At 58.1% G+C, this 66,626-nt stretch overlaps 5 protein-coding genes across 6 annotated transcripts in view; all 5 read right to left on the reverse strand.

Moving 5' to 3' along the window:
• Window positions 1–2,806: 2,806 nt before the first annotated feature.
• Window positions 2,807–11,314, reverse strand: NOL12 (nucleolar protein 12). Of its 2 annotated transcripts, none has more exons than XM_004418589.3 (6): window positions 11,175–11,314; window positions 9,842–9,947; window positions 9,518–9,566; window positions 8,852–8,994; window positions 7,219–7,316; window positions 2,807–6,790 (listed from the first exon to the last, which is right to left on the reverse strand). In XM_004418589.3, exons 1-6 carry the CDS (start codon window positions 11,255–11,257, stop codon window positions 6,625–6,627), a joined length of 645 nt encoding a protein of 214 aa, XP_004418646.1. In that variant the 5' UTR covers window positions 11,258–11,314; the 3' UTR covers window positions 2,807–6,624. The 2 variants fall into 2 exon arrangements, with proteins under 2 accessions (XP_004418646.1, XP_087305065.1); XM_087448939.1 differs by lacking the exon at window positions 11,175–11,314 and adding an exon at window positions 10,741–10,886.
• Window positions 11,315–16,250: 4,936 nt separating this feature from the next.
• LGALS1 (galectin 1) lies at window positions 16,251–19,817 on the reverse strand. Its single transcript, XM_004418124.3, has 4 exons — window positions 19,707–19,817; window positions 18,375–18,454; window positions 16,750–16,921; window positions 16,251–16,450 (listed from the first exon to the last, which is right to left on the reverse strand). Exons 1-4 carry the CDS (start codon window positions 19,713–19,715, stop codon window positions 16,304–16,306), a joined length of 408 nt encoding a protein of 135 aa, XP_004418181.1. The 5' UTR covers window positions 19,716–19,817; the 3' UTR covers window positions 16,251–16,303.
• An 8,380-nt stretch (window positions 19,818–28,197) lies between these two features.
• Window positions 28,198–35,180, reverse strand: PDXP (pyridoxal phosphatase). Its single transcript, XM_004418123.3, has 2 exons — window positions 34,569–35,180; window positions 28,198–29,545 (listed from the first exon to the last, which is right to left on the reverse strand). The coding sequence occupies exons 1-2, from the start codon at window positions 35,140–35,142 to the stop codon at window positions 29,229–29,231; spliced, it is 891 nt and encodes a 296-aa protein (XP_004418180.1). The 5' UTR covers window positions 35,143–35,180; the 3' UTR covers window positions 28,198–29,228.
• Window positions 35,181–38,164: 2,984 nt separating this feature from the next.
• On the reverse strand, window positions 38,165–51,073 carry SH3BP1 (SH3 domain binding protein 1). Its single transcript, XM_004418122.3, has 18 exons — window positions 50,736–51,073; window positions 49,532–49,574; window positions 49,210–49,314; window positions 47,777–47,853; window positions 47,364–47,475; window positions 47,201–47,277; window positions 46,555–46,699; window positions 45,957–46,025; window positions 45,700–45,790; window positions 45,100–45,245; window positions 44,254–44,365; window positions 43,817–43,898; window positions 43,650–43,730; window positions 43,021–43,137; window positions 42,216–42,313; window positions 41,731–41,896; window positions 40,595–40,689; window positions 38,165–38,744 (listed from the first exon to the last, which is right to left on the reverse strand). The coding sequence occupies exons 1-18, from the start codon at window positions 50,792–50,794 to the stop codon at window positions 38,317–38,319; spliced, it is 2,103 nt and encodes a 700-aa protein (XP_004418179.1). The 5' UTR covers window positions 50,795–51,073; the 3' UTR covers window positions 38,165–38,316.
• A 5,613-nt stretch (window positions 51,074–56,686) lies between these two features.
• The window catches only part of GGA1 (golgi associated, gamma adaptin ear containing, ARF binding protein 1), a 19,670-nt gene continuing 9,730 nt past the window's right edge, over window positions 56,687–66,626 (reverse strand). Inside the window, exons 8-17 of the mRNA XM_004418120.3 lie at window positions 65,765–65,905; window positions 65,606–65,687; window positions 64,313–64,420; window positions 63,460–63,612; window positions 60,521–60,585; window positions 59,920–60,086; window positions 59,190–59,383; window positions 58,115–58,284; window positions 57,786–57,896; window positions 56,687–57,694 (exon numbers count right to left, since the gene is read on the reverse strand). Of these exons, the coding sequence (XP_004418177.1) occupies window positions 57,584–57,694; window positions 57,786–57,896; window positions 58,115–58,284; window positions 59,190–59,383; window positions 59,920–60,086; window positions 60,521–60,585; window positions 63,460–63,612; window positions 64,313–64,420; window positions 65,606–65,687; window positions 65,765–65,905 (1,302 nt within the window). The 3' untranslated portion in view covers window positions 56,687–57,583. The remainder of the gene's footprint in view (window positions 57,695–57,785; window positions 57,897–58,114; window positions 58,285–59,189; window positions 59,384–59,919; window positions 60,087–60,520; window positions 60,586–63,459; window positions 63,613–64,312; window positions 64,421–65,605; window positions 65,688–65,764; window positions 65,906–66,626) is intronic.

The following is a 66,626-nucleotide window of genomic DNA, read 5'->3' on the forward strand; positions in this document are numbered from 1 at the left end:
GTGAAGCTGCCCTCCTCACACACCCAGTGTTTCTCCCAACACCGTCCCTGTGATGGGAAGGGCAGCCATCATCATCCCCATTTTGTAGAAGTGAAACTCAAGACTCAAGCAAATTTCCCAAAGCCACTCAGTTACTCGAGGACAGAGCCTGGTTTAAAAATCACCCTCCCAGAGTTCTGCGGGACGGCTCAGACGGCTCAGGGCCAAGGGCGTAACGGTGGCAGCCAGGGCAGTGTCACCATGTGTCACCATTTAGTCTCAGCCTCACATCCCCCTTTCTGCTCCCTGAAGAGTCTGTGCCTGCCTATCTCCACCTCTGCTCATGCCGTTCCCTGTGGCTGCGACACCACTCTTCAGAGATCAGGGAAGCGGAATGATTACTGACAGTTTCAGCCGCACTCTGCCCCTCGGAGCCTCAGTTTCCTGCAGTCACGTGGGAATGGTCATCCCAGCCCTTCCTGCCCACAGGCCTGCGGGAGAATCATGTGCTCTGGGCAGGCACGGCAGAGATGCGGGGGCTGTGATCCAGCGGAGCGGGGCAGGAAGGCATGAGTCTCTAAAGGGGTCTTCAGGGCTGGCTCCAGCCCACAGCCACCCTGTGAAGTGGCGATCCAAGGTGGCCAGGCTTGCTTTTACTAGAGAAGCCAGAAATATGAACTTTTATATGAAATCTCAACATTTTAGAATATGGCTAAGTCAAATTGTTTTTAAACACTCTGTGAGTCAAACCAAACTAATCTTCATTCTATGCAGTGTCTCTGAAATGGTAAATTGCAGATAGATTTTCATTCCCTTAGTGATGACTTAAACGCCACCCCCTCCAGGAAGCCCCTCCTGGCTTCCCCAGCCTGAAGCAAGGGCTCACTTTGCTGCGCTCCTGTGCAGGGCTCCCATTGCTCCTGGCTGTCGTTCACTTTACGGACCACGTGTGTGCGCCCCCTGGAGGAAAGATCCTGGATCTCCACCTCCATTTCTTTGGTTTGTTCAGCCAGTCTAGCAGTGTTAACGTATGTATCTAAGGTGTGGCTCGTTTCCTTGGGGAAGAACATCTACCTTCTGGATCCTTCCCTGGGGATGTGCATGTGCCCAGCCAGAGGCCACTCACAACTTAAATTCTGGCTCCAACTGGGAGGCAGTGAGTAGTTAGAACTCAGCTAAGACAGTGTCCTGGCCAACGGGGGCCCACCCCAGTGTGTCACCTGCAAAATGGGCTTAATGGAATTGCCTACTTTGTGGGGTTACTGGGAGAACTCGGTGAGTTAAAGCATGTAACGAGTGATTGGTATACAGTACGTGCTCAACAAATGTTACTATTATTATTTCTCCTCCAGTCTTCTCTCTGTCCCCACAGCTTTGGCCCATGAAATATAAGTCCCCAAGGGCAGGGACCACCCTTGCTCACCAGCGTTATCCCTGGTGCCTGGGACTTTGCAGGGGCTCAGTCAATGCTTGGTGAGAGAGTGAGAGGGTGCCCGCACGAGAGGAGGGTCTCCCTGCCTCTCCTCTGGGAAACTAACTGCAGCAGGTCGTGGAGACTCCAGTCTGCCCAGTGCATCCTCGACGCTGCCACCAGGGAGATCTCTCTGGAACAATCGCTGAGCCTGACTTTCCCCTGGCTAAACCCCACTCCTACCCCAGGGGCTCCTGCTGCCCACAGGATAAAGGTCCAGATCCTTGGCTCAGTGTTGGAGGCCCTTCAGGGTCTGGGCTCCGTGGGCCTCAGCAGCTTTCTCTTCTCTGACCACTGTCTCCTTTGCTCACCAAGGGCCTTCCGTCTGCCCACCCATCCCCTCCCCCATCGGCCTGGTCAAGCCGTCATCTCTCAAGATTCATGTCAAGGGTCACCTTCTCTTAGAAGCCTTCTGGAATGCCCTCCTCTCTGCTCTGTGCCGCTGAGGCTCGTACGGATGTCTGCCCTCTAACACTATCGAACCCCTGACCTCCAGGGGGACTTCCACGTGTCTGTCTCCTCCATGAGGTGTAAGGACCACGTCTCATCAGCCACGACAGCGTAACTTCTGAGTTACTTAACCTCTCTGAGACTCAGTCTTCTCATCTGTCAGATGGAGCTGATACCCACTTCACAATGATGTTGTGTTAATAATGTAACTGCCTGGCACGTCAGAGGTGCTCGATAAATTTGTTTACCATCCTCTTTCGTTATTTGCCAATCATGGTGACTAGGGTGGAAGGGAGAGGGTAAGGTTCGTTGGATAGGGAAGAAGGTTTCAGCAGGGGCCCAGGAGAGATGGATACGGTGATGGGAAGAAGAAAAAAGTAGATTCAGAAACTTGCAGACAGGCAAACATGGCACCAGGGCCAAGAAAATTCTAGAACAGATTGTTTCAAGGGTTATTTGGGAGTACCTGGGGGGAGGGGAATGAGTCCCATGTAATTCAGCCAGGATTGGCTGAGCACCTCTGGTGAGGCAGGCCCTGGGCCGGGAGCAGAAACAGAAATTACTGGCACACGTCTCACTCAGAAGGCTGATGGCCTGGTTGGGGGCACAGACATAACCAGGATACAATGTGTTCAGCGTTTAAAAGAAGCAAATACACAGTGTCATTGGAGCCCAGGCGGAGAAATGATTAATTCCTGGGGTAGGAAGGAGGGGTCAGGGAGGGCTTCTCAGAGGAGGTGGCTCAAAGTCGAGGAGAGTGGGAAAGGCTGTGAGAGCAGCTCGCAAACATCTACAGGGCGCCTACGGGGAAGCAGATGTTAGCTCAGAACAAGGAAGGCTTTTCTTTTTTTTTTTTTTTTAAAGATTTTATTTACTTAATTTTTCCCCCCAAAGCCCCAGTAGATAGTTGTATGTCATAGCTGCACATCCTTCTAGTTGCTGTATGTGGGACGCGGCCTCAGGATGGACGGAGAAGTGGTGCCTCGATGCACACCCGGGATCCGAACCCGGGCCACCAGCATTGCAGCGCGCGCACTTAACCACCAAGCCACAGGGCCGGCCCAGGAAGGCTTTTCTAATGATCAACCGGCTCACAACGGAACAGACAGTGAGCTCTCCAAGCTCCCGATGAATCAGGAACCCCTCGCCAGAGCCGTCTGCACAGTTAAAGGAAGGTCAACCGCTCAAACCTGGGGGCTTCAAGCCCTCTGAGGTTGACAGGACCTTGGAAAGGATAGAAGCTGCGGCTTCCCTGACATCGGAACCCTCTCCTCCGCCGTTCCTGACCCAGGCGTGCAGCTCCACCGGCCTGCTCGCCTCATCCCCCGGGGAGACCTCAGGCCACCCCAAAGAGATCCTACTGGGAGAGTTCTCTCCTCTACTGGGCTGAGGCCTGGCTCCTGGTAACCACAGCCACTGCTCCTTGCTGTACAGTAGTCTCCCCTTATCCACGGAGGATACGTTCCAAGACCCCCAGTGGACACCTGAAATCACGGATAGAATGGAACCCTACATAGACTATGTTTTTCCCTACACACACATATACCTATGACAAAGTTCAATGTATAAATTAGGCTCAGTAAGAGATTAACAATAAAATAGAACAATTATAACAATATACTATAATGAAAGTTATGTGAATGTGGTGTCTCTCTCTGATAATATCCTACGGTACTGTCCTCACCCTTCTTGTGACGAGGTGAGATGCTACAAAGCCACACAATGATACGATATATGATACATCTTGTGAGGAGACGAAGTGGGGTGCACAACGTAGCATTATTTTTGGACTGCAGTTGACCTCAGGTAACCGAAACTGTAGAAAGCGAAACCGCGGATGAGGGGGGACCATTGGACCAGCACAGGGCCTGACCCATGGGGGCAGTCCACGCGGTGACTGAGGACCCGATGAGCCTCTGCTACGGCTTCAGTCCCTCACAGCGGGAGCTCCTGTGGCTCCTCCTGAGGGCCCTTACACATTCGGCTTCTGCGGGAGAATCTGCTGCTTGCACCCCAATACCAACTCTCCCCTCAGTTACTCACACAATCCCCAATTCTGATCTGGGCACAGGGTTCTCCAGAATAGACCACAGTCCCCAGTCTTCCCTGCCGCTGGGAGCTCCGTTCCTCCTGCCCCACGCCTTTGCCTTCTGCCCAACCAACGGCACGTGACAAGAGTCAAGTGTTCTTAAAAGTAAAAGGAGAGGCATGTTCTTCATCGCTTCCTCCTTCCTGCCGGCTGAAAGGCAGATGTGATGGCTGAAGCTCAAGCAGCCACCTTGGACCATGAGGTAGAAGCCGTGTGTTGAAAATGGTACAACACAAAAAGCTAAAAGCCTACCATCCGAGCCTCCCAGCCCCCCAGCCCCAGGCTATCTCCCATCTTTGTTAACTCCTCTCTTATATAAGCCAGTTATTTTAAAATTTAGTTTTACATTATATGCAGCTAAACCTAATCCTTCTTGATAAAGCTCCTAGAGGCCCCAACCCCAAGGGCCCACAGGATGGGGAGCAGCAGCAGGAAAGAATCCAGTGTGGAGCATGGAGAGAGGGGTTCCGGGGAGAAAAGACAAGTTCTCCAGAGGGTTCTATCCCTCCACTCCTGATCCTAGGATTGGCACAAGTCACTGTGACTCAAGGCCCTTGGTCTGCTGGAAGAATTGAGGGAAAACACAGCAGAGAGCGGATGAGAATTTAATACTAGTTATCATTACAAATTGTAGATGTAAGTTGTAAACGACCCCATGTCACCGGGGATGGGAGAAGAGACCCGGATCAGATGTCTCAGCAGACAGCAGCAGCTGCAAATAAACACAGAAGGCGTACCCGGGGAAGGCCAGGTGCCACGGGAAGGGCTTCGTGCGCATGGTCTCATTTCAGCCGCGGGGCAGCCCTAAGAGGCCATTGTCTTACGTTGTCTTACACATGGGGAAACAGACCCAGAGAGGTCAGCACAGCAAGGAGCTCACCCGTGGCCACGTGGCAGAGCCACGTTCACCCCGAGCCCTGCCGTGTGCACGAATCCCCGGGTCCAGCTCTGTTCTGCTCACAGGGGCCTGCTGTAAGGCTCCCGCTCGCTGCCCTGGGCTGAGAAGCAGAACCACCAGGAGAGCGCAGGAACAGGCCCCACCCTCTTCCCAGGATGGAGGCAGCCCAGTGGGACGAGGCACCCCACCCCGAGCACAGGGGAGGCCAACAGAAAGGCAGCAGGTGGAAGGAGCTGAGAAGCCAGGTCACCGGGCCTCCCAGCCACAAGCCCTGGGCTTCATGTTCCCACGCCCAGGTGTGGCCCTCTGACCCCACCAGCTATCACCAGATATCACCATATGGCAGGTTTGGGTGGTGACCTGGAAGAGTGCCCATCCAATGGCAGGCTGGGCTGCGCCCGGAAGGCCCTTGCTGGGGTGAGCGGAGGGGAAGGCTGCCCTGCCGACCCCAGCTCCCTGCTCCCTCTCCTCAGGGGCCTCCAACGTCCAACGTCCAGGGCTGGGCAGCACCTGCTGTGCACTCCCATCACATGCGCTCCCGTCACCCACACACGCTCCCATCACCCTGACCCTCTCTCACTAGTCCGTGAGCCTCACCAGGGCTGAGAGCATGTTATTACCCTCTGCAGTCCCAGTGTTAGGGCCCAACACAGCTCCCCTAACCAGGGCACAACCCGAAACTGCAGTGCTCCGGCCCAGAATCAGAGGAACCAGTAAGTGGCAAGAGGGGTCTGAATGCCCCAGAACAGGTGCTCTGCTTGTCCTCACGCCACTCGTGTCCCTGCCGCAGGTGGACCCGGATTCTGCCAACAGCCCTGCTCGGTCAGGGGAACAGCGGGGTGTGTGAGTGAGGCGGGTCACTCACAAGCTGGGACAGGGAAGGAACAAGGCTGGTTTCCATCGGCTCTGAAGCTGCACCTGAAGATCCATCTGGAAGGAGCAGGAAGAAACGGCAGCTCTTACACCAGCTGGCCTCCTGAGGGGTCTGCTCTCAAAGGACCACACTTTCAGGCGAGTTGAGACGCATTTTCTTTAAAAAGGATTAATCACTCACTCCTCCCTTGGTGGGCTCTCTCAGGGAGCTGCTGGAAGCCTGGGGAAGCTGCCCAAGTCTGGGGGTGGGGAATGTTCCAGGACTCATCTACTCCCATCACTCTGATTTCAGCTGGGAGACCAACGAGGCCAAGGGGAAGGGACAGGCCCAAAGTCTCAGCCAGTGCAGGGCAGAGCCAGGCTCACCTGGCCCCGCTGCCCGCCTTTCAGAGCAGCAGGCGGACTCCAGCTTCTACCAGTGGTTACCCTGGTCTCCAGCCCTGGTTAGGGGGCCCAGACCTGACACTACCTTTTTGTACCCACAGGGAGAGCTGCTGGAGAGTGAGGAGGGACCCACTCCCTGACCGTTCCCACCACCCCAGAGGCCTGCCCTTAGCGCGGGGCATCACGGCTGGGGACAAACAAACCACAAGGGCACTTAGTTTCACAAATCTGATGAAGGCCCCGTGGGATACATTTGGAAAGATGCCCCAACTTGGTCCTGAAGGCTCCTCCTGGGGGAGGCCAGCTCTCAGCTGCCTGCTCCTTCTGGGTCCAAGCGCCAGGCCAGAGAGGGAGGTGCTGGCCTCCCAACCCTGGGCTGTGGAGTCACCAGCACGGTGCAGGCTGGACTGTGGGGACAGCCAAGCTGAGACAGGACAGGTCCCTGCAGCCTCGGCTGGGGCCCAGCCCGGTTCTCGGGGCTCACTCCCCACCAGTCCGGGCTTTGCCAGTCAGCCGGCGGCGCTGGGTCTTGCTGGTACGAGTGGCACTCAGGGGCTTCTTGGCGGAGTCCTGGGCCCGTCGGGGACGCTTCCTCTTGACCTTCTTGCGACTGTGCGCATGCAGCGATGCCGTGAGAGAGGAGATCCTGTGGGAGGGTGGAAGGCTGGTGAGGCTAGCACCTCGGTTTTCCCCGGGCAACAGGGCACGGGTGGAAGGCTGGGTAGGGAGTGACTGATGGCCCAGCTCTGGGAGGGGAAGTCAGGACATGCCCCGAATGCTGGGAGTACCAAACCATTCCACAGGCAGCCTGCTCTGACCCACAGGGCCTGCCAGCTCCTCAGCTCACAGAGAAAGGCCCTTACCCCAGACACTAAGGGCACCCAGGGTCGAACATTCCCAGGGGTGGAGGCAGGAGGCAGTGAGGAGGGACTGAGGACCACTTGACAAGCAGAGCAGAGGGCTGCTCTGGGCCCCACACCGCCCCCCACAGGCCAGCAGGAAGTGACTCTGTAGGCCATTCACCAAGGCCAGCCACGAGGAGCAGGCTCATAGGGGATGACAGGGCGGGCTCACCGCTGGGACAGCAGGGGGTCTCTGGACTTCCTGGGTAAGGCTCTGGTGGGCTTCTCCACGGATGGCGCCTCCTCCTCGGACCCGTGCCCAGCCCCTTGCTAAAAAAGCACAGGCCAAGACTGTCACAGACGGCAGTGGATTGAGAGGCCTGGGCTGGGCGCCCTGAGCAATCACGACCCTGTCAAGTCAGGACATGACCCGCCCCCCCAGGCCTGGAGGAAACTGTCAGTGCACACAGACGCGCCGTGTTACTGCCGTGTATCACGCAACGGGAGTGATCACAGAAAACAGCTCTCCTAAGTTAATCCACGAGAGTGGATTAACTACTTTTACCCTCACAGCAACCCCACAAGGCAGTTGCTCTCATCAGCGACCTCAATTTACTGATGAAGGGAAGCAGACAAGGTAAAAAAAACCTGCCCAAAAATACAAACCAAAACCATGAGATATCACCTCATGCCCATCAGGACGGCTGCTATTAAAAAGACAAGAGGGCCGGCTCCGTGGCTTAGCGGTTAAGTGCGCGCGCTCTGATGCTGGCGGCCCGGGTTCGGATCCCGGGAGCGCCCCGAGGCACCACTTCTCCGTCCAACGCGAGGCCGAGTCCCACGTACAGCAACTAGAAGGATGTGAACCTATGACATACAACTATCTACTGGGGCTTTGGGGGGAAAAAAATGAATAAATAAAATCTTTAAAAAAAATAAAAAATAAAAAAATAAAAAGACAAGAAATAGCAAGTGTTGGAGAGGATGTGGAGAAAAGGGAATCCTCATACGCTGCCGGTGGGAGTGCAAACTGGTGCAGCCACTGTGGAAGACAGTATGGAGATTCCTCAAAAAATTAAAAATAGAATTACCACACAATCCAGCTATTCTGCTTCTGGGTATTTATCCAAAGAAAATGAAAACACTAATTTGAAAAGATACATACACCCCCATGTTCATTCACTGCAGCATTATTCACAATAGCCAAGATTTGGAAATAACCTAAGGATCTACTGATGGACGGATGGATGAAGAAAATGTGGTATATACACAATGGATTACTACTCAGCCATAAAAAAGATGAAGTCTTGCCATTTGCAGGAATATGGATGGACCTGAGAACATTGTGCTTAGTGAAACAAGTCAAATGGAGAAGGCCAAATACCATACGACTTCACTCATGTACAGAAGATAAAACAACAACAAACAAACACATAGACACAGAGAATAGATTGGTTACGAGAGGAGAAGGGGGTGGAGGGAGGGCGAAAGGGTAAAGGGGCACATATGTACAGTGATAGACGGCAACTAGACTTTGGGTGGTGAACATCACGTAGTCTATACAGAAGTCGAAACGTAATGACGTACACCTGAAATTTATACAGTGTTATAAACCACTGTTACCTCAATAAACAAAAAATTAAAGAAAAAAAAAAAGAAACCTGCCCGCACTCCCACAGCCGCTGAGCGGTGGAGCTGGACTCGGAAGGCCCAGGGCTCAGGGACTGGCCACACCCTGAAGGGTGCCCAGAAGGGAAAGGGCCCCTTGCACTGGAAGCCCCACGACATGCACCAGCACTTAGCAACACCCTGACAAGCCAGTCTGCCCGTGCCCCTTCTTCCCCAGGGCTGGGAGGGAGACCCACCTCGGGCGGGGGCAGTCCGAGCAGCCGGGCCCCCGAGAGGTCCAGGTCGCTGATGGTGGTCACGGTGACCGTGTGGTTGGGGTGGTCGTACTGCACCGACTCCGTCTTTGCTGTCACCAGCCGGTCCAGTTCGTCTGCCTCCTCTGTGTGGGGTGGGCACAGAGCCAGGCCTCAGCCCCAGGGCACAAGGGACCAGGCTCCAGCCCCCTCCCGGCCCTGGAGTGCCATGGCCCCTCTACTCTACAGCAGAGGCCCAGGAAGTCACTGGCCCCAGATCCTGGCCTGCAGACAAACAGTCTAAATGATCCAATTCCTCCTTTCATGCTCCAGGGAGACCTCGGGCCACCTGGTCCCCACCTAGGACAAAACCCATGTGACACCAGGAGCTGCTGCCGCCCCTTCCCCTCTACCCCTAGTCCCTCCGGGCCTCAGAAACTGGGCTTTCTGCTCAGGATCCGTTTACCAAGAGGTTTGGGTCTCCTCCTAGTCTCTGATCACTCACAGTTAGAGGTACCTGAGGACCACCCCTGGCCTCCAGGTCACCAAGTCTCGTAGAGCTGGGGAAGTCAGCTTCTGTGCAGCCCCCACACCCCTCCCACCCACCAAGGAATAAGTAAACCCAGGCCTGCTGGCTTTTCTCCAGGTCAGACCAAGGACGGGACTCACCCAGCGCCTCCTCTCTCTCCGCCAGCATCTTCAGGTACTCCTGGTGGCGCTGAAACCCAAAAGGGAGGGGACAGGGTGAGTATGATTTCAGCCAGCCTCAGGCGGGAGCACTGTTCACCTCCGGGGTGAGACCATGGCTAGGAGTGAGACCAGATTTCACCCTAAACCTTCCCCAGCCCTAGGCCCACGGTGTCTCTACGGGTACAAACTGCTCCCCAGGCCTGCCCACACCTCCCTTCATCCCTGCAGATGCCACTATTAGGCCATCCCAGGCTGCAAGTCCCCGGGGAGTCAGAGACTCTCTCCCGTCCTCCCCCTCTGCACCTCCTCCCGGAGCTTCTTCTGCTCCTCCTTGAGCCGCTGCTTGATCTCCTCAATGGCTGTCTTCTTCCGCTCCACCTTTCGCTTGTGGAAGCCTGTCAGGTACTCCCTAAGGGGAAGACGCAAAGAAGAGTCAGGGGAGGGTCAGGAGGGGATGCAAGGAAAGAAGGGCACGCTCCAGGAGGAGAAACACAGCTAACACTGCACTCACTAGGTGCAGGCACCATTTCAAAAGTGTACATGTCATGTTAATGTCATGTACATGTCAAAAGTGTACAGTGTTACTCATGTCATCTTCACGTGGAGCAGGTACCAATCCCTGTTTTACAGAAGGGGACACTGGGACACAGAGAGGCAAGGTTACGTGCCCAAGGTCACAGACAGTGTAAGGTTAGGAAAAAGAGGGAGATGCTGCCTCTTTCCACTCACTACCCTCCAGGGCTCTCAGCTTCAGGCAACAGGGCCAGGTGGTGGGCACAGGTTGTGGGCCTGTGAACTCAGAACAGGTGGGGGTCCCTTCTATGCTGGCAAACTCCATTACCACTGAATCAAGCCACTCCAGTGAGGCTGTCAAGGCCACCCTCACCCAGACCTCTGCAAACCCTCCACTGGGCCAACACCCCATTTCCCCAGGACCCTGCCCCCAGGACCCCCTGTAGTGCCTGTTGACGCCACGCTGAGTTCCTGATGATGACGCAGCATTTCCCTCCCTCCCCCATCTGATCCCAGCCCCTTCTCATCTCTCTAGTGCCGGCTGCACCATTCCTGTCTGTGCCAGGGCCCAACACTAGGCTTTTCGCTGAGCCAGGACCATAGGCCAAGATGGCATTCTGGGTCTATCTGATCGACCGGACGCTGAGGTTTAGGGGTCCAGCTCGGGGTCCCGAGGTCGGCACACAAACCGAAGGAGCTTAGTAAACGTCTGGGGAATGAACAGATGAACTGAAGCCACTCCTTTCATTCATTCACCATCCAGCAACAACCGCTGGGAGTCTACCGTGTGCGGGGCCGCCGGGCTGGGCCGGGCTGGGGAGGTAGAAGCCATTGCTCAGACCCGCGCTCCGGCTCCCGGGCCACACACAGCCGGTGTGGGGCAGCCGGGTCGTCGGGAAGAGCGAGGCGAGGCGGGGGACGAGTCCTCTCCCCGGGGGCCGAGGGGCGGGGCCGGTCTAGGGGGCGGGGCCGCGGTTTAGGGGGTGGGGCCGAGGGACGAGGGCCTGGGCCGCGGTACAGGAGGCGGGGCCGGAAGGGCCCTCCGCGTGAGCGTGCGCCGCCGGACCTGGCCCTGGCCGTGCCCCGCGGCCTGAAGGGGATCTGGTCCAGCCCTGGCACTCACCGGCGCTTCTCCTCGTCGAAGCTGAGAACGAGCCGGGGCCGCCGGTCGTCGCCATCTCGCTTCTTCTTCTTGTTGCGGCCCATAGCGAAGAGGCCTGGGTGGCGCGGCGTCTGCCTGCTTGAGACACTTCCGGGTGCACCCTGTTCAGCCTCCCGGGGGCGCCTTGCCGCGGCGCTCCGCAGTTCCGCTCGCCAGGCCCCGCCTTTTAAAGCCCCCGCCGCTGTAACGCACAGATCCCTGCCGCCTCGGCGACTCCCAGCCCTACTAGACTAGCAACGGTGAGAGCATGAGAGCGAGGCCCCGAGGTCCCAGCGACGCGCACGGTGCCTGGAACACGTAGGCGCTCAATGCGGAGTTATTACTGAATGGCCAAAGATTGCTGATCCTACTTTTGATTCTGATGTCAGCTCTTTGGTGGTCTCCAAGAGCATGTTTCTGGAGCTAAACTACCTGAATTAGAATCCTGGTACCCCACTTAGAGCTCCGTGGTCTTGGACCGGTTGCCTTCGCTGTGCCTCAGTTACCCTATTTGTAAAATGGGGACAATTATAGTGACTTTGTAGGGTTATGGTAAGGCAGTGGTTTTCAGACTTCGGTGTGCGTCAGAATCCCTTGGGGGGCTTGCTGAAACCCGGATCCTCTGGCCCCACCCCAGAGCTTCTGATTCAGCAGGTCTAGAGTGATTTGCATTTCTAACAAATTCTCAGGTGATGCTGAGGTTGCTGGTCCACAGACCAAACTTTGAGACTATGATTGTGAGGAATAAGTGAATCATGTAACATGTGTATAACATAATACATGCCGCACATGTGTTTGCTACGCAAGCCATCTCCCCTGCCTGTGCCTCAGTTTCCCCAAGTATGGAATGGGGGTGTGGTAACACATCCTCTACTGAAAATGAGGGCACGAATGTGAAGGCACTCAGTAAAACAACACCCAAGGGGAATTTTTTTTTTTTGTGAGGAAGATCAGCTCTGAGCTAACATCCATGCCATTCCTTCTCTTTTTGCTAAGGAAGACTGGCCCTGAGCTAACATCCGTGCCCATCTTCCTCCACTTTATATGGGAGGCTGCCACAGCATGACCTGACAAGCAGTGCCTCGGTGCGCGCCCAGGATCCGAACCCGGGCCGCCAGCAGCGGAGCGTGAGCATTTAACTGCTACGGCAGAGGGCCAGCCCCCGAAGGAGAATTTTAGTAACGGGGATTGCATGCCTGAGTCCCCCACCCTCAACCCACCTGTGCTGGCTGCTGCAGACAAGCTGCCGCCCTGGCCTTGAAGGACTGGCGGTCCAGCAGGGTCAGTGATCGTTAGTCCAGGGGATGAAAGCTTTGCGGCGAGAAGCACAGGAGGCTGCAGGAGCTTGGGGTTGGCTTCCCCAGTGTGGAGGGCTTCCCAGAGGAGGTGACCCCAGAACTGGCCTAGAGTGGGGATACCAGAGGAATAACAGATCTTAGGACCCAACCCCCTCCTTTGACAAGCGACTGGAGCCCAGAGAGCAAGTAAGTGCACAGGTAGCGAGTGCCTACTGTGTGCCAGGTGTGCAGAGAAGGGAACTGTTATCTCAGAGAGGGGAAGCGACTTGTCCAGGGTCACACTGCTGCTCTCTGGCACAGCTGGGACTTGACCCTGGGTCTCTGGCCTCATGGCCCAGCATCCTGGGCGGCTGGCCTGAGGGATCACTCTCCCAGGAGCTAGCATGCCTCCTCTGGAGGGCAAGAGGCAGGCTCTGACCGTGAGTTTTGGAAGGAGTGAGGCACACAGTGGGTGCATCTCTCCATCAATGTGAACCGTTCCCTGAGGGTCCTCTCCCTGGGGGCCTCCATGTTGGGTGCTGAGAGGAAGTTATCCCTCAAACCCAGGTAGAGCAGGGAGCTGCCTGAAGGGTGGGGCCTCAGGGTGATAAGCAACTGCCCCTCTTTCCCTCCGCCCCCTAGTGGCCATGCCCTGATGCCACCCTTGGCACCCTCCCTCTCGGTAGAAGCATTGCCCAGGTGGGCTGCCTCCTCTGAGTCCCAGGCACTGGGTCTCTGGGCCGTGCCTGCTATTTACCGGCTCCACTCCCAACCCAGACTGGCTGTAGATGAAAAGTGAAGGGTCTGCCACCCGACTCGATAAATCGTAAACCTTCCTGGGCCCCTTTCCTCTCCACGGTTTGTTTGTTCACTCTCCCACTGTGCTGAGGGTGTTCTCAGTCCTCACAAGCTCCCTGCGAGGTTGGCGCTGCTTTCATCTATTATACAGGTGAGAAAGCGGAGGCTCAGAGAGGGGAGGTGACTCGACCAAAGTCACCCAGTTACTAAGTGGGGTACAGAGCCACTCCCTGACAGCTGCCCTGTATGCCGCATGGTTCTGCCCCCCCAGAGTGTCCAGTCTGGCGCAGAGACAGGGACTGAGTGAGGAGACAGCTGCTCCTGCGGGATCTCATGTGGGTCCTTGCAGCCCACGCAGCCTGAGCTGCCGGCCACGCGGGTCTCAGGGAGGCCTCGTCTGCGAAAGCTCCCAGCGCAGAGTGAATCCCGCCACCTTGCGCGTGCCCCGGTGCTCCAAACTCTCCCCAGGGAGTTTCAAGTCCCCTTGACGGAGGAAGAAAGATGAGGGTCTGGCAACCCCACCCAGATTCCAGAAGGTTGAGAGCCCTTTACTGCAGCTCACAGTCTAAAATACCCGCCGCCCTTTTTGGGTTGTTTTCTCGTTGAAATTATTCTTATGTTTATTGATCACCTACTGTGTGCCAGGCACAGCAAGAGATGGCACGTTCTCTTAACAGAAATGATTATGATGATGATGAGCAAAAAGAATAACAATAGCAGCTGCCGTTTATTTAGCTCTTTACACAATTTTCTCTTTTGCGGTATGAGCCCCATTTTACTGAGGCTCAGAGAGGTGCAGTCATGTGCCTGAGGTCACACAGCAAGAAGAGCAAGTGCTGAGGGTGGGCCCAGGTGGTCCAAGGGCAGAGCTCTACTTAGTGCTCTGGTCCCAGTTTCATAGGCTCTGGGGACACACCGAGTCTTAAAGATGTGAAGGAAACCAACATTTACAGACTCCCAACTATGTGCAGGCACCATGCATTTCTCTATGTTATCTCAGCTAATCCTTGCAACAAACCACAGGGTAGATACTGGTATTAATGCAATTTGATAGATGAGGGAACTGAGGTTCAGAGAGGTTGAGTAACTGGTCCTAGGGCACACAGTGATGGAGCTGGGGTTTGAACAGAGGTCTGTCTGACTCCGAGCCTAATTTCGTTCCTTCACACCTGTGGTCTCTCTCCTTATCTGCCCCGGGGCGTTCCTCTGCCCCCTTGTAGTCCCAGTCCAGTATTGTGGGTGTTCAGCCAGCGTAGGGAGAATCAGTGTGAGTGAACTGTGGGGACCAGAGAAAGGCAGCTGAGGGGGACACTTTCTCCAATGTCCAGCAGAGGGCGCCCCTCCACCGCCGGCCTTCCAAAGCTGTTTCTCCCTGGGTGGCCACTTGGGTGCCCCAGGAGAGCCTGGAGATTGGGTGTGGCTCATGGCAGCCCCTAGCCTGTGCGCTCCAGCCTCCTTGGCCCTCTTGTAGAGATATGCCCCCAGGGGATCCACTGAAATGGGAATCATCCACCCAAAGGGACCCAGGGACGAATAATGACTCCTAGTTTACAGTTGAGGAAACTAAGGCTGGCGGTGAAGGAGACCTACCCAGGGTGCCACAGCTGGTGCCGGCTGTCCTGGAGAGGGAGATTCGCCAAGCCCCTGCCCTACACACCCCTCAGGAGACAGTGCCCTGGGGTCCTGGGGATCCCACTGAGGTTCTGATTCTAAGCTGTCCAGAATATTGGCTCAGTCTCCAGGGACTGTTTCCCGGGGAGGTAGGGGCCCTGCAGCAGGGAGCAGGAAGGAGAAGGTGCAGAGAAGTGGTCAGTCTGCAGGGTGGCCCAGGCATCAGCTCAGGTCCCGTCCCTCGTGATGTGAGGGTGGTGGGCTGGGTTGAGCATTGCGCTCCTGGGTACCAGAGCCTGGCTGGTCTTGGAAGACACATCCTCTCTGGAAACCAGGAGAGGAGAGGCTCAGCCAAGGGAGTCTCCCACACTCCTTTGCTCTCCAGGGAGGAGGCTGTGGGCAGCAGGAGGCCTCTGGGAGCCTGGAGGCTGGGCTTCAAGCCGGCCGCCTGCCTCTAATTCTTGGTTCTCTGCAGGGGCTGGCATATCCCCCCCTACACCCCACACCCCAGTTCCTCCTATACAGAGACAGGCCAGCGGTTGGTGCCAGGGCTATCGCCCAAGCCCATCTGCCCAGTGTTGGGTTGAGGGTCCTGCCCAGGGCCACAGGGCCAGCAGTTTCTAGACTAGCACCCTAGCCGCCCTTACACTCCAGCACTGGGGTATGTGCCTGGGGAGCCCCACAAGGCTCAGCGGGGCCTGCACAGACCAGGGAGTCATGTCATTACCCAGAGCCTGTTCCCTCCCCTTCAAATTGGGGTAATAACATCTCAAGAGGTGGTGCAGCTGGGACGGGAAACCACTACCCGCTAAGCGTTTCCCAGCCACTAAATCTGTCCTCCTCCTCACGGCTCATTGAGTCCTCACAACAACCCTACGATAGGCTACGTGCTGGTATCGCCTTGTATAGATGACTAAATCGAGGCTCAGAGAGGTTAATGTGCCCAAGGCCACACAGCTGGTAGCCCCACACTGTCTGAACCAGCTCTCTTTCTAGCTCATGAAAACAGATGAGAGGGACCCCAGTCATCCTTCCCTCCACCCCCCTCTGTGCTGCCCCGGACACCAGGGCATGGATCCATCTTGTCCTGGCCTCTTGGCCCCTGGTTTCCTTTATTCAACGTCTTTTGGACACCTACTGTGTGCTGGGGCCCGCTGGGCTGGGAGCTGTCTGAGGGCAGGGACTGGGTCTTATCTGGTAGTCACCGAGCCCTCTACCGTGTCCTGAGCCCTCTGCTTGGCCCAGGGGACCCAGGGGAGGAGATGTCACTGGCACTTAGTGCATTGAGGAAGTGAATGAAGTGCAGGAAGGGGCAGAGCCTGGGGGTGCTGGCGGAACCCCCCTCTTCACCCCCCCACACACAGGAGGCTGGTTCAGGGGGAGAAGAGGCAGCTGCCTTTATTGGGGGCCATGGGCCAGCTGGCTTCACTCAAAGGCCACGCACTTGATCTTGAAGTCGCCGTTGGCTGACAGGTAGTTGATGGCCTCCAGGTTGAGGCGGTTGGGGAACTTGAACGAGTATCCGTCTGGCAGCTTGATGGTCAGGTCCGCCTGGTTGAAGGAGATGCACACCTGGCGGTGGAGAAGGGCAGTGAGCAGCGTGGACCCCACAGCAGGGGCGACGGCGGCAGGTTACGGGCCCTCCCCGAGCCCTTTCCTCACGCGGCCCTGACCCCACTTCACGGGTGAGCTGCTGAGGCTGGGAGAGGGGACAACACTCACTGGGATCACACAGCAGGTGAGGGGGGAGACAGGAGGGGAGAGGGGGGAAAGGTGGGGAGGGCATGGTGGGACCTAGGTCTCTGGCCACTAAACCCAGCCCCGCCCCAGTCCCCGCAGCACCCTGCCCCTGGCCCCCAGCCCCAGCCCACCTCCACGACACTCCCGGGCTGGAAGGGGAAGGCCGACTCCCGCTGCTCGGCGCCCCAGGCCCCGCCATCCCTGCTGTTACACACGATGATGTTGGTGTCCCCGTGCATGTTGAAGCGAGGGTTGAAGTGCAGGCACAGGTTGTCGTTGTCTTTGCCCAGGTTCAGCGCAAAGCTAGGGGCAACAGGTGGGATTGAGGCCTCCTCAGCCTGCTGCAGCCCCCGCGGTCGGCACCGCTCGGTACCCCACTAATACTCCTAGCCGGGAGGACTCCCTTAGCGGGGAGGAGGAAACCTGGATTCTAGTTCTGGCCCTGCCACCTCCTTGTTGTGTGACCTTGAGCAAGTCCCTGCTCCTCTCTGGGTCTCAGTTTCCTCTGCACAATGGGGGCTGCACAAGAAGGCCCTCTTAGAGTCTTGCTGGGCTGACAGCCAAGGCTCTCACAAACATTAGTTTGTGTCCCAGCCCCTTGGGTCAAGGTCGGAGACTCCCTCTAGATGGCGACCTCCGGGAGGGCAAGTGTCCTGTCTGTCCTGTATATCTCTGTACCCCTGGTGCCCGGCATGATGCACGACACACAGTAGGTGCTCAATAACCGTGAGGCAGCGAATGAACAAATAATCATTAATAATACATGTGCCGGGTGGAGATAAGAGCCACGCCCAGCTCCGAGGGCTTCCTAAGAATCATATGAACAGCGCACAGGGGGTGTGCAACTCTTTATCACGTTATCGCGGTCATTAGCACCGTTATTGAGAAACCCAGCATCTCACTTCCTCTGCACAACCACCTCTCCCCCCATTAACTGATTAACACCCAGGATCGGTGTGGTCAGGTGACTGATCCAAGGTCCTGTCTGTCCTGTATATCTCTGTACCCCTGGTGCCCGGCATGATGCACGACACACAGTAGGTGCTCAATAACCATGAGGCAGCGAATGAACAAATAATAATTAATAATACATGTGCCGGGTGGAGATAAGAGCCACGCCCAGCTCCGAGGGCTTCCTAAGAATCATATGAACAGCGCACAGGGGATGTGCAACTCTTTATCGCGTTATCGGGGTCATCAGCACACTTACTGAGAAACCCAGCATCTCACTGCCTCTACACAACCACCTCTCCCCCCATTAACTGATTAACACCCAGGATCGGTGTGGTCGGGTGACTGGTCCAAGGTCACATGGTTGCTGCTGAATTACTGATGGGTGAAGGAAGGACGAAGGAATGAAAGGTTGAGTGAGTGAGGAACGCAGGAGAGAGGGACCTCAGAGGAGAGCAGGGAGTGACACCCTCCCATCCCCTCTTCCCGTCCCCCGCAGCCTCAGGTCCCGCCCACAGCGGGGGCCGGGGGCCGGGGTGGGGGGGGCAGCCAAGGTAGGTGAGGCCGCAGCTGGTTTAGTTTAAGAGGCTCCAGCTGGAGGGAAGGGGGCGACAATGGTGCCGGCGGAGGAATGGTCCAGACCCTGCGGAGGAAGTGACTCATCTGGACAACGCAGCCTCAGCGGCCGCCGGCTTTAACCCCTTCCCCCCAGGGAGGAGCGGGGCCTGGCCAGCCACGCACCTACCAGACGCGGGGCAGGGCCCTCGGGCTCCGATCCCCCGCCGCCCCGCCTTCGCCCCCTCACCTCTTGGCGTCGGGGGTCACCTCGCCCCGCACTCTGACGCACTCCCCGGGTTTGAGATTCAGGTTGCTGGCGACCAGACCCTGCGCAGACAAGACCACACCCAGCCGGTCAGAAGACCCTGTCCAGGGTGGGGTGGGGTGGGGCGGAGGTCGTCCCCACCCTGGATCCTCTGACCAGGCCAGCTGGAAGCCTGGAGAACCTGGGTGCCAGTTCTAGCTTCTCTTTCTCTGTGTGGCCCTGGGCAAGTGCCTATTCCTAACCAGGTCGGTTTCCTGTGTGTAACACAACTGAGGTTCTAGAAGCCAAGATCTAGAACTTTGTGCAGTTCAGCTTGGGGATTTTGGATTCAGAGTGGCCTAGGGTGCTATGCCCCATCGCCTCACTTAACAGATGGAGAGAAACCAGATTCAGGGTGAGTCACACTGCGAGTTGGTGGCAAAGCAAGGTAAACGAAGGGGTCTGCTCCTCTGCTGGAGAAGAAGAGGCCTGCAGCTGGGGGATCCCCAACCAGCCCCTTGGAGCCGGCTCCTCTGTGCAGAGAGGTGCAGGGGCTGGGGAGGAGACCCCTAAGGAGCTCTGCACCCTCTGCAGAAGGGGAGAGCCGCCAAGAGCTGGAGTCTGCAGCCTGGCTGGCTTAGGGTTAACAAGATTGAGCCCTGAGCTTAATCAGTGCGAGTGGTTCCTTCTGCCAGAAATTTGAACTCTTTCCCTTGGGGCCTAGAAGATTCTTGCCTCCTTCTCTCTCCCTTAGCTCCTGACCTCCCAGCTTGTGGGAGTGGGTGGTGGGGAATTCCCCCAGCCTTCGCCTGACCGGCCTGGACAGAACCACCCTCCACCCACTAACCCAGGCAGGCCCCCTCCCAGACAGCCTCTCAGATCCCGGCGACTTTTCAGAGCTCTCTAGAGCAGAGGGTGACTCTGCCCTGGCTGGTAACTGGGGACAGCTGCAGGGGGGAGGGGACAGGAGGCTCTTTGGAGTGGAGGAGGAGGGGGAAGGAACAGTGGCCTGGGAGTCCAAAGTGCCCCCCCCCAGTTGGCCACACCCTTCCCACTCCCATTTCTCAGAGAGCTGCAGAAATGTCAGACCTTGGCAGAAAAAACTGTGCTGTCAGACCCTGGAGGAATCAGAAAATTCTTAAGCCAGAGAAGGCATTGGGGGACCATGGCGCCCACCCCCATTTTACAGATGCGGCCACTGGGCCCAGAAAAGAAAAGGTACTTGCTCAGGACCACACCGTGGGGACTAGAACCCAGATCCTGATCTGCCCCCACTCTCCCCTGGCTGTCTGCCCCCACCATCCCTGGGCCTTGGGGCGGGGTCCCCACACTCACGCAAGCCATGACTGAGGACTCGAGGATGTTCCTGGGGACTGCGGCACCAGCTGTCTGAAGACTCCACCGGAGAGATGGGCCCTGGGCGGCTCTCGCCCTTTTAACTGGACCAGACCCTGGTGAGCCCCGCCCCTTGGAAGCTCAGCCAATTGTAAGTCAGGAAAGGGATGGGGGCCACTGGAGGCAGAGTCAATGGAATTCTGAAGCTGGTTCTGGAGCAGAGGTGACCAATCAGAGTGGACACCCCCCCACTCCTTCTTAGTCACTCCTCCAGGGTCCAGGCTCCACCTCCCGTTCTCCTTCATCCCTCCCTACCCCCCATAAATTGTGCTGTGGTGGGGATTGGGGGAAGCCAATGGAAAATAGTTTGAGGATGAGCTAGGCCCAGGAGTTGGCGGGAAGGGGGCCTGGGGCCAGCAGGCTGAGCTCAGGGGGTACCCAGAGAAGATGGCTGAGGGGGTGCAGGGTCCTTCAGGGAATTCGAGCTGGGGCTCCTGAGGCTGCCCCTGGCAGGGACCAGGGCGTGGCCCGCTCTGCAGACCTCTGCAGAGGCCCGGGACCCATTAACCACAAGGCCCCACCCTGGCCTCCCCCGGAAGCAGGGCTCGTGTCTGCCGCTGTGCTGGGCCCGTGCCAGGCCTGATGCGGCCGCCAGACTTGGGGCTCAGGCCTCGGGCTTCAGCACTTCTGAGGGGCTGGTTGGGGATCCTCCAAGAGCCCCTGCCTGACAGGCTCTGACCTGTCTGAGAGGGTCAGGCCTGGGAGGGGGCCCAGGGTGGGCCAGGCCAGGAGGGGTTGGGGGTCCCTGCTCTGGGCACCCCCTGCCCACTCTCCTCACATCTCTGCCTCCAAGGCCAGGCCTTTCCTTTCCCCAACCGGTTAGCAGATATTTTACTGGGCACCTACCGTGTGTCCTGGCCCTGAGCTGGCCTCAGAGGATTCCAAGATGAAACCCTCCCAGTCCCTGCTCAGGTAGCCCATTGCTGGGGCAGAATCTGGCCATGAAACTAACCAAGAACTGGTGTGATGCTGGCTCTAAGGGAAGTCATGAGCAAGCACCACGGTGGGGTGGAGACTGTCCAGAATGTGAAGAAGGCGAGTCTTGAAGGATGAGTGCAGAAGGAGAGACTGGTGTTCCAGCATGGGCAAAGGCTCAGAAATGAGAAAGCATGGGTCTAGGGACTGTGAGCATCGGGGCATGGCTGGAGTTCAGGGTGTGCTGGGGAAAGATGGCGCATGAGGCTGGGAGGCCAGGAGTACCTGGATCATGAAGGGCCTCATTGAGGGGCTTGGACATTGTTTTATCTGAGGGTGCTGGGGAACCACAGAAGGTTATAGGGAGGGTGAGTATTGAGGCCAGATTTGGGCTGCAGGGAAGATCAGTGTAGCAATAGAGTTGAGGGTGGGTCGGAGGGGTACTCACCTCGCACCCAGGAACCAGTGGGGAGAGGGGCATGGGGAGCACTGGGCGAGGTAGGGGGCTTGCTAGGGGAGTTGTCAATGGGACCTCCTTCTCCTCATTGCCATCCCCCTTCTGAAACTGCCAGCACCGAAGAGGGAGGAAGATGCAGACCAGGAGTGACTCACATCTGGAGGCCAGGCCAGCAAACCAGCCTTGCCCTCCGCTGCCTCCCCAGCCCACCCTCCTCCCGAGGACTGAAGCCCACCCTGGCACAGGAGGAGTGGGGAGTGCACGGGGCCACGGGAAGGCCTGGGGAGGAGGCTGGGCCTCACCCCCTGCAAGCCCCTCCCCCCTCCTCCCTTCCAAGCGGGCTGCCTCAGAAACCAACTGCAGCTGCTTCACTTTTCCTCCAGGGCCTCCCCAAAACCTCAGCATAGGCAGGGGCGGGTGGGGCCAGCTCTGCTGCCTTTCCTCTGTGCTCCCCCTCCAAGGGCCCAGACACCCTCTCCATCTGATGGAGAAATGGCGGCATTTCAGCAGGAGTCCTGCCCGGGGACCAGAGGTGCTTCAGGCACAGTCCTTACCCAACTGCCATCAGGTGGGCCTGGCTGCCTGTTCCAGCCCATAAGTGGGGCTCCCGGGGCCCCAAGAGCTGCTCCTCCATTCTTCCCCCAACCTGGAAGACTGGCCCAGCACCAGGAAGTGTTTGCTATTGGATGAGGGGCTGCTTTCTTCCCCTCCAGGGTCCGGCCAGTTGAGGGCTGGTAGAGAGGGGGCATGGCATTGTGAATAGGCCCCGTGGAAAGGCCCCTTTGGGAGTCTGGAGACTTGGATTCTGGTCCTGGCTCTGCCATGCCCTCCCCAGGGCATCCTGGCAAGTTGCCTCTCCCTGCTTGCCTCAGTCTCCCCATCTGTAAATTGGGGAGGTGAAACCCTGCTCTCCTGCACAAGGTTAGTACAGGGTGGAGTTCAGGTCTGTTGTACTCGATAGATGATTGTTTTTTCCACAGTCTTAGAAGGTTTTAGCCTCCCTCTTGTCTGTTTTCCCAGGCTCTCCCACCCTCACCTCATCCCCAACAGTCCCCTCCTGCCTAGGCTGGCAGAGAGTCTCTCCAGATTCTGGGTCCCCTATAACAAGGACTGTGGTTTTCCTGGGGGAGGCAGGGACAAGGTGCACTGTGACCCCACTCCCACCCCGTCCTCAGGGTCTCCTAGTGGTGGCGCCCACTTATCTGCCAGGCCCTGTGCCCGGCGCCGTGCTTTCATACATTATCTCATTTCCTCCTCACCTCCCCGCTGCTTCGTGTCTGCCAACTGGGTTGAACGTCTGCACAGGGAAACTGTGCAGAAACGAAGCTGACGTTAGAATTGGGAGAAGAGAGGCGAGTCCTAATTTGGGGTTGCCTGGCTGTGACTGTGGCCAAGGTCCTGGACTTCTCTGAACCGTTTCCAGGCCGGGGATGTGGGAATGTTACCCACTCACCAGCTGGTTGGAAGATTACAAGAGTGATGTGTGGGACTCAGCATTAGTTCTCTCTCCTGTACCCCCCAAGGCCAAGGCCCCCCACCCTGGGGACTCTCCTCCTCTCTCACCGCCCTGCAGCAGAGGCGGCGAGCTCTCTGGAATTCCTCTATTCTACAGGCTGGTCCTGCGGGCTGGACCTTGGCTGCTGCCGTGAGAAATGAGCGCAGCTCGTTTGGACTGGGGATCCAGGCCCTTCCTAGCCTGCGTCCTCCTGCCCTGCCCGCTCCTGCTCTTTCTCTGTGAAGGCTGCGTCTCCTCCAGCTGGCAGTGGTGGGGAGGGCTGCCAGGCCCACGAGGATACCATCCGCAGCCCCCAGCAGACCTGGCTGGCCTGGCCCGGGAAGGTGGGGCTGATCAGAGCCAGCTCCAGAGTCCTAGAAGTCAGAGCAGGGAGGGACTGCAGAGATACTGCACCTGACCTGCTCCTTCATTTAATGATGCAGAAACTAGCAGCAAGAGTGGCCGCTTGGCCAAGGTCACACAGGGAGCTAGCGCTGAAGCCCTTTCATCTCCTAAGCCAGGGAAAGCACACTGTGCTCCTGGGGTACCTGGACCTCAAGAACGATCTTTTCTGGATCCTGCTCCATGAAGGGTAGGAAGGACTAGTGGGGGGTGCCCCCAACTTCAGGCACTTTTCCAGCTGGTTTGTGCGAGAGCCCTCCCCCACTTACCTGCTGATCCGTTCTCACCTCTGCCTTTGCTGGTGCTGTCCCCCCTGCCCAGACAGCCTCCTCCTCAAACACAGTGGACCTGTCACTCTCGCCCTCCCACCTGGTGTCTGTCCCCCTTCTGAATACAGGCCGCTGCTTGCCTTTGGGGACCCGCTCTTCCTCTCATATGAGGTCTGGGCAGGGTCCAGACTCTGTCATTCATTAGCCCTCCAGGGCTCAGGCATGAGTCCGTTCTGTTTTTTTTTTTTTAATATTTTCTTTTGAAATAATTATAGACTCACAGGAAACTAAGAGCTTTTTAAGAGCTTAGAAAATATTTGAGACCTGAGGAAAAAAATGTGTTGGCTCCAAAATACTAAAATTGCAGAGCTGAAATTCATAAGTGTTTACTGTGCTCCAACTTAAAACTTGGTAGTCATAAAAACTGTATTACATTCGAAAACAATTTTGTAGGTTGAATTTACTTACTTTGAAAGTGTCCCGGGCCGGCCCTGTGGCTTGGTGGTTAAGTGCGTGCGCTGCAATGCTGGTGGCCCGGGTTCGGATCCCGGGTGTGCATTGAGGCACCACTTCTCCGTCCATCCTGAGGCCGAGTTCCACATACAGCAACTAGAAGGATGTGCAGCTATGACATACAACTATCTACTGGGGCTTTGGGGGGAAAAAATAAAATAAATAAAATCTTTTAAAAAAAAAAAAAAAAAAAGAAAGTGTCCCACGTATTCCTAGAGGTTGGTCACCCCTAAATTAGATCCCCACAGCCAAATAACGTCTAAAACAAAAGTATAAAAATACCTTGAGGGGCTGGCCTGGTGGCGCAGCATCTGCTTCGGCGGCCTGGAGTTCGCGGGTTCGGATCCCGGGCGTGGACCTACGCACCCTTGTCAGGCCATGCTGTGGCAGCGTCCCACATATAAAGTGGAGGAAGATGGGCACGGATGTTAGCCCAGGGCCAGTCTTCCTCATCAAAAAGAGGAAGATTGGCAACTGATGTTAGCTCAGAGCTAATCTTCCGCACACACACACACACAACTGAAAAATGTGTAACGGGGCCGGCCCGGTGGTGCAAGCGGTTAAGTGAGCGCGCTCTGCTGCGGTGGCCCGGGGTTCGCCGGTTTGGATCCCGGGCACGCACCAACGCACTGCTTGGCAAGCTATGCTGTGGTGGCATCCCATATAAAGTGGAGGAGGATGGGCATGGATGTTAGCCCAGGGCCAGTCTTCCTCAGCCAAAAAAAAAAAAAAAAAAAGAGGAGGATTGGCAGATGTTAGCACAGGGCTGATCTCACAAAAAGAAAAGAAAAGAAAAAGTGTAGCAAAAAACCCCACAAACCCCTATATATATATATTTAAGGTGGGATATGGATGCATTTTAATGTTTTCTATCATGGGCCTGGGGCCTGTGTTATTAGGAGAGTTTTTGGCTGCAAGTAACAGAAAAATCAACAAATTGCTTTAAAATTAAGGAAAACTTTCGTATAACAAGAAGTCTGGCACTAAGAGGTTTCCAGGACAGCTTAATTCAGTGGCTCCATGAAATCATCCAAGATCTGGGTTTCTGTCTGATCAGGGATTGTGGCCGGGGAGACGGTCCATGCTCTTCTGCACAGCCGTAATCCACGATTAGTCCTTGCTTAGGCAGATGAGCTGAAGTATTTGGGATGAACTGTCTTTACATCTGCAATGTCCTCTCCAATGAATCAGTTTAAAAATGTAAATATATATCAAGAGCAATTAAGCAAATTGGGCAAATATTAACAACTGGGAATCCAGACGAAGGGCACGTGGGTGTTCGTCGTGCTGTCCTTGCGCCTTTTCTGTTGGTTTGGAACTTGTCTAAATTAAAAGTTTAAATTAGAAGCGGAGTGTGACATAATAAGAAATGTATATTTGGTCTCTGACCCCAGTTCCTGACCCAGAGCTCCTAAAACCCTTGTAATTTCCTAGGTGCTAGGGTGCTAAGAGCATCTTGTGTTCTAATATTTGGTCTTTGACCCCAGTTCCTGACATAGGGCTTCTAAGTGCCTTGGAATTTCCTGGGTGACAGGAGCGTCTTTTGCTCTAATGAGGTGTCTCCGGGTGGGCTCCTGGATGGCTTCAGCATGAGGGCTGGTCACCAGAAAGACCAAGCCATGAGCAGAGGGTTGGAACTTTCAGCCCCACCCCCCATCCTCGGGGAGAGGGGCTGGAGATTGAGTTCTGATTGATCATCCCTACACGATGAAACCTCCATAAAAATCCCTAAACTACAGGTTTGGGGAAGCTTCGGAGTTGGTGAACACATCTGCCTGCCGGGAGGGTGGCACACCCAACTCCACGGGGACAGAAGCTGCTGCACTCGGGACCCTTCTGGACCTCACCCTCTGCATCTCTTCGCCTAGCTGTTCATCTGCATCCTGTATCATATCCTTCATAATCAACTGGTAACCTAAGTGTGTCCCTGAGTTTTGTGAGCTGCTAGAGCAAATTATCAAAACTGAGAAGGGGGTTGTGGGAACCCCTGATTTATAGCCAGTTGGTCAGAAGTGCAGGTGACAACCTAGGACTTGTGACTGGCATCTGAAGCGGAGGGCAGTCTTGTGGGACTGCGCCCTTAACCCGTGGGGTCCACGCTAACTCCGGGTAGTGGCAGAATTGAATTAAGTTGCAGGACACCCGGTTGGTGTCCGCAGGAAACCACAGAATTGCTTGGTGCAGAAAACCCACAGTCGGTGTCAGAAGTATTCTGTGGTTGGAGGAAACAGTTTTCCCTCTTAGTTGGTATCAGAGAAGGGGATTTGCTAGAGTGGCCCTGGCTCATGGAAACATGTGGTTTGGGAAGAGAAAGGGTGAAAGGGCGGGGGATGAGGAACTTCTGATTCCTGGGCGGCCATGTGGTCACCCCTGGTCCGGAGCAGAAGCTGTGTCACTCAGTTACTGAAGGTAAGAGTTTCCAGTGGAATCTAGAGATGGCTCCAACCCCCAGGAGCTGCTTTACCAGATGCATAAGGAAATGTGAAAAAAGTGAAGTGTACAGGCCCTTGGTTATGGTTATCAGTAACAGCAAAAATGAAATAAAAAAAGTGCTGGGTGGGACCTTGATGCTGGGCCAAGCTCAGATTTCAGTGAGTATGAGCTTCAGCCACTCGCCTCAAAGCCAACCCCAAAGGGAAAAATTATGCAGAGACAACAGAGAGTACCTCTAAGGCCTCTGGTCATGAAGAAAGTCACCAGCATAGGGGGAGGGCAAAACCAGGAAACTACTGAAACCAGGGGGTATAATGCGCAGGAGCTGTTTCATTTCGTGGATCAGGGCCATCAGCTTCCTGAAATATTAACAACTGGGAATCCAGGTGAAGGGCATATGGGCGTTCATTGTGCTGTTCTTGCATTTTTTCTGTCGGTTTGAAACTCATTTAAATTAAAACGGGGCGGGGGGAACAATCCCAACAAGTTCTTCCCATCTTTCTGCTCTGCCACCTGAAGCAGAGTCACAAAGCAGAGAAATCTGCTGGGTCACACCTCATGATCACAAAATGGCTGCAACAGCTTCCACACCCACACCCCAGAAAAGCGAGTCTTTCCTCCATGTCCTTGAAAAGTGAGGCAAACATTCCCAGAATCTCCCAGAAGACCTCCCCTCAGAAGCGCATCACAAGTCCATGGCTAAACTAATCACCCACTGGAAGGACTCAACCATGACTGGTTTAGACTCAAGCTTTAAGCCACTAGAGAGTCACTACCTGGGACTGGGTGCCTCACCCCACCATGTGCTCCCCTGCAGGAAATCGGGATTCTGTCAGCAAGGAAGAAGGTGGGGAGTGGCTGCGAGGTCCAGAGTGGGGCCAGGGGGGCAAGCACTCCCCTCATCAGCGGGGCACATGACCCGGGCTGGCCAAGAGCTGTGCTCTACACCCCTGGGCACAGTTCTGAGATGGGCATGTGACCCCAGCCAGGACGATGAGTCTGCCCTGGGATGCTGGTCCAGTGAGAGGCACCCACCGTCTGGAAGGCATCACAGCTAAGAGACACACCCGGAGGCTGCTGGACCACCTCACAGGGCAGCCAATAGACCCCTGTGTCTTAGCAGGTTGACTGAGTCTCTGTTGCAGCCAGAAGTCTCGAGAGTGCACATCTGCTCCATGTCAAGACGCAGCCAAGCTCCATCAAGCACTCCCTCTCCCAAGGAGAATCTCACTGGGGAGAGTCTTCCAGACCGTGAAGTCCCACCCCTCGCTCTACAAATGAGGAAACAGGCTGAGCAGGAAGGGGCCCATACAAGCTCAAGTGACAAGTGAATGAGCAATAGTCAGGCCTGGAACAGCCACGGCACCTCCCCACACAGCATCTGTGGGCCTTTCTGGGCTGCCCCTCTGCCAGCTGATGGCGGAGCACCTGCTCTGCAGGAGGCACTGGGATGGAGCGATGTGGGGCCGGTGGGGCAGACAGTCACAGCAGCATCCCCCAAGAGAAGGATGCCTGAAGGAGGGCCCCCGCAGCATCTCACCTGAGCTCCCAGACAGCGAGGACCTGTCTCCCCCTCAGGTTCTACAGAGAGGGGGCTGCAGCCTCCTGGAGTCAGCCGACACAGGTTCAAATACTGCCTCAGGGGAGCACGCTTTCTAGACGTGTGCTCTTGTGTAAGCTAACGTCGTGTTTCTGGTCCTCAGTTCCCAAGTAGTAAAATGGGATGAGGAATACAAGCTTGCTGGGTTTTCCGAAGGACTGAAACAAACTGGTAGGTAAAGACTCAGGGAGGCATGAAGTGCTATTGAGTCAAGATGCTCCTGCACAAAGAACACTCTGGAACTGGGTTGGATCGTTTCATGCAGAGGAACGTCTTGGTGGGCCCATTCTAGGGAGCTCTTCCTCCTGCCCCGCCCCATCCCGCCCACAGACTTGACCCCACACACATTCCCACTCACACTTTATTAAGTCCAGGAGGACTGGTTACAACAGGGGTGGAGGCAGTGGGGGAGGCCCAGCCCCCACCCCCACCATCACTGGCACACCATAATAAATAAATAAATAGCTGGGGGTGGGCACGGGGCAGAGGTGGCACAGCAAACACTGGCAACACATGGAGGGACACAAAAGCCCCCCCTCCTGAGCTGTGGCCGCCATCAGCACTGGACTAGTACCACGATCAGGGAAGGGCAGGGCTCCTGGCTACAGAAGCCCCCAGAGCCACTGAGGGCCCCCCTGGATCGTGATCTGTGGAGGAGGGGTGTTTTCAGCACTTGGACCCTTATTTCTCAACAGAAATCTGGACCCCTGGCTGGTTCAGTCAGACCCAGATTGTCAAGAGGCCGCTGTCTCTCTGACTTCTGGATTGTTCTATTCAGGATCTAAGTGACCAATGGGTCATTATTACCTGGTGTCCTGATTGGTCCACTCAGGCTCCAGGACATCAGAGGATCACTGTTACTTAGGCTCCCAATTGGTCCACTTAGGACCCATCAGTGCGGCTGTCATTTGCCTTCTGACTGGTCCATTCACGGCTCAAGACAACAAAGGTTCATGGGAGCCTAGACCTCTGATTGGTCAGCAGGACCCCAAGGCCAGGACGGAGGGGCAGGTGGAGGTCTGCAGTCCCAGGGCAGGGTAGGGGGTTAAGTGCTCAGGGTTGGGGGAATCTTCAGCCGGCATCAGGGCCCAGATTTCAGGGAGGGGAGGTCACAGGGCAGGAAATAGGGCCACCTGGCTGGGTCAGGCCAGGGTGAACCGGTGGGGGAGGGGGGCAGCTTCTGGGACAGTAAAGAGCACCCAGCCACCGCTAGGAAGGGGTACAAGGGCCCTAAAACCTCCCTGGGTCCCAGCCCCACCAGGGTGCAGAAAGTAGGGCCAGGGAGCTGGTGGCGCTTAATGTGGCCCTCGGCCCATCGCCTCCATCTGTGGGATCAGGGAGGGGGAGGGGTGGGGCCCCGGTTGCAGGCCGGGTGGGCTCAGTCCTCCAACCCCTCCATCAAGTCCGCAACGCTCTCCACATAGTAATGGGGCACGAGGTCCTGCTGGCCGGCCGCCAGGTAGGCCTCGGCCTCCTCCAGGCGGGAGACGCCCGTAAGCGTGAGCACGGTGGTCATGCCGCAGCGGTGGCCGAAGAGGATGTCGGTCTCCAGGCGGTCGCCCACCATGAGCATGCGGGCGGGGTCCACGCTGAAGTGCTCTGTGATGCACTCGAACATGTAGGGGCTGGGCTTGCCCACCACCAGGGCCTGGCGGCCCGAGGCTGTTTCCACTGCGGCAGCCAGGCTCCCGGTGCCTGCAGGGAGATGGAGACTCTGTCAGTACGGGGGGGTGGGCGGCCAGGAAGGCATCCAGGCCCTGAAACTGGAATTCTCAGGGAGGGAACTTATCAGGGGGCTAAAATGAGACGCTGAAATGAGCCAAAAGGCCTGCTTCCAAGTCTTAGTGTGGTGGTTAAGAATACAGACTCTGGGGGCCGGCCCAGTGGCCTAGTGGTTAAGTTTGGTGTGCTCTGCTTGGGCGGCCTGGGTTTGGTTTCTAGGTGCGGACCTACATGACTTGTCAGCGGCCATGCTATGGCGGCAACCCACGTACAAACTAGAGGAAGACTGGCAAAGATGTTAGCTCAAGGCGAATCTTCCTCAAGAAAAAAAAAGAAAAAAAAGAATACAGACTCTGTAACTGGACGCCTGCATTCAGACTCCATCTCCACCTTTCCTGGGCAGGCTATTGAACCCCTCTGGGCCTCAGTTTTCCCATCTCTAATATGGCACTGATCTCATGGGTGTTTTGTAAGGCCTGAATGAGCCACTGCATGTAACTGAGCCTGGCTCACTCAGTCCTGCCTAAAGTTCACTATTTCACCCTGGCAGCTGTGTGCCTTCAGGCAAGCCGCTCAACCTCTCTGAGTTTCCTTGGACTCCTTGGAAAAGGAGGATCCAAGTAATGCCTACCTTCAAGGAGGCGCTGTGGGCATCAGAGGGGCCCGTGCTTTGGAAATGGAAAAGCACTTAGCAAACAGCAGTTGTGGTTACTGCTACAAGAATGTGCGCTCCTGGTGCCAGAAACTGGCACCACCCACTGGGAACACAGCAGGTCACAGAAACGTTCGCACCTCTGACCCAGTCCACCTCCGCCGGGAAGAGGATCACAAGAAGAGAATTCAAACTGGAGACAAAAAGCTACATGCTTGAAGATGTCCATGGCCACAGTAACTATAATAAGCAAAATTGTGGAAGGCGCCCAAGTGTTTAACAATAGGAGGGCTGTTTAGAGAAGGAGAGTTGTGACTCCCAGCCCAGTGCCATCCTGCCCCACACAATGAGGCCACTGTGCCCGGCCCACAGGCACATCTCGGTGCCAGAATGTTCTGCCTGCACACTAATGTCCCTGAACAAATGATGATGATAATAATCACAATTTTTTTTTTTTTTGCTGAGGAAGATTGGCTCTGAGCTAATATCTGTGTCCATCTTCCTCTATTTTGTATGTGGGACGCTGCCACAGCATGGCTTGATGAGCAGTGTGTAGGTCTGCACCCAGGATTCGAACTTGCAAACCGGGCTGCTGAAGCGGAACACACGAACTTAACCACACCACCGGGCTGGCCCCTAATCACAACTTACTAAGCACGTCTAAAGCGCCTGGGCTGTGCTGGGTGCTCAAGGACCCCATTTTACAGATAAGGGTTGCACAGCTTAGTAGGTGGCAGATGAAGGATCTGCGTTCAGGTGGGTCTGACCCAGTCGTGTGCTGAGCCAGCTTGTACTGGGTCAGGAGTGCTGAATGTGTCATTTTCAGGGATTTTGTGGGCTGGTCCTTAAACAAAGTCACTATTAAAAGTCAACTTATATGGGGCCGGCCCCATGGCTTAGTGGTTAAGTGTGTGTGCTCCGCTGCTGGCGGCCCGGGTTTGGATCCCGGGTGCGCACCGACACACCGCTTCTCCGGCCACGCTGAGGCCGCGTCCCACATACAGCAACTAGAAGGATGTGCAGCTATGACATACAACTATCTACTGGGGCTTTGGGGGAAAAAAAATAAATAAAATTATTAAAAAAAAAAAAAAGTCAACTTATATGAACTTACAATCGCATGAATTATGTTAGAACAAAGTTAAGAAATTCTCAGAACTCATCAGTTCCTAATTATTGTACCATTGTCTATGCTCTTGGGGTTACTGACATCTGCCATGATGGAAACACCATACAGTGGAGTGTACATATCTTCCCAACTCCATGGACAGGGAGTAAACATCGGAAGCTTGAAATGGGCCATAGTGGGAGTATTCACACCACAGAATCTGGCGAATGGTGTGAATCAGGGCTCCCCCAGTTATGAAACCTTCATCAGTACATGACTGGGCTGACCCCAAATGCTCTGGGCCTTCTGTCTCCCTTCTCACAGTAATGACCAAAGGCACAGAAGGTTAATGCGGGCACAAACACCAAGAATCCTCAGCCCTGCGGCCCCCCAGATGAGAAGGAACTCCCCCAGTGTCACAAGATGAGGGCAGAGCTGGCCCAGAGCAACACGCTGGGGGTTCTCCCTGGCGTCTGACCTAGGGCTTGCCAGCTTGTTTTCTTGAGAACTGGGGAGGAAAGAAAAGCCATTTGCCCGTAGGTTAGAAATTCCTTCCAGGATGGGAAGGACTCAACTGAGTCACCCCAAGGTGTTGTTCTCAGCTCAAGAACGGTCTCAGCTCTGTTAGCAACTTCCTTTCCCACCAGGACAGAGCTGACCACTCTTGGCCCCGACGTCCTGCTTCGTTCACTCAGTATATACTGAGGCCCAGCTACAGGCCAGGCACCAGCCAGGCAGTGGGGACGGAGCAGTGAATGCAACGAAGATCCGGCCCCGGGGGAGTGAGCATCCTGGCAGGGGAGTCTACGAAGGGAACTTTGTCCTCACACCACTGTCATCCACTTTTCTCAACATCCTGTCATCCAAGCTGTCACATGTTTTGCTGGTGACGTGCTCCTAAGACAGCAGCATTTCTATTTGCCAGCTCAAGTGGCTGCCATGTGGTCTAACAAGGTAAACACGCCATTTAGGAGACCCATGGGGCAGGGGAGGGGAAACTGGGACAAGAGAGTTGCATCATTTCAGATTTATGCATAACGGGGGCCTTTATTAATATTTTTATATCACTTTCAAAGCTGCACCATTCAGTCGGGCACAAATAGGACAGCAGTGCTGTTTTTAAGCCTCTGTCTCCCCCTCTAGGCTGTGGGAACAACCAGCAGAGCAGGCGGGCACAGCCAGGTGGGTGCTGGAGACCTAAGGGGAAGGCATGGCAGGGCCTGGGCTCTCCTCTGCTCCTCCACACCACCCTTCCTGAGCCCTGGGGGGCTTCTTAACCCACAGCCTTACCCCGAGCTCTGAGGCCTCCAGGGAGAAACTTACTTTTCATAGCACGGCCCAGGGCAGGCAGAGCTGCTGCAGCTGGGAGCCCTGGCCAGAGCCCTCCCCTTGGATTTAAGGGAAAACTGAGACTGAGGGGGTCACACAGCAAGTAGGTCTGCAGCCAAGCTACGACAGGCCTAGAACTATAGATTCCCAGCCTGGAAGTGGTCCTACCATGGCCCAAGCCCTGTTCCATGTTTTATCCCCTAGAACCCTGTCCTGCACGATGCCTCCTCCAGGAAGCCTTCCCAGATCCCCTCAGCTCTAGGCCCTCCTTGCCACTGCATCATAATACTGTGTCTACTCTTCGCTCAATACCACCCTGCCCCCCAGGATGTGGTATCAATGACCGTCTGGGTCAGTGGTCAGCAGAGAGGGAGTGATGGAGATTCGTCCTGGCCCTCAGCCTACTGGCTGGGGTACTGACTCATCTACACACTACTCTCAGCCTCTGCTGCCATCTGCTCTTGTCTGACTTGAACCCTCCAAGATGTAGGAGCCTCCGCCTGCTCCTGCCTCCTCTGCAGGTCTGAATACCCAAGATAACAGCACCGAAGAGCTCTCCGTGGAGGGTGGGGAGGCAGGGGGTGAGCACAAGTGCCAAGTTCAGGTCCCTGTGCTCTTGAGCAGCTCACATCCCCTCTCTTAGCCTCAGTTTCTTTTCTTTTTTTTTTTTGGTAAGGAAGATTGGCCCTGAGCTAACATCTGTTGCCAATCCTCCTCTTTTTGCTGAGGAAGATTGGCCCTGGGCTAACATCCGTGCCCATCTTCCTCTGCTTTATATGGGATGCCGCCACAGCATGGCTTGATAAGCCATGTGTAGGTCCACGCCAAGGATCCAAACCCGCGAACCCTGAGCCAAAGTGGAGCGCGCGAACTTAACTACTATGCCACCAGGCCAGCCCGCAGCCTCTGTTTCTTTAACTGAGAAGTGGGACAATAACTCCCATCTCCAGAGTAATGTGGAAACTAAATAAGAACAGATATCAGAAGCTGGCCCAGTGGCACAGTGGTTAAGTCCACACACTCCGCTTCCATGGCCCAGGGTTTGCAGGTTCGGATCCCGGGCACGGAACTATGCACTGCTCATCAAACCATGCTGCGACAGCAACCCATCTACAAAATAGGGGAAGATGGGCACAGATGTCAGCTCAGGGCTAATCTTCCTCAGCAAAAAGAGAAAGATTGGCAAGGGATATTAGCTCAGGGCCGATCCTCCTCACCAAAAAAAAAAGAACAGATACCAAGATGCTTCATAAAGCTCTTAACATGAGAGGGCTCGGGATACAACTTCCATCACCTGAGCACCTACCAGTGCCAGGCACTCACCCTGATCACTCTCCCCTCGGATGAAACTAGCACGGTTAGCATTCCCATTTTACCCCCAGGACAGAGAAGCTCGGAGGTTATGTAACTCGGCAAAATAACAGAGCCTGGTGCTGGAACTCCAACTCGGTCAAACTCCATCCACCTCCTGTGCTCCCCACACACCTGCCTCCAACCTGCCCCTGGGAATGGTGCTCCAACCTCCCACAGAACAATCCTTCCAGGCTTTGTCCCCACCTCTCCAACCTCACCCCGACGGTGGGTGGGACAAAATGATAGGAGTCTTTGAGGCTGGTTCAGGAAGGCCAAGGCCGGGAGTCGGGGACCTGCAACCCCCTGAGCCACAACGGGCTTCAGTTTCCTCATGTGTCCAACGGGGACCCCACTGCTGCTCCTCCCAGGGTGGCGGCTGCAAGAATTACCAGACGTGGACACGTGGGTTCTTGCTGGGTGGGGGCCGCCCTCGCATCCCTCCTGTTCCCCACCTGTCACCTGGAGACGCCCCTTCCCCGCCCCTCACCCCCAAGCGCGGAGGTGAAAGCGCAGGTCGCCCCCCCACCTCGCGTCCCCGCCAGCCCCGTGCTCACCGGGGGTCCGGCTGCCGTCGCTGAGCGGGTGCCACGGGTCGCGGTCGGTGGCCACGAGCAGGCAGTCGGGGTCGCGCAGGTGCGCGCACGCCTCGCTCAGCTTGGCGAAGGAGAAGTGCTCGTCGTAGCCCACGAGCACGGCGCGCACGCGCGGGGCCGCGCCCGGGTCCTCGCCGGGGTCCCCGGCCAGGCGCAGCCCCGCGGCGCGCAGCTCGGCGCGCAGCCCCTCGCCGCCCAGCACGAACACGGAGCCCGGCGCGTCGGGCGGCCCGAGCAGGCGCTGGCGCAGCAGGCGCGCGGCGCACACCGCGGAGCTGAAGAGCTGCTCGGCGCGCAGCCCCCCGAAGCCGAGGCGCGCGAAGCGGAGGGCGAGCTCGGGCCGCGCGCGCCGGCTGTTGTTGCTCACGAACAGCGCCGCCTTGCCGGCCCGCGCCAGCCGCTGCACCAGCTCCGGGGCGCCCGGCACGGCGCGCTCGCCGTTCCACAGCACCCCGTCGCAGTCGAACAGGACCCCCTGAGCCCGGCCCAGCACGTCGCGCAGACCCGCGCCGCGCAGCCGCTCGCAGCGCGCCATGCAGCCGGCTGGCTGCCCGCACGCACGCACGCACGCCGCGCCGCGCCGCTCTCCCTCCGCGGGCACGGCGCGCTCCACGCCTTCGGCGCGGCCCCCGCACCTGCCAGTCAGCGCGCCGGAAGCGCCGGGGGGCGGGGTCGCGGCCTGGCCTGCGGCCAATGGGGGCGAGTCTCGGAGAGGAGCGGGGCCGGGAGCTAACGGAGCTTGGAGAAAAGGGCGGAATCGTGGCCGAAACCGAGGCAAGGGGACCAATGAAGGCCTGGCTTGGTCCTTCGCCCCGCCCCCTAGCTCTGTTGAGCCAGTCTCCGCCGAGTTTCCACCCCCCCCGCCTCTCTGGGAGACTGACGCTTTTTGTGACCAATAATGAGTTACGAGTAGGAAATGTGGAACGAATAGCCGACCCCCGGTCCTCAGCCAATCAGAAGCTTAGGAGAGCTGGTTGCTAGGAGGAAAACAGATGCCAAAGGAAATGTCGTGTTTGGGTTGAGTCTCATTGCCCTTTGAACCGTCGACGCTCCAGTTCTGAGCAAGTCCTGAGCAGCGTGTGGGTGTGATGGGGAGAGAGGTGCATGGTGTCTTCTTGGACTCTGGAGCCCTTGGCGTGGACCAGTGGTTCTCCACGCTGGCTGTGCTGTAGAGTCCCCTGGGGAACTGATTTTTATTTTTTCTGTTTTTGCTGAGGAAGATTCGCCCTGAGCTAACATCTGTTGCCAATCTTCCTCTTTTTGTATGTGAGCTGCTGCCACAGCATGGCCACTGAGAGACGTGTGGTATATATATCTGTGCCCAAGAAACGAACCCTGGCTGCGGAAGCAGAGCGCACGGAACTTAACGACTGAACTTAACGACTAAGCTGTTGGGGCTGGCCCTGGAAGTGATTTTTTGAGATGTAATTTACACACATGTAATTTACTTTTGAGATATAAGAGGCATAGATCTTAAACTCACAGTTCGATGACTTGACAAGTGCTTTTTAAAAATATCAGTCCAGGGTCCAGCCTGGTGGCATAGTGGTTAAGTTTGTGCACTTCGCTTCACTGGCCTGGGGTTCGCAGGTTCGGATCCTGGGTGCGAACCTCCTCACCGCTCATCAAGCCATGCTGAGGCGGCGTCCCACAGAGAGCAACTAGAAGGATGTGCAACTATGACAGACAACTATCTATTGGGGCTTTGGGGAGAAAAAAGAAAAAGAGGAAGATTGGCAACAGATGTTAGCTCAGGGCCAATCTTCCTCACCAAAACCAAACCAAAACAAAACAACCAATCCATGGCAGGACCTCAGAGATTCTGATTTAATTTTCTGGGTGGGGCCTGGTAGTTTTTGGTTTCTTTGGTGTTTTGTTTTGTTTTGTTTGGGTTTTGGTGAGGAAGATTGGCCCTGAGCTAACATCTGTTGCCAATCCTCCTCTTTTTGCTGAGGGAGATTGTCCCTGAGCTAACATCTGTGCTCATCTTCCTCTACCTTATAGATGGGACGCTGCCGCAGTATGGTTTGATGAGCAGCGCTTAGGTCCGCACCTGACATCTGGGCCCGCAAAGCCCAGGCTGCCGAAGCAGAGTGCACAAACTTAACCACTGTGCCACCGGGCCGGCCGTGGTTTCTATGTTTTTTAATTCCCCCCGGGGCTTCTACTGTGAGGCTGGGGTAGAGATGCACTGGGCTAAAGGCAGCCTGTCACCAGGCAGGTAGGGAAGGAGCCAGAGCAGCAGTTGCCAGTTGCCCAGGGCAGTGATGGGGTTTCCCGCCTGCCTAGATCCCCACTTGGGGAGGGATGTGTCACAATTCTGAGGTTGTCTGCCAATTTCTGAGAAGGCTCTGAAGACCTGTCTGACCCCCAGAAGCAACTGGAGGTCCAAAGACCTGAGAAAAGCCACACTCTTGTCACTCAGCCTCTGAGGCTCACATGTCTTCTGTTCCCCAGTGCCTTGGGCTTTTGCTCCCGGCCTTTGCATAGGTGGTCTCCTTGGCTTGGAATTTCTTCCTTCTTCCCTCTTTTACCCGGCCAAGTCCTGAGAGACTCCCCTTCGATATCACCTCCTCCAGGAAGCCTTCCTTGACCTCCACCCACATACATACACACGTACCAGTCTGGGTTAAATGGCTTGCCCTTAACTGGGTTAACCTGGGCTCCCCGTGCCGTGACACTTGATTCTAATTGTCAGTTCTCCTGCCTGTCTGTTCCCAGGATTCCTTGGGTGTCGGGCTGAGTCAGGGACCCAGCCCAGGGTCTGGCCCGGAGCAGCCTCAGGGAATGTTTGAGGACAGATCCAACCCTGCTCCTTGGGGATCCTTCTACACCTTCTCTGAGGACACAGCATCAACAGCAGCCATCACCACAGGGGGCTCCTGTGTGCTTTGGTCTTTATGGGAGGGTTGCATTTAATCCTCAGAACAACACTTCTGTGGTGGAAGTGGTTACACGGTTTCACAGATGAGGAAACCAGAACACCAGGAAGTTGAATAAATTGCTGTGGATGTGAGGGACAGGCCCAGGCTCTGGAATCAGTCAGACCTGGGTCCCAATCCCAGGTCCATGCCTCATTCGCCATGTGACCTTCCAGGGTCACCTTCTGAGCCTCAGTCTCCTCAGCTGCAAGAGGGAACGGGATTTACTTCCCCGGAAGAGGATTAAAAGGAAATCATGCATACAAAAGCACAGTGTGTAGCATCTAGAAAGTGCTCAAATCCTAGGCTGTTACTTCAGACATGAAGCAAGAAAGGAGGCAAAGAAGAGGTATTTTTTCCCCTTTTATGAAAGTGGCTTCTTTATTTCAAGGACAGAAAATAAAATGATCCTTTGGGCAGCTGTTCCAGTTTTGTCCAAAATAATTTATTTACCAGCCTTACAAACAAAACACGTTGGCAAGAGAAAAATAAAAGTCCTGTAGGAGCAGGCAAGCTCTCTTTCCTTCCGGCGGCTCCCCTGGGACCCTGCCAGAGAGCGGGGAGTCGGCTGAGGGGTCCCCCAAGCCCAGGGTGGATCCAAGAGGAAAAGGTCTGGAAGTGGAGGACTGTCCCGAGTCCTCCTCGCGGTGGGGGCCGACCCAGCGGGCACCGAGGCACTTGCAGGCAAAGGCTGGAGGTCCCCCCCTTGGGAGGGGCCAGGGCTGTGTCCTGGGAGGACAAGGCGGCGAGGGAGGGAGGCTGAGGGCTGTCGGGGAGCAGCCGCTAGCTCAGTCAGTCTCTGAGGCAAGGCTCCTGGCCCGGGGCTGAGGGGGGTTAGGTGGGGAAGTGGGGGCCCTGCCTACAGCCTCAGGGGCCCCTCCCTCCTCGGTGGCTGCCCCCAGGTCCTCCCGTGCAGGCCCGCTCAGAGAGACTGGGCTGGGGGAGGCTGGACACGGAGAGGCTGGACCTGGGGAGGCTGGACCCGGGGAGGCTGGTGAACACCGCCTCTGGCGCCGGGCAGGCTGGGGGGGCATGGGGGGCAATGGGGGTGGCACTGTGGGGGCCCGGAGGCTGCTGCCCACCAGACGGCGGGGCAGAGCCCGGGGGGTCACAGGGCTGCCGGAGCCAGGTGCCAGGGGTGGGGCCGGAGGGGAGGCGCGGGTGCTGGAGACTTGAGGGGGCGGCATGGTGGGCCTGGCCGGTGCTGGGCGCTTGGCTGTGGAGGAAGGAAAGGGGCAGTTAGGAGACCACGTGGCCTGTGGCAAATCCACCAAGCTCGATGCCGCCTCAGGACCTTTGTATGTGCTGTTCCTTCTGCTGGGAACATTCTTTCCACGGCCAGCTCCTCATCACTCAGGCCTCTCTTCCTGTCCCTTCACCCCCTCAGCTGAGGTGCAGCCCTTCCCCAACCCTGCCCCGAGTACTGTCCTATTTTCCTGTTGTATCTGCTTCATAGACTTGTTGCCCTCTGAAATGATCTTGTCAGTTTTTAGTGGTACTGCTTGTCTCCTGGACCAGAATGTAAACTAAGTGAGGGCAGGGGGCTAGCATGCTGCTGGGCACGGAGTGTGTGTTCAGTACGTATTTGTTTTTGCTGAGGAAGATCCGCCCTGAGCTAACATCCATGCCAATCTTCCTCTATTTTTTTTTTTTTAAAGATTTTATTTATTCATTTTTTCCCCCCAAAGCCCCAGTAGATAGTTGTATGTCATAGGTTCACATCCTTCTAGTTGCTGTACGCGGGACTCGGCCCCGGGTTGGACGGAGATGTGGTGCCTCGGGGCGCGCCCGGGATCCGAACCCGGGCCGCCAGCATCAGAGCGCGCGCACTTAACCGCTAAGCCACGGAGCCGGCCCTTTCCTCTATTTTTTATGTGGGATGCCACCATAGCATGGCTGATAAGTGGAGTAGGTCCGCACCCGGGAACCAAACCCACGAACCTGGGCCGCAGAAGCGGAGCGCGCTGAACTTTAACTACTCGGCCACGGGGCTGGGCCCACATATTTGTTGAATAAAGAAATGCTGCATTTTTCCCCGAGACTTGGGTCCTGCTCACCTCCTCTCAGAAGCCCACCAGAACTACCCTACCCCAGCTCTCAGAGACCCCACTGCACAGTTCCAACCTGGTCAAGCAGCCGAGCGGCTGGGTGGGGCCGGGGTCTGGACTCCCACCCTAGCTCTGCCTCTACCCTCTGGGGGATTTGGGCAAACCACTTGCCCCCTGGGGCCTCAGTTTCCTCATCAGTCAGATGGGATGAAAGCCTGCATCTCGCAGGGCTGACGAGAGGACCAGCTCAGGTGAGGCTGTGACAGTCCTTCGACTTGTGCTCCAGTGAGCAAACATCCCACTTGCCCCCCGTCCAGGAAAGGCGGCTAGAAGCCCCCTCCTGCAAGGAGGTCCCTGTGTGACCTGCCAACTCCTGCTGGTCCAGAGGCTCCTGCAGCCGCTCCATCTACTCCCGGCTCTACAAGGACACCCAGGTGGAAAACTCTAGAGCCTCCTGGGCTGGGCGGGGCCTCCCAGGTGTCCTGGTCACCCTGGCAGACTCCTCACCTGCATCCTCGGCTGTCTCACCTGCCTGGCTTTAGGCCAACTCCACAGGTGAGGGCACCAAAGGGCGTAGAAGGAGGCCCCAGGTTTCTCCCACCACCACCTCCCTTTCACTGCCCTTGGAAGACCCCCCCCGCCCCCCGCCCTCTTCACTCTGTGGTCTCTGGGCTTCTTGAGGGACTGGACTCCATGGCCCCCAACGCTCACGATCGCTGACCTTCATCGGACATTTACTGTGTGCTGGCTACACGCCAGGCAGCACCTTTAATTCTCCAAACAGCCCCACAAGGCAGGTGCAGTGACTTCCGTTACAGAGAGGAGGCGGCTGGGGTGCAGACAGGTGGAGTCCTGCCAGGGTCCCAGAGCTGCAATCTGAACCGAGGGTCAGGCAGCAAACTTGGGCCTTAGCCACCTGGATTCCTGGCCTCCCCGGTTGCCTGGAAACAGGGGACGGTCTGCCCAGCCCTCCCCCTGCCCACCCTCTGTCCCCCTTCTCCTCCCGTGGCCAACTCACTCCTCCGAGCCATGTCCTCTGCTGGGGCGGCTGCCTCCGGGGGCGTCCTACTGACCTTGGGGGAGGCTGGTCTGGGGGGCGCCTCAGACTCTGTCCTGCGAGGGAAAGAGAGGATCAGGGTCGGGCTTGGCCATCTCCCAGAAGCCCCCTGGAATCCTGCGGAGACTCCCAGCCCACGGGCCGAGTCTGGGTCCTCCAGGACTTGTTCCCCACCACCTGCGGCTGGGCCTGGGATCTGTCGCCAGGCTGGGCCCCCCGAGAAGATGCTTCTGGCACTGGCCAGGGTTTGCATCCGCTGAGCCCCTGGCTGCTGTGTGACGCTGCAACAGCGTCCATGGTCCCCTGTGGGGCCAGGATGAGGGTAGAAAGCAGGGCCTCCCTCCGCCTTGGCTCCCAGACTCCATGTGGTCTTTATGGGATGTTCCGGCCACTAGAAGCCAGAGAGCGGGTAAGAAGCAGAAAGGGAGGCCATGGCTCGTTCCTGGCGTCCTCCAGGTCTCTGCTCAGTTGGCTCCTCCTCAGGGAGGCCTTCCCTGACCCCACGGCTAAAGCAGGTCCCTACTTGATCCCCTGACGCCGCCCTATTCTCCTTTACAGTGCACATCACCGCCTGACATTCTACTGCGCGCTTAGCGGTGTCCTTGCTGATTCTCACTCCCTGCCCCCTGGAATGCCAGCTCTGAGGGCAGCGTTTGTCTGTCTTGCTCATCTGAGGACATTCATGGTTCGGGCCCCAGTCGTCTGTGATAAACTAGACAATACCTGCTGGGTGGAGAGGCAACACAGTGCCACGCAGCCCTTCTGGACTTAAAGGACCAAGAGAAGAGTCACAGGTATTTACAAATTCCAGAATGATCAGCTGCCTTGTTTCCCAAATCCCCAGGGCCTGAAACAATGTCTGGCACACAGTAGGTGCTCAGGAAACAGCCATACAATGAATGAGGGAACACAGCGAGGCTGAGAGGGACACCGCCTCTGAGTCTCCACCCCACCCCCTCCCAACTGGGAAACCTGGTATTTGGGATGAAAACACAATAATTACACATCCTAAAATGCTGCTGGACGCCTGAGAGATGGCGCCTCAGGCTGGGCATCTTGGGGCCAGGATGGGGCCATTCATGTCCGTCAGTCCTCACCTTTCCTTGGTAGCCACTGAGGTCGGGGTAGGGGCCGGAGCTGGAGCTGGGGCGGTGGCCGGGGCGGGCATGGCAACTGCTGGAAGCTCTTCAGAGGCCGGCTTGTTGCTGACCTTGTCCTGGGGGGCGGGGGCTGAGAACAGGCCTGACACGTTGAAGTTGATGTCTGCAGACAGAAGGGAGCCAGTCTTAACTCTCAGAGCCTCTGCCAGCCTCCCCGCCTCAGCCAGCATCAGGACCGCTGTCCCTCTCCCCTGACAGCATCAGGACCATGTTTCGCCTTCCTGCTCCCACGTGAGGCTCACAAGAATCCCACGAGGCAGGCAGGCTCATCCCCATTTTACAGATGAGAAACTGAGGCTCAGAGTGGAGAAGACCTCGTGGGGAGTTTGTGGGGCTGCCAGGGACTGAGGCTGAGTCTGGAGGGCACCAAGCTGGGCAGATGAGGGCACAAAGGGACACATTCACAAAGGTAGGGGCTTCACCTCCAGGGAAGAGTGTGTCTGTGTTCTGTATCAGAGCCTCAACCACGCCCACCACCTGGATGGACGACACTGAGGCTGCATCCAGCTGGGCCTGGTCCCTGCGACAGAAAGGGAGCCAAAGTGGGTCATCAATAAGCAAAGTCTTAGTGACCCAACTCTGCCTGGCCCTGTGCTGGGCACTGGGGACATAAGGACCAATCACATTGGGCCCCTGTTCTTACAAGCTCACAGATCACCAGTGGATGGCAAATGTGTCACTCACACGCCCAATTCTCCCCTTCCTTCGCCCATGACAGACACTCGTCAGTCACGGCTCCCTTTCCTCACGGTTCTTGGATCTAGGACCCCCACCAACTGATTACACTTAGCAAATGAATGCCATCCTTTTGCCATCCATGGCCAGGTGAATAATAAGACCCCTCACATATCACAGCACTTTACAGTTTATAAAACGTTTCTCCATCCATTATCTCATCTAATTCCCAAAGTGAAAATCCTCGAAGTTTATTTTTCTCCAGTTTACAGATGAGGAAATGGAGGTCCAGGGAGTGACTTCTGAGTCCATCTCTGGAAGGTGGAGGGGTGGGGCTGGGCTCCCAGCGCCCCCAGCACCCCATCATCCAGAACGCCTCTCTCCAAGGCCCTGCGGGGTCCATGATCTCTTCCGGCTGCTCCTCACAGCAGCCTTGAGAATAGGAGCTGCTCAACCCACTCTAAGGATGGGGAAACTGAGGCCCAGGCGAAAAGCAAGCCACACATGGTTGGGGTGGGGACCACCACCTTCCCCGGACCCGCGGCCCCTCACCCTTCCTTTGCAGGGGGCCACAGCAGGTTGGGCCCCAGGACGATGGCGATGTTGCTGGGGGTCATCTTGTTCACCTCCTGCTCCTCGGCCAGCCGTGCCAGGAACTTCATCAGGTACCTGGGGAGGCAGGAGGTGGGTTGGACCAGGGGCAGGGCATTTCGGCCATGAACACTCATCAACACCCTGAGACCCGAGAATTTCCCAGCCTGGAGTTTCCGACCAGTGGCAGAGACACCACACGAGATGGTTTAAAAAATTTTAACAAATCAGCTGACCTACGAGCACCACCTATGTGTCAGGCACTGAGCTAAGTCTCCCAGCCACCCTGGGGGCAGGGACTGTAATGCTCCGTGTTTCCAGAGGAGGGCGCTGAGGCACAGAGAGGCCAGCCGCCTGCCCAGGACCACCCAGTGGTAGAGCTGGGGCTTGAAGCCTGGTGGTGTGGCTTCAAAGGTTCAAGGTATGTGTTTAGTTCAATGTCTAGTATTAGAAAATATGACTGGTACATCAAAGCTATGTTTTCAGCAATATTGCTTAGGATGAGGAGGCAGGACTCAGACCTGGGGCCCTGGAGTCCCAGCTGGGCCCTGGCTTTGCGGGGACGTCTGGGGGGTGGGCTCGGGGCTCACCTGAGGTTGTTGAGGTTCTCATGAGGCAGGCGGCTGCACACCTCTTGGAGGGCCTCCTGCCGGGCCCCCGGCTCCTTCAGGCTGGGGAGGGAGAGACCTGGTGAGCCAGCTCAGGGCCACACCTCTGCGGCCTTGTCCTCCCCAGCAACCCCCTCCCCAGTCCTCACCTGGCTGCCCTCATCCAATCATCATAGAGATCAAAGGTCATCAGGGGCTCCGGCAGCTCCCGCAGATAGGACTTGAGGGCACCTGAAGTGGCGGTGGGGGCTCAGACATAGCCCCCAAGCCCCAACCTCCACCCCCAGTACCCAGCCCTCTCCATCTGTTAGGAACCTCTAGCCCTCGTTCACACTAACATGTCCAGGTCTGATCATTTCTTTGGGCCATGGGCCCTTTTGAGAAAATGATGAAGGCTTGTGATCTTGTCTCCAGAAAAACGTACATGCATTTCAGGGGGTTCATCATGGACCCTACGTCAAGGACCCCATGTCTCCTCAGCAGATTATCAGGCCTTAAGCCAAACTATCATGGGATCATTCCAGGCAGCTGTGGGGAAGGGATGTGGGGAGAAGGCCCCCCACCCAGGGCTCCCTGGAGGAGGCACCTGCCACGGCGTGGGGGTCGGAGCAGAACTCCTGCAGGCTGCGGGGGTCTGAGGCCATCGTCTGCTTGAGGCGCTTCAGCACCGAGGCCCCGGCGGCCAGACGGAAGAGGCCCTGGGGTGCGAGAGGGAGCAAGTAGGGTCACGGAGGGTGGGCAGGGTGCCCTGACTGGGAGGCCCTGGTTCACTCATGGCCTGGGATAGGCGGCTGGCCCTCGCTGCCCCTCAGCATCCCCACTGGTCTGGTGGGCAGAGTGGACACCACAGTGTCCGTGGATCCTCTCAACTCTCAAGTTCTAGAATTCTGAGCAACGTGGGAAGTCTGGGAGGAGCTGGGGAAAGTCGTGGGGAGACAGGCGTCTGGTTAGGAGTGGAAGGGAGACAGGAGGCCGAGGAGGACTGTGCAGACACCTAAGTCTGTCTTTGAGTCTGCTCCACCCGCTAGGGGTCTGTCCTCAGGGAAGGAGCTGGTGTACTAGCAACACGGAGATGCAAAGGACGGATGCGGGCAGCCGGGATTGCACCGGAGTCCTGGCTTCACTGCCACCTTCTCATGTGCCGCTGGGACATCTCCTCCTTATAAAATGAAGCCAGTGAGGGCTCCTTCCATGGGTTATTGGCATAATTAAATGGAGCAAGGAATGCAGAGGGCTTGCAGCACAGTGCCTGGCCCACGGGAGCATCAGTAAGTGGGAGGTGGTGTCAGTTCAGCAGCAGGAGGCCGTGCCTTCTCCCGGGACCCGTGCTCTAACGGTGGAGTTACAGGAGCCAGTGGAGGGTGCACGTGGGAGGTCTGGGACAGAGTGAGGGCCCCGAAGCTCCTTCCCCACCTGCCCCAGTACGTCCCACCTCTTCCTTCATGCCCTCAGAAAGCAGCATCGTGACGCAGGCCTCGATGGGCAGGGCGATGTCCCGGCCCAGCTCTTGCAGGTGGGTTCCCAGCGACACCCCATACACCCTGGAGGAGGGGGCGGCCGTCATCGAGGGGGAGGGGTCTGCAGGGATGAGACAGATCAGCGGCCCAGGGTCCTCCCACCCCTGGACAGCCAGGTCAGGGTAGACAGGGGCACCCCCAGACGTCCTCAAGGGGCTACTGCTTTGGCCAACTTTGGTACCACTTCCCACCCGACCATCCATGCCACACATCTTGATATCATCCAACATCTCTCTCGAATCCACCCACCTCCGCTGCCTCCACCCCAGTCCAGGCCACCGTCCCCTCCCTTCTGCCTCCTAACAGGTCTCCTGGCTCCAGTCCTGCCCCCTTCGCTCCATCCTCCATGCAGCAGCCAGAGCAATCTCTCCGTTACACATCTAACGGAGCCCTCCCTTGCTCAGAACTCGTCCATGGCTCCCTATCGCCCCTCAGGATGGAGTGCAAGCTTCTTAACACGCCCTGAGCGGGGCAGGGGGCGGGGGTACGGGGTCGGGGCCCACCTGTGTCCCTACCTGTTTGGCTGTGGTTCTCCCTCAGCTCTGCCAGGGCCGTGTCCAGCGAGCTCAGAGACTTGCGATGGTAGTCAGCCTGAATCTCCATGAGCTGTGGGGACAACGGGCATCCCCGGGGAAGTGGGTGAATCTGAGCATCCCCCAGGGTCCACAAGAGCAGATCCCTCCCCTCCACCATCTCGCAGGGGGTCTCAGTGGCCCCCAACTCTGGCGTCCACCCCTGAGCTCCGGTGGCTAGAGCCTGGTCTTGGACTCACGTGGATGAAGTAGTTGGCATATGTGTCCTCCTTGGTGGCAAAGTGGTACAGGTCAGCCAAGTACTCGTCCTTGGGGACAGAGAGGGGACAGCTTACACCAGTGAGGCGGGGACCCAGTGGGGAAGCTTGGAGGGTCCCACCCAGCTCTCCTCTCTCTGCCAAGGTTTGTTCTTGGGGCCAGCCCACAGGAACCCCTTCAAATTCTTGAGGGTCTTTTACAGCTTCTAGTTGTGACCTCTGTGTCCCCATATCCTTAGCACAGTGCCTTGTGTTACTCATCATTCATTCATTCATTCACCCGTCATTCATTCGTTCACTCACGCAGCAAACACACTGAGATTCTGGGGAACAGACCAAGTCTGTCTCCCAGGTGTTATGCGTATGGTGTAGACAGATGAGGCGACAAGGCAATGGCTAAGTACACAGTCCATGGAGCCTGACTGTCTGGATTCAAACCCCGGCTCTGCTGCTTCCCAGCTGTGTGGACTTGGGCAAGTCACGTCACCTCTCTGAGTTGCGGTTTCCTCATCTGAGAAATGGGGAGAGTACCCACCCCTGCCACCCCAACACATTTGGGGAACCTCAAGCGCCCCCTCACCTTGCACTGCTCCACCCTCCTCTTTAGCTCCTCCTCCTCCTCCTTCAGCGTCTCCACCTTGTTGGCTGCGGTGGTGTGGCTGTAATTGCCTGGGTTGCCGGCCAGGCCCTGACTGCTGCCTGAGTTCTTGGCTGCTTGACTGAGCCTGGGGATGATCCCAAAGTGGGGTGGTCACTGTCCCCACTGCATGCCCAGAGCCAAGTGTCCCCTCCATATGCCTGACCACATGGGATTCCAGGATTTTAGACGTAAATCCCAGCTCCACTGGCCCTGGGCCTCTGCCTGGCCTGGGTCATGAGAGCTCTAGGGCACCCCCTGGTGGTGGGTTTGGTGATCACAGCCACCCAGCTCCAGAGTGGAAGGTGAGGGCCCTCCTGCCTCCAGGGATCTTGGAGGATTGTTTATGGCTATCCTGGGCTTTGGGGTCACCCCCAGTTGGCACAAGCACGTGCACACACACGTGCACAGGGGCACACTCACATGCACCCTCACCACGTGTTCCTAAGGACCAGACGTGTGCATAAGTACACACATTACCCAGCGGGCCCTGCAGTGTCCTCCTAGTGTGGGAAGGGCCTGGAAGCTCTGTGGCCACCTCCGTAGGCTGACCTAGGCATGGACCCCACCCAGAGGCTGTGGCTCTCACCTGCTCTTGAGGGTGTTCCAGTCAGACACCAGCTTCTGTAGGCTTTTCTTATGCTTAAGGATGGTTGGCAGCTCCTCCTGGGGGCAGGCATGAGGAGCGGTTCAGTGGGCTGGGGGAGGCGGGAGCCAGAGGCTGGGGAAGCTGGGGGCAGGGACAGGGTCACCTCACTCAGCCTGCTGAGCGGCTGCAGGACATCCCTCTCCAGGGTCATCTCAAACTCCGCCAGGATGCGGGCCAGCTGGTTCTGAATAGCACAGCTCATCTCCAAGGCCTTCCTGTGGACACAGCACGCAGTGGGCCCGGGCTCCCACAGCCCCTCACCACCATTTGGAAAGAGGAAGGGCCTCCTCTCTTCCCCATCACCTCCTGCCCTTCCATTTCTCCTTCACCTTCACTGAGCCCAACCCCTCCCAGGCCTGGCCGCCCTCCCTGACCTGGACACTTTCCCCAGCCCAGACACTCTCCCCAGCCTGGTCATCCTTCCACCGTGGAGGCCCTCCCCGACCTGAACCCCCTCCCAGCCCAGATCCCTCCTTGGCATCTCCAGGTGAGGGCAGAGCCCATGTCTGTGCTCACCCCATGCTGGAATCGGGGTCCAGCTCCTTGAAGCTCTCGGCCATTGTAGCAGACAGAGCCATGAGAGGAAGCTTCTTCTACAAGGAGGGGTGGGGCCGGCCAGGAGGTGAGTGTATGCGCTTGCCTGCTGGGCATCCAACACCCTGCCCGAGCACACCGCAAGTCCCTGGGGGCAGAGCCCCACTGAGGCACTGGGTGGGATAGGGGAGGAGGGGACCTGGGAGGGCCACAGTCACAGGTGAGAGTGGAAGCAGGATGATGACAAGGCATGGTGGGGGTGACATCTCCCTGTGACCATGTAGAGTCCCCACCCATCTGGGATCCCCTATCCCCTCTCAGAAGCCACTTGATTAGGCAGGAAGGAATGACCATTACAGACTGGAAAACTAAGAAGAGAGGGCGTGGGGCCGGCCCTGTGGCTTAGCGGTTAAGTGTGCGCACTCCGCTACTGGCGGCCCGGGTTCAGATCCCGGGCGCGCACCGAAGCACCACTTCTCTGGCCATGCTGAGGCCGCGTCCCACATACAGCAACTAGAAGGATGTGCAGCTATGACATACAACTATCTACTGGGCCTTTGGGGGAAAAAAAAATAAATAAAGATTTAAAAAAAAAAAAGAAGAGAGGGCGTGGAGCTCGCCCCAGGTCAGACAGCTGGAGAGAGAATGGAGGAGCTAGTGGGCTATTTCACCTTGCCCCAGGGCAGATGTGGCTAACCCGGCCACTGCTGAGCTCAAACCCCCCCCAAGGGTCCCCGCTGCTCCTCGTTCCCCCCAGTGCTCTGGCCACATTGAACTGTGACTGCTTCCACAGCAAGCCCTACACATTCCCACCCAGAGTTATGGAGAGCACCAGCTCTGGTCAGAGAGAACCGGGTTCAAACCTCAGTTCTGCCACTTACTAGCTGTGTGACCTTGAGCGAGTCACTTTACCTCTCTGAGCCTCCATTTCCTCATCTGTACACAGTGCTAATAAACACAGCCTCCTCCGAGGGTTGCTGTCAGCATTAAGTCAGGTGATGCATTGACACATCTTAGTAACAGACTAGCAGTAATCAGTCCATAAATGCTGGCTGTTGGTTAATACCTGTGAGCAGCACTCAAAATCTGGCTCAAATGCCACTTCCTTCAGGAAGCCCTCACAGACTGCCTCAGTTGAGGGCCTGCTCTGCTCTGGGTGCTCATTGGACAGAGAAGTTCAGGCACTGTCAGAGGCCTGGTGTTGGCTCAAGGGATTGGCGCAAAGGGAGGAGGCGTCAAGAGGGGATGGGGGAGAGATAGGGCCTCGTGAACAGGGTACCCAGGGGCCTTAGAGCAGTCTCCACCCTCTTGGTGCCAGAGGCTCAGACCCACAGGGAGACCCCAGCCCCGACCTTGCTCTGCCATTGGACAGAGGTGTCCTGCCCAGGACCCTCCTCCCCGGGACCCCCACTCACCACTCGTTTGTCCATGTCCGCCCCGCTCTGGCCCTGCAGACAGGCCTGCAGCCGTTTCTGGACATTGTGGGCTGCTCGCTTGGCCGGCTCCAGCCGCTGCTCCACCTGGGAGGGGGGCCCGGGGGGTTACTGTTCCCCACCCTCCCCGCCCTGTTCTCCCCCAGAGCAGGAACCACCTTTCTCTTCCCTCCTCCTGGGGACCCCATGTCCAACAGCTTGGGGAATGACTCAACCGGGGCCCCCAACAGGCGTCCCCGCCCGGCCCTCCGCTGACAGCCTGCACGGGCCTGCCCTGCCACCCGCCACCGGCCCAGGCACGTACCTGCTGCAGGTCCTCACCCAGGAACTCGGCAGTCTCCGGGGTGCTGTGGGGGGAGACAGCGTCTGCTGAGCCGGCCCAGGTTAGGAAACCCCCTGCCCCCCAACAGGGCACCTGGACCCCTGTTGCTTCCAGTGCCCCTCCCAGTTAGGGCCCGCCCTGGGTGGCCTGCCTGCCTCATCCCAGTCGGAGCACATTCCGTGGGGGCGGGAATAGGATTCATGGCTTTTTCCTCCTCCACCCAGGGCTGTGTCCTGAGAGAGGGCGGACGAAACCAAAGGAGGGGCTGGGGGAGCCACCCCAGAGCCCAGCCTCTCTCTTCTGCTGACCCTGGGGAGAGGAGGCCTAGGCTGGCCCCAAGAATGGGAAGTGTGCGAGCTCAGACTCCTGGGCTGTCAGTCACACAGGACTCTGGACTGGGGGTGGGCAGGCCCTGGGATCCTTCCCCGGGGACACATGGGGACGCTGAGGCCCAGAGCAAGGTGGCCTGACTGCCCAGGCTCACACAGGCATCTGTGCCAGCATGAGCCGAGAACCAGGTCTCTGGACACCCAGTCCCCACCCCTGGGCCCAGAGAATGGGAAACTCCCAGCGCAGGGGGAAGAGGAGAGAAGACAGGCCCTCGGAGCACCCCAAACTTCCGGCCTCCACCCCACCAGCTTAGGGGCTGGGGGTGGGAGCCGGGAGACCTGGGGATGTTTCCACCTGAGGATGGGAAAAGCAGAAGCAAGACAGAGAAGCAGGCAGCGGCTAGGGCGGGAGGGAGAGGCACACAGCAGGGCAGGGGCAGGCCCCTCCTCCCCCAGGCCGTGACCCTGTTTCCTCCCCTCCCCCACAGTCTGGGGCCCTGATCACCCCTCCCCCCTCCACAGGCAACCAGAGATGGTTGACTGTCCCCATTGTACAGAGGGGACAAGTGAGGCCAGGGAGGATTGTCCACTCGGAGGCTCATGGAGGCAGAGAAGACCCAGCATCCTTGACCCTCCCAGCACCCTCTCCACTCAGGGGTGAGGGTGTCCCTTCTCCCAAAGCCAGCGCCTGCCCCTCTTGGGAGGTGGGGGTGGCATTCAGAGGGCAAGGAGAGAGGGCAGGACTCCGGCGGTCAGAGGGCGGCTGTCCGGCTGTCCCCAGCCTCCCCGACACTTCTACCTCCCCCAGGGTCCGGCGGGGTGAGAGCGGGGCTGGAAAGGAGGCGGCTGACACTCACCGTCCCAAGCTGCCCGTCTGGGCCAGCTGCCGCATGCGGTGCAGCTGCCTCTTCATCATCTTGGGGCCGGGCTGGGCTTGCGGGGTCACGGTGGGGGTCGAGGGCCCGGCAGCCCCCGGCCCAGCCTGCCTGCCCGCAGCGCCTCTCTCGCCCCGGATGGGTGGGCGGCGCTCGCCGCTTCCTGGGCCAGCCGCGCTCTCGCGCCGCTCTCCTCCCCCGCTCGGGCTCCGCCCCCGGCCCCCAGGTCACTCCTCTCTCCAAGTTTGTTTCCTCGCGCTCCCCTGTCTTCCGGGCCCCCACGGCCCCCGGCCGGTGCCGAGAGCGTCGGTCGGGCCGGCCGCCTGGCCGTCCGCAGGTTGTGTGCGCGGCCTCTCCTCCCGGCTCCGCCCCGCCCCGCCCGGCCCCGGTGGCGGGAAGCAGGTAAGCCGGCTCCTGCCACCGCGCGCCAAGGCCTCCCGGGTTCCTGCCCCACCCGCCGGCCTGCAAGGCCCGGGTATAAATCACCTTTGCACCCTTCTTAAAGGGGAAAGAGAGTTCCATGCTTAGGAGGCAGAGCCCAAGGACAGGCCTCTCTGACCCCTATGGCCCATCTGGGCCTGCCAAAGGATGCTGCCCCGACCCCCTCCCCAAAGGACCTCCTGGCTGCCTTGAGCTAAAGGTCACCCCTGCGCCCCTGCTGGGCGATTGGCTGAGGGCTTTGGCTTCCTGGGGCCACCCCACTGCTGTGTGCCCTTGGACAAGTCCCTGGAACTCTGGACTCGCTATCTAATGGCCTGATGGGCCAGCTGTCCTGGCCCTGCCCATCCGGAAAAGCAGACAGGATACCCCTGCCTGCTCCTCCAGCACCCATGCTCCTGCTCCCATCACCCCTTTAAGGGGGTACCCACCACCCTCCAGCCACAGCGAACCCTCCCAGGGCTGTTCCGACACCCTGCTCTCTCCCAGCCCCAACACCGACAGTTTCCTCCATCTGTAAAGCCCCTTCTCCTGGCAAACTTCCTCAGGCCCTGCCCTTCCTTCTTGTAAGGCAGTGATGTGGGTACTGCACTGACCCCCAAACTCAGCAGTTCTTGCTTTGGCCCTCCACCCAAAACAGAGTTGAGCAGACAGTAGGTGCTCCATAATTGCCAGTCAATACAAGATGAGAGCCTTTGGGAAGCAGTAGGCTCTCCTTACCCTGAACCCCTGGACCCCTGAGGCATCAGGAGCACTCGGGGCGGGATGGGGGGGCATGGGGGAGAGTCCTGCCACACCCACTGCACTTGGCTTTGTTGGAGTTTCAGTTGCTTGGGGATTACTTGAGCACCTACTGTGTGTGGATTGGCAGACTGGGCACTTCTCGAGGGCAGGACCTTGGCCTCAGACATCTCAGTGTTCCAGTGCCCAGCACTGGGCCTGGAACACAGTAGGCACTCACTGGGTGCTGACTGCCCCTTCACTCCCCAAAGGGAGAGCCAGGCAGGCCCTGGAGGGTGGGGAGGGGCGAAGGGGACCCCCAGCTGCTGCTGCTTTAGCCAGAGCCTCTCAGCTGGGAGCCCACCTGGGTGTGGAATCCTGGCCAGAAGTTGGGAGGCTCCTGGCTCCGAGGCTCAGGTGGGGACGAGGAAATTCCAGGCACTGTTCCCTCCCACCTCCCTTATCCCACTGGAAGGCCCCTGGAGGGGATTCTAGAAAGGGGGCAGGGCTTAAGAAATGCCTCCATGGAGGGAGACACCAGAGTCCGGTGTAGACCTGGCTTCTTAAAATGTGGGGCTGGAGTGTGCAATGTCTGGGTTCTAGTCTTGGCCTCTCCACCTTCCTCAATGGCCAGATCCCAGAATTTCAGTCACCCAGTGGTGACTCAGTTTCCCCTGTCTGTGCAATGGGCACAACCTACTGTGTGCAGAACTAGGAAACTGAAGACTCCCAAGCCAGCAGCTTGACACCAGGTGTCATGGTCCTGCCATCTAGGAACTTTCCAGGCTACATGGTGTCTCCACCCTGTTCCAGCCCCGCCTCCAGCCCGGACCACACTGGGCCTGGGCTTGTCCACTTCCCCAGCTGTTCTGAAGGTCCCTGAGGGCAAGGCCTGGCTTCTACCTCTGTCCCTCCTGGGCTTGCCCAGGCCTGAGCCCAAGCTGCCTGGGGAGGGGTCAGTCCACGTGGGCTGTAGCAGCAGCTGCTGTGGAAACAGCCCGAGCCACATAATCAGGCCCCAGAGCCCTGGGCCTCCACCCGGGCTGCGGGCTCCCCTCGTGAGACCCAGGAGCCTCTGCAGGAAGAGCACTGGGCTCTTCGGCCTGGATGGCACAGCTGGCCTCTTGGCCGGGGGAGGGGTATATTGTAGGGTATATTTAAGCTCAAGCACACTGGAACTTATACCCTGTGATGTTGGATCATAAAAGGTTGGAAGCCCCAAAGGTTGGGTCCTAGGCTGTTCCTTCGTAGAATGTTGTAATCAGAGACTTTTGGACTCAGAATGTGAGATCATAGTTTTAGAACTGCAGATGCAGAAGGGGGACGTCGGAGGTCACTAGCCAACCCCTTCTCCAACTGCAAGACCTTTCCATACTGCATTGCGAGGGCCCGTGGACTAGGCTGGGTCTCCTCCTGCAGAGGGCCCGGTCCTGCCTGGCCCATGCTGAATCCTCGGGGCCTAGCAATGTGCCACCGTCACGGGAGCTCAGTAAACACAGCGGACTTGAACTCCAAGTGAAGACACTGTATCAATGGCCACTTATTTCCAACCCAAAAGACAGCAAGAACAGAGCTTAAGGGCGTGGATGGAGTGCTAGCTGGGCATAGCCTCTCGCTAGCTGGGTGACCTTCGGTGAGGTGGGTCACCTCCCTGAGCCTCAGTGTCCTCCTCAGTAAAATGGAACAATAATAATAGCTTCTACCTGATAGGTTGTTGTGAGGATTCAATGAATTAATATGTAAAATGCTTAGAACAGTGCTGGCCCTGTTTCTTATTATTCAGCCTGCAAAGTCAGGAATGGAAAGACCCTTTACTCCCATTCCTGCCTCAGTTGCCCTCTGAATGTGTCCTGCTGCCAGGGGACAGTGGCACATACTGTCACATACTTGAACACATCCTCTGGTGAGGCTGGTTCCATTGTCCCCACTTTACAAGCGAGCAGAGCTCCCGGCCCAAGGTCCCTAGTTGGTTAAGGGGTAGAGGCCAAGTTAGAGAGTTAGAAAGCAGATCTGACAGGCTCCAAAGCCCCCGTGCTCTCTTGCTGAGCCAGATGGCGCAACCTGGAGACTCCAGAAATGCTGGTCCTTCCCCCGCCTTAATCTCCGTGGCTGCTTCAAGGGGCCAAGACCTCAGTTCAGATTGTCTGTGAAAACCTGTGACGGTCCAGGCAGTGTCTGCTGGTCAAGCTCGAGCAGGATGTGGGCGGGGAGGCCAGTGGCCGGGCGCTGAGGTGGTGGGAGCAGGGGTCAGCTGTGGGGCCACAAACTGAACAAAAACATCCCACTTTAGACACTTGGACAAATTGCTTATGGCCATATCCGTGCTGCCCTCCTGGTGGCGGTTTCTGCCCAGAGCAGCTGGGCATGTGGTGTGATTTCTGGGGCTCTGAAAACATCCTTGTCTCCTCCTCAAGCCAAAAGGACTTCCCAGGAACCCCTGGGGTGGGGCTGAGGCACAAGGACTCCTCCACAATCCTGATGGCCCTGAAGAGGGTGCACCCTTGACCCTGGCCCCAGAGGGCAGGAGCTGATAGGGGGCTAAGGAGAAGGGCTCGGGAGGCAGGGGGCAGTGTGCCGCCATAGTGGACAGCGCACAGGCCTGCTGGTAAGACTTGGGCCCTGATGCATGCCCTCAGGCACTTGATGAGCTCTCAGCCTCGGTTTCCCCTCTTCACAGGGCAGTTATGGGGATGAAGAGACAGGTTGCATGCAGCAGGTCTAGCACAGTCCCAGGCCCCGGGCTGGCTCCTGTGCGTTGGCCAGGAGGCCTGCAGAGACCGGGAGCAGGGGCATGGAGAACACAGCAGAGAGGCTCCCCAGGCAAGCAGTGGCCTCTCCCTTTCTTGGCTGCTGTGAACAGACAAGCATAGTGTGCTGTAGTTGCTAAAAAAAAAAAAAAAAAAAAAGAGCTGCTGCCTCCAGCTGCACAAATAGAAGTGGAAGTGTGGCTTCAAGGGCTGGGAAGTCCCACTGCTCCTGGGGTGGGACTTCCCTGTGCCCCCCGTTCCAGCCTGAGGACTCGAGGCTCCGGGTCTCCTGTGCAGCGCTCCAGAGCTCGGAATCGATACGCAGGATTTGGGGAATGACTCCTCTAGGGAGTGGAGGCCCAGCGTCCCCTCTGATTAGATGCCCACCCCAGCCTCTCAGACAGACGCAGGGCCCTGTGGGCCCGCATGTCCACCTCCCTCCCAGCTCTCAGCGTGTCTCACTGAGCTCCTGCCTCACAGGTTCCATGCCAGGCTGTGAGCTCTCTGAGGACGGGGTCGTACCTGACACACGGGCTGCCCAAGAAGAGACTAGAACAAGGGAAGATAGGAGGTCCGGGAAAGACTGAAGGGATCTCTGTCCCTGTAACATCTAGGTCACTGCAAGCTGACAGTCTGGGGGACCCTTCTGCCCAAGGACTCTTCAGAAGGCCTCAGGGACCCTTACAGCTCACTGGGCCCCTCCCACCTTTTCAAACAAGGAACCTAAGGCCAAAGAAGGAAGCACCTTGCTCCAAGTCACACAGCAAGCAGGGAGCCCGCTGGAGGCAGGCCCAGCCTCTCAGCTTTAAGTTGCACGCATCCCACACCACCTTGCAGTCCTTCACTGTGTGCTCCAGATGGTGCTTCTGGAACCCCAGGGGACGGTACAGGGAACAGGGTTTTGTTTCATTTAGAAAGAAGAACCTTCCAACTAGAGAGTCTTTCGGCGACATCACAAGTGATGAGGAAGAGTGCTGCCTGAGGGGAGGGGAACAGCAACCGGACCCTGGGGCTGGGGGGGGGGCAGGCGTCCAGAAAGCCCACTCCAGGAGGGCTGTGAGGAGCTGGAAGTGCCCTCTCAGAGGCCTCCTTCCCACTCTGGCCCTCGGCAGCACAGCCAACGTGGAGCAGCTCTCGCCGTGCGCTTCCAGCGTGGGCCTGGCAGAGAAGCGTCACTCATCTGCTAAACGGAAAAAGCTCACAGGCTGGGGAGGTGGGCGGGCTGGGCTATTCCCCAGCACGTCTCAGTATCTGTGGAAAGGGGCTCAGTGGCCCAGTTGAGACTGGGGAATACTAGGTTAGCCGAAGTGAAACTGGTTTCGCAGATGCAGGACTTGCCATCATCCGCTAGGGAGGAGACATGGCGGGCAGCCTTCCCCAGAGGTGTCCCTCTCCTGCACAGCAGCATGCAGGGCTGGCTCCCCACCCACCGGCAGTCCCCAGACCAGCTCCCCCTCACTCTCTCTGCACTGGTTGGCTCTCTCAGCTGTGTGGCCTCTAAGCCGCTCCCAGGGCCTGGACCCCAGTCTCCCAGTTAAGAGAAAACACTGATAACACCAGCGGGGGAGCGCTGCAGCTGGCCGTGGCAGGGGCCTGGTGCAGGCCCTCTCCAGAAACAAGCTGCAACTGGGGCCCTGCTTCCTGGGAGCAGCCCCTGGGGAGAGGGAGAAGCTGAGGCACGGCCCTCCGGATGGGTCTGCGTTGCGGTTGTGTTTTGCAGGCTGAGTGCAGCAGGAGGAAGTTGTGAGCGGCCAGGGCCTCCTCCTCACCGTCTGCAGCAGCTGGGGCTCCTGGCAGGCCCCAGCGGCTACTCACTTCCAGCTAGGACAGCCCTGGGCCCTCTCTCGTGACTCAGCACCGGCCACAAGCCCCTGAACAGGGCCTCTTCCAGCGCAGGGCTCAGGGGTGGTGGGGAGAACGATGGCCTCATCTCCACAGAGGCAGAGAGGTCTGCAGGGCGGCCCCGGGACCTCCCACTTGGACCCCTTCTGTCTCCCTCCACCTCAGAAGGGCCACGAGAGCAGCTGGTCCAGGAAAAAGGACGTTTTATTTCCATAAATACTCCTGCTCTCACTCACACGCTGGCCCTACTTCTGCCCAGGGACAGATGGATAGACAGAGGTGACGCCCACAGGAGGCCCCAGCACAGGCCGACGAATGAAGGCCACACAGCGAGAACTCCCGTGCAGCACCCACCTTGGCCAGAAGCCCAGAACCCCGAGGTGGCGCCACCACCTCTGACATGCCCCTTGGCCAGCAGTCACACAGCCCACAGCCCTTCAAGAGGCCTGAGAGCAAAGGGGCCAGGCAGGTGGTGGGAGACCCCCAGGAGGAGTGGGGGACAGGAGGAGCTCTTCCACTGGGCCCCGTGAAAGGTGACCACAGGGCCACTTAGAAAGAAAAGCAGAGAGTCAAACCACACACTAGAGAGTGCAAACGGCTGGGGGTGCAGGCATCACCCCCACAGTCACCTGGTTCCTATGGAGGAGGCCTGAGCTGGGCCCTGGCTCCAGCACGGCCCCCGAGGTATGGCTGGGCCTTCCCATAAGGCATAAGAGACAGGCAGGGATGACCCCACCCCCAGGTTGGGTTCGGAGCTGGGCCTGAGGTCCTGGCCCTCGCCCGACAGCCATGCTTCTCCCCCGTGACCCCAAGTCCTTCCAGGGCCATGCAGCCCTTCTCTGCTCCAGGCTCCCCCCTGTGGTGAAGGTCCCCAGCAGCGCAAACGCAGGCCCAGCCTCCTGCTGGGTTTGGCTCAGCAGGGGAGAGGACAAGGCAGGAGGGGCCCCAGGGGTGGAGGGGAGAAGCACCAGGCCCAGGGGCTATGGCCGTGGGAACAAAGGGCGTCCTTGGCCACACAGCCTCCCACCCAGGCTAGACCAGGGCCAATCCCATTGCCCTTCCGCTCCCCAGCCCCCCTCTGTTCTAGAGGCTCCCCCAGGTCTCAGGTGGGGGGAACTGGTCCACATCCCCCATCTCGTTGTAGGTCTGGTCACCCATGGTGAAGAGGAGCTTGTAGCGGAGGCGAACCTTCTCCTGGGGCAGAGAAGGGGAAGGCAGAAGGGTCAGGGGAGGAAGAGGCTGCCCCGACCCCAGAGCGGCACCCTGTCACAACCAGGCCCCTCACCTTCTGGGGGTTGGCGAGGAGCAGGACCTGGGTGATAGCTGAGGGGTGGACGATGGGGTTAAAGGCCGGCAGCTCCGTGCCTGAGGGCGGCTGCAGCTTCACCTTCATGACCTGCAGACAGTAGGGCGGGACAGGCCAGAGCTAGCCCCAGCTTCTCGTCCCCGGTCCCCGTTCTCCTCTGGGGTCTTGGGGCTCTGCCTTTGGTTCCCTTCTACCCCCTGACTCCCCAGGAAGAGAGGGAGGATAGCTGTCCCCCTGCTCAGGACAGCTGGCTCCTCATCAAGCCCAGGTCACCCTGCCTTGAGAGGAAGGAGGCATGCCCGTGTCACCTTGGGGACCGCTGACTGGAAAACGATGTTGCGAATGGGCTGGGGGGCGGTGCTCAGCATGGAAACCACCACCACCAGCACGTCGGAGCGCCCGGGCAGCGGGTCTCGGGCAAAGTGGAAGAGGACCCGGAAGCCATGCTGGTCATACACAGTCACTGGCAACATGCTGCCTGGCAGAGGAGAAGAGGAGAGGGTGATGGGAGGGGTGCAAGCCCTGAGCCCAAGCACATCTGACCAACACTCCCCCCCGCCCCCAGCTGACATCAGGTGCCCACTGCTGCACTGGGAACAAATGAACAAACCCACCAACTGAGGTCCTGGCCTCGACCCCTGACGGTGCTGCACCCTGTTGCTCAGAGGGGCGGCTGAACTTCTAGTGTGACAGTGGATACAGGACACCCACCCCTGAACGGACTCACAGCTGGGGGTCCCCCAGTGCTGTGTGCCTGCTTCTTGGCATGCTGAAGTGAAGGACTGTGGGTGACTTGGGGTCACGCTGTATGTGACCCTGGTATAGTCATTCCGCCTCTCTGAGCTCAGGGTCCTCCCTACTGGTAAGAGAAAGGCACCACTACCCACCTCCTGGGACACTGAGTGCGTGACATGCTCACTCACAGTGAGCTCACAAGATGGATATGGCTGAGAAGACTGCCCAGTCTTCACCTGTCTGCTCGGGGCCTGGTGTTGCAAGTGGCCCCCCTATGGCTCCTGGGCAGGAGAGGCCCAGGCTTGGACGCAGCTCTTTATCCTGGTTCGGTTTCACGATCTTGGGGCAACCCCCAAACCTCTCTGTGTCCTGGCCCTGCCTTCTGGGGAGAGGCCCGGGGGCCATCCATAAGCTGTCCTCCTGCCCGTGTAACCGTGGGGTTTATGAAGCAGTTTTGTGATCACTCTGGACAGATGAGGGAAACTGAGTCCTGGGAAGGGGGAGGTCTTGCCCAGAGCTCCCCGCTGAGTCAGGCAGGGCTGGGAGGAGAGCCCCGCTTTCCTACCTGCTCTCCCACACGGAGCCCCTGAGAGGGCGACGAGCCGGGCCCGCCCAGCCTGTGCCCGCCCGCGCCCCTGCCCCACTTACTGGGTTTGATGGACTCCAGGGGCACAGTGATGTTGGCCAGCGAGAGCTCAGTGGGCATGGGCTGCCGCGGAGGCCCGGGGGGCTCGGGGGAGGTGGTGTGGAGGAGGCTGGTGGCACTGGCGCTGGGTGAGCTGCAGCTGCCTTTATTCTGCAGGTCGCGGAGCGTGAGCCGGGGGGCTGGCTGCTGCTTCTCCCTTATTGGGGGACAGTGCACTGAGAGGTGAATCTTCAGTGGCCGCGAGATCAGGGGCACAGGAAAGGCTGGGCTTCCTGGCTGACCCTGACAGCCGGCTCAGCTGCGTCCCTGTCCCTCTGGCCTTGGTCTCCTCACCTTGGAACTGGCAGCTCTCACTCTCCCTCCCCCGCCAACCCCCACCCCCGCCCACTGAGGCTCAGCGTCCCCCTCGCTGCTGGACCCTGGGGCTTTCGGTCTTAGGTGCTGGGAATGCCTAGTGGAGGGTGTGTGAGTGGGGCATGGGTCCCCCTCTCATAAACTCCATGCTCTGTGGGATGGGCCCTGCACCTGCCCTGGTCACTGCCGCATCCCTTGAGCCCCGTGCAGTGCTTGGCACACGGTGGACTCCGGCAGCCACTGCTCACAGGACCAACCCAGCAATGGGCCGTTCCCTGCTGGGGCTGGGGCAGGGTCTGGGCCAGAGAAAGCCCAGGGGAAGCTGCTGCTGTGGGGGGAGGGGGCTCCCACCCCATGCCAACCAGGGTGTGCCCTCACCACCGCACTTGCTGGGACTCCGGGGGCAGTGACTGCTGGAGGAGGGTCTTCCCCAAGAGGTCCAGGTCATCCAGACCACTGCTTGATGGCAGGGGCATCTGCGCTGGGGGCCGACTGTCCGTGCTGGGGGCTGGAGTAGGGGCTGGGGGTTCGGTGCCATCAGACGACTGTTGGGCATACAAAGGATGCAGGTGGGTGGGGCTGTGCTGAAAGGTCCCTTCTCCTCCCTGCAGGTGACATCTAGGGAAGCAGCAGTAGAGATGGGGACAACATTCCTGCTGGGCCCATGCCCCTCTCATTCGAGGGCCATCAGTGGGCCAGGCCTGGTCTGGGGTTCTCCTCCAGAAACCATCACATTCCAGGGACCTCCAAGTTGCCCTCAAGAGAAAAGGAATAGGGAATTCCCATCTCAAGCTCCAAGGCTGAGACTTGGAGAGATGCGCCTGCAGGAGAGGAGAGGACTGCCTTTCTTCCTCTGCCCAGGGATGGTGCCTCAGCCCCGGGGCCGCCCCCTGCCCCATGGCCCTCCTGCCCCCTCAGGCTGCCTGTTGCAGCTGCTCTGCCCCCTGGACAGGTCAGGCTGGTTCCCGGCCCCTCCTACCTGGAAGCTGTTCCATCCAGCACCATCCAAGCTTGGGCCTGAAGGGGGTGTGGGGTCACTGAGGCCTGTGGGGAAGCAAGACAGAGGTAATGGAGCTGGATTCCTGAGCAGAGACAAGAGAGCTGGGGGGACAGTGTGCTGTTTGGGGTTCCCTGACTCCTACCCTCCCCCACATCCCCCCCCCCACCGCTGAGAGGTGCAGCTCAAAGGGGAAAAACCCCCACTTTCAGAGGGAACCAGCAGCAGAGCAGAAGTAGAAACCAAAGGTCCCGACGGCCCGTTCCCCAAGCCCACACACGCTTCCTCTCTAGCCACTCAGAAGCCAACCCAACCACAGATGTCAGGACTTTCCTCTTCATTCATCAGCTGACAGCTGGGGGTTGGGGGAGGGGAAGAGGGAGCAGGACACCAAGTGAGGTTCCTAGCCTCCCCGATCCAGGCAGGCAGGGGTCAGCATGCTGTGCCCAACGGCTGACTCCAGGGACGCCCTCTGACCATCAGAAGGGTGCTGTGGTGCAGTGAGCAGGGCCCTGGGCCCAGGCCTGCCCTAGAATCTGAGCAACCACAGGCCAGGGCCGGCTGGGCCGTAGCATCCCCGTGGGCACAAAGGCGGGGCCGGACTGGGGCCGACTCTCAAGGCCCTGCCCGCCCCGGCGCATGCCAACAGGGCTGGCTGCCTGGTGCACAGGAGAGCTGGGGCCCTCTGGGTGGCCCTGCTCACTGGCCTGCTCATCAGTCTGACCTCTGCCCGCCCTGAAGCACAAGCCAGCCAAGTTCACCCTAGGCTGGACCTAGAGAAGACAAGTTCTCCTGTTTCTGGCAAATCCTGAGTAAGTGAGGCCCAGCCTGAAGCAGTGTGGCAAGTGGGGACTCCTGGGTCTCCTCCTCCGGCCCCCCCCACAACACAGCGGCAACGGCTACCATTTCTTATGCCCCTTGATGTGTCAGGCACTTCAGACGTGAGTCTCACTTAATCCTCAGACAACCTTAAAAGGCAGGTGTGGGGTTCTCATCCCTCTCTTATGGATAAGGAAATGGACACTCAGAGGGGTTAAGTAACCTGCCCAAGGTCACAGAGCTGGAAAGTAGCAGAGTCCGGACTTGGACAGAGCGTGGCCTAATTACTGGAGTTTCAACACAGCTCTGCCCCTTAGCTGTGTGACAACCTCCCTGTGCCTCCTCTGTAAGATGGAGACAACGGCAGCATCTATAGCAGGGGGTTACTGTGAGTAATAGACCAGACAAATCAGATGAAGGGCCTGTACGGTGCCGGGACACCCTCTTTGACAGACAGCAAGTCCACACTGCTTGCCCCACCCCCACCCCCTGCCGCGGAGAACTGTTTAGGACAAGCCCCCTTTGTGGTCCCAAGGCTTCCTCACTCCCCAGAGCGGGGCAGGTGCTGCCCTGGCACTTCTGGTTCCTGTTCCCACACAGTCTTTGCCTCTGAGAAGAAACCAGAGGAAGTGGGAGGCTCAGGGCTCTGCCGAAGTGACTCAGGGACAGGAAGTGCAAAGCAGACCTCGCTTCTCACGAGGAGATGGCTTTGCCACAGCCACTTGCTGGGGGACCAGGGCATGCACACCCACCGCCCGGTCAGGTAGCGGCTGCCCGGTCCTGGCTCTGCCGGGGAAGAGGGGCCTGCGTGTTCTGTCTCTGGATCAGTTTTTACCTCTGGGTAAAACAGTCAGGGGCCTCTCTCCCTGAGTCCCCTGGGCTCTGACTGAATGGGGGGCAGGTGGGGGGACTCGTAAGCAGGCCCACGGACACCCCGTAATCAGACCCTCCTAGGCAGGGTGCCAGCTGACATGCCCACAGAGGGAAACTCAACCTGGGCTGCAGTCCCCCTCGTCCCTCACTCTGAGTCCTCACTTCCTCTCCCGGCTGAGGAGCTGAGTCAGAGCAGCAGAGGCTCAGAGGAGGCTTCAAAATCTGAGCGTCTCGTCCAAACCCGGGCGCCCACTTTGGGCAAGTCCTCCAGCCTTTCTAGGCCTTGCTTTCGCATCTGGAAAAATGGGGATGTGGACGGCACCCATCTCGGGTGGCGGGTGGACGCGGTGTAAGATCAGACAGCATGGCAGCACTGGCTAGGGAAGCACTCCTCCATCGCTGGGCCGGGCCGCCAGGGGCCCAGCACACCAGGCCGGGGCCCAGTGCACCATCGCTTTTTGAATCCAGCAGGTTTGGTTTTTATCTCAGAACTGGCTCAGGAGAATGCAACCTGACTCCTGGCTTCCAAGTTAACCTCCCAACCTATCCTTCAAGTTCCTATGACAGAGCCCGACCACCTCTTTCTTTACAGCTTTACGGCTGTTATGAGGAGGCTGTTACCACACCCTCCTGCCTCTAAGCTGCACCCAAATGGGGAAACTCGAAAACTGCTTGGCCGCTGGGCACCCTCAGCTTCTTTCCCAGGGCTGAGCCTGCTTCCCATCAGGCTCTGGAGCCCTGCCCTGCCCTGCGGTGACTGCAGGCCCGGCCTAGGACCAGCGTGGGACATGGAGAGCCTTCTGCCCTGGTGCCGGCTTCCCTGGAGCTTCTGGTGCTGCGGAGCCCAGTTCCCCTTCTCATCCTCCTAGTGGGGGGGAAATGCTGAACTTCTGCCTGGGCAGCCCCCAGTTCTAGGCTCTAACCTGCTGCAGGGAAATCCCTCCGTTTTCCCTCAGGCCAACAGGGCCTAGGTGTGGCTGGCTTATCAGAGGCTGGCCGGCCTCCTCCTTTGACTGTACAATTTTGCATGAGCTCCTTCATTTCTCTGAGCCTCAGCTTCCTCAGCTGTGAAATGGGCCTAACGCCCACCCCCACACCCCCCATCCTCCACAGGACGCGGAGGAGTAACACCTGAGCTGACCATGCTCTGCAAGCTGCATCGTGTGCTGCAGGCATCACTCCACACCTGCAGCCGAGCCCGCCCTCCTCCAGCCCAGCCCCTTCCTCACTCAGAGACATGAGCTCATCGTCAAGCAGGGAAACGGAGGTGCTGGGCTGCTCGGGGCTGGCCTGGTCACCAGGGTGGGAGGGCATGGCTGGGTAGGTGGTGCCGGCAGGAGGGAGATCCAGGCCTGAGAGGTCCAGCAGGGCCGAGGTGCTCCCTGGGGTAGGAGAGGAGAGTCAGGCAAGTCCTGGGTGGTGGACACTCAGGCTCTTGAAGTCCACAGGGGCTGGGGGGCAGCAATCTGTCCCCCTACCCTTCACAACCCTCCTGCTTCCCCCTCCTTGGCCGCAGCGCCCTGGCCCTGGAATCTGCCCACCAGGCCCTTTCTTTAGCACACAGTGTTCCTTCAGTCTGGAATGTATTGCCTTCTTCTCTCTACTTGGCAAACTGCCTCCCATCCTTTAAAGCCCCGCTTAAACTCTGCTGCTTCTGTGCCCACCCCCACCTCTCCCTAACAGGGCCAACTCTACCCTCCTCTGTGGTCCCCAGGGCTGTCACTTTATCCTTATTGGAGCCGAGCCTGTAATGTCTACGTGTCAAACCTTCCCGCCTGCCTTCTGATGATTAAACTAAGCCTTGGGAGTGCCATCTAGCTCTGCACAACAGATGCCAGATTTGTCCAATGGAAGAAAGGCCTTCCTTCTGCCTGCCTGTGCCAAACCCTCGGCTCCCTCCCCTGTCCACATCCAGACTTCCTCCCCAACAGCTGCAGGCTTGGCACAGACTTTGTCCCCAGCTCTCTCCCTGGGGGCCTTCCCCATCTCAAGGGGCCAGGGTCACCCTGGTGGTCATGGCTACCAGCTCTGTGCCCCTGCAGCCTGGCGGGCCCCTCCCCATCTCCTCTGCCACCTCCTCACCAGGGATGGAGCCAGTGGCGGCATCACCGTTGACCTCCTCGCCCCGCACCAGCTGCTTGTACAGAGTGATCACCTGGGTCAGGTTGTCGTTGGCCTGCAGGATCTCCGCTGCAACGGGCAGGAGGGGAGAGGCCAGTCTGAAGGAACAGGGTGGGGTGGCGGGGGCCTCTGCCAGGGGCAACGAACACCCTGCATCCATCCTGCCCTCATGTGAGGGCACAGGGCCAGTGCACGCCATCTTGTCTACTCAGACTCAAGCCCTCAGCTACCTGCCCTCGTCCACTGTCTCCTCCACACTGCCCTGTGCCCTGAACACAGTGGTGTCCTCCTGCCTCCAGGCCACCACACTAGCCCTGCCATCTGGATGCTCCCGGACCTCTGCACGGCTTCACCCTTCCTGCCTTCAGGTCTTTACCCAGAAGTCACCTCGGGGAGGCATTCCCTAACCCCCACCCTGTACTACCCGGTCCCTCCCTGCTTGTTTTTCTCCATGCCACTTAGCACTACCTGACAAACTGCCACCGCTCACATCCTTGCTTTATTGTCTGTCTCCTCTCATTAGGCTACAAGCTCCATGAGAATGTGGCTGTTGTCCATTTTTATCACTGCCATATCCCTGAGGGCATGGAGCAGTGCCTGGCACAAACTAGGCCATCAGCAGAGTGAGCTCCTCAGGGGCCAGGGCCTAGAGAGATCTGGGCAGCGAGCCTCTTGGGGGGGACCAGGTACCTGGCACATGGGAGGCACTCAGTAAACTGCTGAATGAGGGGCTGAGATGGTACCCAGACCACTGTCCGAGAGGCCCTGGCTGACGTGGTGGCAGAGAACAAAGACGAGAACCTGACACGTGGCCCTGGCAGAGGCCACGGGGCCAGCTCTGGAATTGCTCAGACCTGTGGGATCTGCTCTCGGTTTCTAGCTCACACTTACTACAGAGGCAGTGTCTGGGGGGAGAGAGCTCCCGGTCCACCCTGCTTCTGCCACAGTTCTGCTCTGTGATTTGGGCAAGTCACTTCCCTCTCTGAGCTGCAGCTATGAAACGGGGACAATTTTCCCTCCTGTGCAGCTTGTGGGCAGTAAATGAGGTGCTTGGGAAGGGGCCTGGCCATAAGGTCTCTCAACCACATCAGCCCCTGCTCTTTGCTTCCTTCTTACTCAAAGCCGAGAAACCCAAGGTCAGTGCTGGAGAAGGGGGCCCCCTGGCGGTGGCTCCTTCCAACTGCGGATACTCAGCAGGGCCTAGGAGAGGCGGGAGAAGGTGGAGGGATAGGGCCCACTCTGCCCAGGGCTCACCCAAGGCCTCATCATTGTCCTCTGTGTCGCTGGCCAGTCGGAAAAGCGTGGGCCGCAACCGCTCACAGCGCTGGTACAGTTCCTGGGGGCAGCGGGGTGGGCAGGTCAGGGCCGGCAGGGGCCCTGGAGTGGGCAGGGACTGGGCAGAGGCGGGCGCACCTTCATGAGGTCCTCTCTGCTGTGGGCTGCCGCCACGCCCTGGCTGTGGCTCATCACCATCTCCGTCAGCAGCTTCACATTGTTGTTCACCTCCTCGATGGCACTCACTCGCTTCGAGATCTTCTCCATCCGCTTCTGGTCCTAGGGAGGCATTAGCAAAGGGCTCCTGAGAGCCCGGGTCAGGGCTGGCCTAGAGCCAGGCATTGCCCACACCACTCGGGAGTGTCTGCCGGCTCGGACTCTGCAGGGGGCTTGCTGCATCCTGCTAAGAGCCCCTCATGCTCAGAACAGGGCACTCTGGTCCAAGAAGCCCTCAGCCAACCCTGGGTTCACTTCTTCTCCTGCCAATGCCCCCTGGACCCAGGCCTCTGCACGAGCCCATCAGAATCTCCTGGGCCCTCAGCCAGAATCTCTAGGGACGGCCCCGGAACCGGGGTTTCCAATACACTCGCCAGGTGATTCTGGAGGACCAGGGCCCTAGACCCACACCTGTGGTTCTACACGCCCTCCTTGTGTTTTGTCCCTTGAAAGGAGATTCCTGAACTTGAGAATGAAAGGGGACCTTAGTGGTCACCAAGTACAAGCTGGAAACTAGTGCAGCGACCCCTCCCAATGTCTGTCGCTGTGTGGCAAATGGTGGGGAGCTCACGGTCTTGAAAGGCCACTGCAGGAAGTGACCCCGCTATCCCTGGCCCACTGTGCTTACCACGCATGTCCCTCCTCGTGGAATGAAAAGTGGGCTTGTACTATGCCATCTGATACAATTGCCCTCCTTGAGAGGGGCCACCCCTGACTTTCTCCTGGCTGTCAGAGCACGCAGAACTTCTGCCCTCTGGGTCTCTGGACTACAAACTTTTTTTTT

Source organism: Ceratotherium simum, chromosome 25 (genome assembly GCF_057802395.1).
Source record: "Ceratotherium simum simum isolate JZ-2026a chromosome 25, ASM5780239v1, whole genome shotgun sequence".
In the NCBI taxonomy this organism is placed as follows: domain Eukaryota; kingdom Metazoa; phylum Chordata; class Mammalia; order Perissodactyla; family Rhinocerotidae; genus Ceratotherium; species Ceratotherium simum.

What these genes read in the sequence shown, in the direction of transcription:
- PDXP (XM_004418123.3), bottom strand. Translation starts at nt 35,142, where the DNA reads ATGGCGCGCTGCGAGCGGCTGCGCGGCGCGGGTCTGCGCGACGTGCTG. An exon ending in CGACGGCAGCCGGACCCCCG is followed by an intron (nt 29,546 to 34,568) that starts GTGAGCACGGGG and finishes ATCTCCCTGCAG; the next exon opens with GCACCGGGAGCCTGGCTGCC.
- LGALS1 (XM_004418124.3), bottom strand. An exon ending in GTGACCCCCGACGCCAAGAG is followed by an intron (nt 16,922 to 18,374) that starts GTGAGGGGGCGA and finishes TGTTGCCCCTAG; the next exon opens with CTTTGCGCTGAACCTGGGCA. An exon ending in AGCCCGGGAGTGTCGTGGAG is followed by an intron (nt 16,451 to 16,749) that starts GTGGGCTGGGGC and finishes CTCCACCGCCAG; the next exon opens with GTGTGCATCTCCTTCAACCA.
- NOL12 (XM_004418589.3), bottom strand. Translation starts at nt 11,257, where the DNA reads ATGGGCCGCAACAAGAAGAAGAAGCGAGATGGCGACGACCGGCGGCCC. An exon ending in AGAAGAAGCTCCGGGAGGAG is followed by an intron (nt 9,567 to 9,841) that starts GTGCAGAGGGGG and finishes TTTGGGTTTCAG; the next exon opens with CGCCACCAGGAGTACCTGAA. An exon ending in GACCCCCTGCTGTCCCAGCG is followed by an intron (nt 6,791 to 7,218) that starts GTGAGCCCGCCC and finishes ACCCTCCCACAG; the next exon opens with GATCTCCTCTCTCACGGCAT.
- SH3BP1 (XM_004418122.3), bottom strand. Translation starts at nt 50,794, where the DNA reads ATGATGAAGAGGCAGCTGCACCGCATGCGGCAGCTGGCCCAGACGGGC. An exon ending in TGGAACACCCTCAAGAGCAG is followed by an intron (nt 46,700 to 47,200) that starts GTGAGAGCCACA and finishes GATCATCCCCAG; the next exon opens with GCTCAGTCAAGCAGCCAAGA. An exon ending in AGACACACTCTTCCCTGGAG is followed by an intron (nt 41,897 to 42,215) that starts GTGAAGCCCCTA and finishes TTCTGTCTGCAG; the next exon opens with ACATCAACTTCAACGTGTCA.